The following is a 72,089-nucleotide window of genomic DNA, read 5'->3' as shown; positions in this document are numbered from 1 at the left end:
GGGTAATAAGAATAGAATTGCCTTTTGTTTCACTGAAACTCTGAATTTATAACCTGATTTTTGTGGACCTGTGGGCTCAAATGAGAGAGGCCCAAGTCCAAAATTTTTCTGTTATATTTTATTTATTTATTTTTCGTTTTTCGTTTTTCTTTTCGTTCTTTTTTTTTTTTTTTTTTTTTTTTTTTTTTTTAAACACGTGGGCTTCGCCTAGCGAGCATGACAGTTCAAGAAATTCCTCTGAGCGTAGGTGATTCTGGTGGCTTTTCTTGGGACTCGCTAGGCGACCCATTTTGCTCGCCTAGCGAGCATGTCAGCTCATGAACAAACTTTTGCTCCTTCAAGATTAACATTTTGACTGACGAATAGACCCCATTTGAACCTGTTGGAAGTATCTCAAGCCATTCCCTTGTGTTGACTGATCATCTAAATAGAACCCACAAAGTGTCTTGGATGATACTCAAGCTTCAAACAAAAGATGTTAGTGACACATTTTTGTGCTTTTGGTTAGTAAACAAAAGTAAGAGAAACAATGATGTATAATTCAAGCATGCTTGGTAATCTCAAACCAATCACAAGGAGTCCCACCCAAAGGCAAAGTGAACCAAGATGCTAAAGATCCTTGAGGCAATGCAAATGCAATGTTATGATGCCATGAGGGATCTTAGGGTCAAAATTGGGGTCTTACAGCACCCATTATGAAACCACCTGATTGGTCGGAACCTTTCGAGATAATGTGCGATGCTAGTGATTATGCAGTTGGAGCCGTTCTAGGACAAAGGAAAGATAAAAAATTACATGCCATTTATTATGCCAGTAGAACCCTAGATGCTGCCCAACTTAACTACGCAACAACTGAAAAAGAATTCCTCGCTGTAGTTTTCGCTATAGAGAAATTTAGATCTTATCTAGTAGGAGAAAAAATTATAGTTTACACCGATCATGCTGCCATTCGTTATCTATTAAGTAAAAAAGATGCCAAGCCCAGATTACTCCGATGGATTCTATTACTACAAGAGTTTGATTTAGACATAAGAGATAAAAAAGGCACTGAAAATGTAGTAGCCGATCACCTTTTTAGGCTAGAACATCTAAAACCTGAACTAGTACCCATAAATGATGATTTCACCTATGATAGACTGATCACTAGAGTAGAAAGTATTGAAGATAATAACCTAGATCCTTATAAGCACCCTCAAAATTCCTTAGCAATAAGTAACGTACCCTGTGTCGCATTACGCGAAAAACCGGCGGGAAAACAAGAACAACAGAGCCGCCACCGTGCGTTATTTATCCCAAAAGAGGAAAAGGAAACGCTCAGAGTAAACCTGGAAAAGACATGGTCTCGCGACCAAAGAGAATGGGATCGGGAGTCGGTTATGCGAAGGGAAGGTATTAGCACCCCTACGCATCCGTCGTACTCGACGGGATCCACGCACAAAAGGAAGGGAAATGGTTGCTAAAACGCTGCTCAAACAATCATCTACACAGGCTGAAAGAGACACAAGAAAACAAACAAGACTGACTCGGCAGGATATCGCGTCCTGGGCCTACTTAGTCTATCAGGCATAGACATCAGAGTCGAAGTAGTTCGGACTGGGGAAACGACACATACTCGCTAGGATGTCGCATCCTATGCATACGTATCTCCTTTGGACGAAGGAGAATCAGAGCATTCGTAGCTCGGCTGACACGCACACAAACAAACACAGGCAAAGGCAAACGTGGAGCCCAAATGCCGATCACTGAAATTACATCAGCATCCGAACCAACAAACACACACAGGAAACCAACTGCCAATCGCTGGACTTACGTCGGACTCCAACCAGAAAAGGAGAAACACCTCACACAAACAAAACAAAAAGGGCGCCCGGAGAGATCTGCTCATCTCCTGCCTACGTACCTCATCTGGTATGAGGATCAGGGCGACGTAGTTCCCCTACGCAGGGAAAAAGGACTAGCCTAACCAGATAACAGAGGGAGACACAATTAGGGAGACTACGACTCGAGCCTAGATGTTATCCTGCAAAATCATCCCTAAGTTAAGGTTTCTAGCTAACTTACACAGGAAGCAAGCCTATCCTAAACATGACTTGCACAGGAAGCAAGCCACACCTAACCTAACTTGCACAGGAAGCAAGCCAAACTAAACCTAACTTGCACAGGAAGCAAGCTAAAGCAAACACACAAGCACAAGTAGCACACACTATATGCAAGCAATGGGCTCAAACAAGGTTAGGTTTTAGTCGAGGGGTCATATCAACCTCAACAAACAAACCACTGGAACTGGGTAGTGTTAGCTCTTAACCTTGCCATTGAGGGGCTAAGGTGAAGCTGATGAAAGGTGAGTGAAGATGAGACTTCACAGCTCTTATCCCTGGCCTGGGAGAGCTTAAGACAAGAATGTGTGGGTTCAGAAAGTGGGAACCCTTCTACACATTTGAAACTAACTCAACTGTACAACTGTACAAGATCTTGGGTTTGTATCTGCAATGCATCAACACAGTGATGTGAGCAAAGCAGATGACACACAGAATAGCAGGGGATAGATTGCATATCCCTGGGGTTCTGCCAATTGCCTCTTCACTTAGGAGGTCTTTGACTCTATACAAGGACAAATGTAAACAGTCACAAACATTGCCTCTTAAGGAGGACTTCAGACAGTTGCCTGGCCAAGTAACAGGCCAGGTCTTCCAGACTACATGAAGATGAGAAATTATACCTCAATGCAAATTTCTATTAAGCAAAGCAAAGCAAAGTTCTTAAAGAACTATAAGCAACTAAAGGTACCTGAAACCAGTCAGACAACATCAGTATTCAATTCAAAGTTAAATCAAAATGAGATAGAAATCAACAGTCAACACAGTCAGTTAAATGTGAAATGCACAAGGCTCAAAGCATGTGAGCCAAGCAAGCTACAAAACAAACAAGTTAGTCATGATAATGAAATCAAACTCATTCAACTTGTATAAGTTTCTTTGGGCAATTGCTTCTTAACCTGAAAAAATGAACTCAAACATGAGCAACAAGACCACTAGGACAAGCCTAGGGTCAAAAGGGGATGAGAAAGTCTAAACAGCAAGTGGAATCCAATCAAAATCACATTCAAACAATCAAGAAGCAAACTCAAGTGGTTCCATGTTCATATCAATCATCATCATCATTTCATAAGCAAATTAGGTCAAAGCATGGCATATGGAAGCTCATAGAAGTCAACAGCAAGACTCAACTTAAAACCAATCATAAACAATTCAAAAAATTCTAAAATAATTCATGATCAAACATCATCCATAACATGATAAGAAAACCAAATTTCAGCTCAATTGGATCATGGGAAGTAGGGAAATGAAAATCAGAAAGGCAGAGCAAGTTCAAACATGCTCAAAGAAGTCAATCAAATATGCACCAACTTCAAAAAATCATAAATCGGTGACAACATATGAGAAATGAATGGGACTAAAACCATGAAGAACCTTAAGGTGTCTATTAATCACATGTCAAATTTCATGTCCATCCAATAATGTATGAGAATTTCACAAAACAAATGGCATCAAGTGTCACAAAAGTCAACATTTTGGTCAAACAGGGGAGAAAATCCCAAACAATTAGGAAATGCCATCAATAATTCCATAAAAAATCACATGTAAATTATACATCCACAAGTATGTTCATGCAAAAAATCAGATCAAATTGAGTTCATTAGGCAAGGTAAATAAAATCATGAAATTGGACATCAATGGTGTGACACCAATTGTCACACCCTAATTCAAAAAATCATAACTCACAAACCAGCAATGATAAATTCACAAACTCTACACCAAAATCACCATGAATGTGTCTAGTTTGAGCACAAAAAACTTGGAAGCCATTGGATAAAGCATCATCATTTCACAATTGATTTGGCAAAGTGTACAAAAGATGGACACATGAACAAAACTCTAGCACAATTAAAAAACCATCCATGCCAAAAATCTGGAAAATATATGATAAAAAACTAGAGATTATGATGAACATTTGGCAAAAAATCCCATAAATTTTGGATCAAAAATGAAGGCTCTATGATTTTTGGAAGTTTGGAGATCAAAATGAAATAAAATAGCAAAATAAAATGATTTAAATAAACATTTAATCCGGCAGTGGCATTGTGGTAATTACTTGGACATTTTAATGAAACGCTGCGTACAGCTTAACCTGCGTGTCACATGGTGAATGGTACATGGCAATGGTACAGTAGGCAACAGCATGCAAAACGTGTTCAAAACAAATTCTGGGAATTTTAACTAGGGTTTTGAATCTACAGTGGACCTTCATCATCTCCATGAAATCGTGAAAAATTATTTTTCCAGAAATGGACAACAAGCATACCATTAGACTCAGCAAGCAACACACATCATGAATCCAACAACCATTTTCAATGAATCGAGCTAAACAACAAGAAATGTGCAAAAACATATTCACATGCCAAACTTTAAGACAACATAACTTTCAAATAACTTAACCATTTTCAGTGATTCAAAGCTCATTGGAACCAGCATAACAAGATCTATCTAAAGCATAGCATGGTTTTAAGAATAATGAAAATCGAAACCTTACCAAATTTGAAGTGCAGTGTCGATTCAGGTGTTGTTTGGCTGCAAATGCTCGAAACAGATGCTCTACAAACTTTCAAATGATGAATGGAGGAGGGAATTTGGCTCAGCAACCTTTGGTTTTGCTCAAATCGAGATCTGCCATGAATGAGCTCTTGTTGCAACAGTAGCTTTTCTTTGCTTCCAGTTGAGAAAAGATGCTTACAAATGCTTCCAAAGTGGTGGTGAATGATGAAGCAACCAAGCAAGAATCGTGCTCTTTGAGATTTTTAGCAAAGTTTTTAAAATGAAGAAAAATGATCTTTGAGAGAAAAGAGTTTTCTGTTTTTGAATGTTGTGGCTGCTAGGGTTGTTTTGCAGAAAATGGAGCATATATAGTCTGATTAAGGTTGGTTAAATATGATTAATCAAAGTGGTAAACAGAATTTGGTGAGAGAGGTGTTTTTGCTAATTGACCAATTTTCACTCATGTTGCAAGGTGGATGTGTACAGCTGCGAACTTGGGCCTTAAACATGTCCAAAATGTGATTTCTGAATATTCCCAAGTGGTAGAATGTGTTGGAATGGCTTAACTTGGAAACTCATTTTTCAACCTCACTTGAATTAATTCATGCTAGTTCAAAAATGCCATTTTGCTTGGTGAACTTTTGGTGAATTATGATGACATATTTGGAAAGAGGGCATCAAATGTGACTTGTAGCAAAAAACCCCACCCAATTTGGCCAAATGGTTTGGAAGATATGGCCTTTTGAAGTTCAAAAATTGTTGAGAATGATTTGATCATAACTTGCCAACCATAAATGGGAATTGAGTGTTCTTGGACTTTTTGAAAATGGGAGAACAAGATCTTCAAATTTCCTGTTGGGAAAAAATTCATTTGAAGCTTGTATCATGATGTAATTTTGAGGATCAAGACTTTCCATTTTTGGCAAATTCCAATTACAGGTCAACTTTCTATTTTTGGAAATTTCTTGTTTGACTTCAAATTCTTCCATGATGATGTTTGACATGTTATATGAGACTTGTATGGACATGATTGAGGCCTCTCAAACCAATTCCCACCATCCAATCACTGATTAAATGCACAGTTGACCAACAGTTGACTTTCTAGGGTTTCTGGTAGACTGCACATTGACTGATGACTTCTGAGCATCCAATCCTTGACCAAAACACTTCAAAAGGACCTCTAGGTCATGTGAACATGTTGGACCAACCCTAGGGCCTTGGCTCAATGAAAATTGCACTTGCTTGCTTGATGGACTGATCTCCTGACCAATTTGACCTAATTCTGTCAGTTGAACTTGCACTTGGGCAAATGGACAATGCAATGCTATGCAGTGGACTATGTTAATACTATGACCTAATATGAGAATGTATGTACAACGATAGGTGCAAATTTGAGGTGCTACAGCTGCCCCTATTCAATCAGCTGTGAACCCGAATGGATGAGAGCAACGGCTGTCAGACTTTCAGGGTAAACAGGGATTGAATACTAAGAACCGTAGAAATTTGCACTCTGCTGGGAAAATAATTAACAACGCCTGTCAGGATCGGCAAAGAAACAGTCTTGAAAGAAAAATCCGTCTGGAACGAAAAAAGAAATCGGCCTGAATACCGAAACAGAAACGTCGACCTGGATACCAAAATAAATGGTAACACAGGGATAACCATGGCCTGAGCGCCGCTCGTCAATCTAAATACTGAGCATCGGTATATGAGAGATTTGATGTCGATCTGAAACATCGGAAATTGGCCTGGACGCCACATTTGGTCTGGATACCGCCTCGGTCTGAACACCGGAAAATTGGCCTGAATGCCATAAGTACATCGACCTGATCGTCGGAAACTTCTTCGATCTGAAAATCGGAAATTGGCCTGAACGCCATAAGTACATCGACCTGATCGTCGGAAACTTCTTCGGTCTGAATACCGGAAAATTGGCCTGAACGCCATAAGTACATCGACCTGATCGTCGGAAACTTCTTCGGTCTGAATACCGGAAAATTGGCCTGAACGCCATAAGTACATCGACCTGATCGTCGGAAACTTCTTCGATCTGAAAATCGGAAAATTGGCCTGAACGCCACTTCGGTCTGAATACCGAAAAATTGGCCTGAATGCCATAAGTACATCGACCTGATCGTCGGAAACTTCTTCGATCTGAAAATCGGAAATTGGCCTGAACGCCACTTCGGTCTGAATACCGGAAAATTGGCCTGAATGCCATAAGTACATCGACCTGATCGTCGGAAACTTCTTCGATCTGAAAATCGGAAATTGGCCTGAATGCCACTTCGGTCTGAATACCGGAAAATTCTTCATGCCTATCAGCGTCGGTGAAGATAACATCACAGTGATAAGTGATCCGGCACGCATGCCAAAGACCTATGCTGGGGATAACAATCGAAAGATTGACCAAAGAGTGCATGAGATATATTATCTATAGCCGTCAAAACGTAGATAATACACTCGCATGGAAGATTATCCATAACCGGGTTGCAGGTTGTTAAATGAATAATCGACCGACATCATCCTAAAGAGAGCGAAAGCAAACTTGTTAAAGGATGGACATTCGATTCCGAACAAAGGAATACGAATCTTACTCAACTGGGGAGGACGACTTCGACCCAAGAGCGCATGAGATATATTATCTATAGCCGTTAAAACGTAGATAACATACTCGCATGGAAGATTATCTATAACCGGGTTGGTTGTTAAATGGATAAATCGACCGAAAAGAAAAGTATCGGTACCAGGACTAGGTATGCAAAGATGACCAATCAAAAGAGGATAAAGTTGCTTACTCGGAGCAAGTATCCAAAAAGAGGGGGAAGACCCAATGGGGACAATACTGCTTGATCAAGGCAAGTATCCAAAGGGGAAAAGAGTATCAATACCGCAAGCCGGATACTGATAACTGCAAAGAGGGGATTACATCTACCGGTTTGTAGGCAGAAAACCACAGAAAGGTAACCAGTCATCGATAGGATGAGCACAAAGGGTTAACTCTGCTAGTGGATGAAAGTGGGATTTTACAACTACCAGTTAGTAGGTAGAAAACCACAAAGATAAGACTTACAACTACCGGTTTGTAGGTAGAAGCCAACAAATTCCGCTGAGGATAAGATGAATGAGTGCCGGTTAGTGAGTCACTATTCATTTATGCCCCAGGGAAGCACGAGAGACAGTTACAAGGAAGCCAGTTTAGGATTGATCCAACAAGGCAAACTGAATCAAGACTCATCCTAATGTGGAAAGAACTCAATAGGGAACACCCATCCCGTTATGTGTGGGGAGGGAACGGAAACAACCGTCATCCACGAGGATGTATCTCAGTGGGGAAATGGCAGGAAAGGATAGACACTTTCTGCTTAAGGGGTTGGCTCTACATGGAGAGATCAGACACACCCATATCTGCTAGGGAGGATCTACTGGAGAGATCTGTATCAACAAATAGCAGGAGACAACCATCAACAGATACACGGCAACAGCTGCATCATGAGTATCCGAATGCTATGATTATGCATGTATGCATTATGCATGATGAATGTATGATGAATGCTGACAAACAGACATGTAAACACACAGGTCCAGGAATCAACCACCCGGTACTACTCTTTCGGAGGGAAAACCAAAATCACCAGAGAGCCAAGAAAATCCACTGGAGACTGGGATATCAGGGAACAACACCATCCTGCGGGAAGATGAGAAGACTGCTCTGCTGGAGAGACGAACGCTAACATCTTCAGTAAACACTCTGCTTGGGGAACTGCCCCACAAAACATTTCAAAAGCAACCTTGCTGGGAATGCCCCTCGGTAGGGCTCAAACAACCTATACTGGAGATGCCCCACAGTAGGGCTAACAGGGGCTTGGAGGAAGAAAGTTGTACTGCCGGGAACATGAAGATAAACAACTTCAACCAACACTGCACTGAGCAACCTTGCTGAGGAGAAACCAAAAGAGGTTCGACAGGAGAAAGATAAAGTTATGCTCGAGATACGAACAAATGTCTTACCTGTTGGTAATCATACCACCCTCGGGAGAGCACTGCGGATCTCCTAAGTATCCTTCCATCATTGTGAACGTTCACTTTGTTTAAGAACAATTTTTTGAAAAATTTGTTTATTTTGAAAACAATGATACTTTATCAATTAAAAACATGCAAAACATTTGTTGAGTCGAAACAAATAAGAGTGCAAATAATTGGATAAAAGCTCAAATTGATGTGATGGAATGGTAGTCTGCAAAGGACAAGACTCCATAGATCTGTACAAGTTTGAAATCGGTGATATATATTGGAGAGGGCTACATTGAACATAATGACCTTTCCTCTACCATTCCGAATTTTCGATGTATTCAGAGCTTCAGTCGACGACGAATCGAGAATCCCTGACGGATGACAGATATAGAGCACAGTCTTGTCAAGATGCAGTTACTTGCCAAATCCCTAATTTTTGCCTAGATTGCCCCAGTGTGAGGTGCTCAATCTAGCGGGATGCAGACTCTTTTTTCAATGTCTCTAAATTTTGCCTGGATCGCCTTTCGGGTTTTCAATCCACCGAGATGCTCCTTTTTGCCTAAGTCGCCCTTTGGGGTGTTCGACTTAGCGAGTTTTTGTTCTTTTTTTTTGTTTGTAGGCGAAGTATTTCTTGACTGCATCGGAATTCACAGGACGAGTGAACTTCTTCATCCATTGCTGTAAGTGTCAAAGCACCGCCTGAAAAGGCTTTCTTGAAAACATATGGACGTTCCTAGCTTGGAGTCCACTTGCCCCTGGAATCGGGCACGAAAGACAAGACTTTCTTGAGCACAGGGTCATTTTATCAGAACTCGAGACCTGACCTTCTTATAGCGTGCTTTTGTCACTCTCTGCTGATATAACCGACCATGACACATGGCAGTTAATCTCTTCTTTTCGATCGAATTCAGCATCAGTCAACTTGGGACTTTGAGGGTGCTATTTTTCTTTTGTTTCTTTCTTTCTCTTTCTTTCTTTTTAATTTCTTTTGATTTCTTTTGATTTCTTTTGATTTTGCACCCTCCTCTTTCTTTTTTCCATTTTTTTCACATTTTTTTAATGCCCCAGTTGGTTGTTCTGCTGATTCTCGAGATACAGCTGAGTGATCTTCTTTTCCTGCTCAAGAAGTCGGGAAATCTCGTCAGGAATCCCTTCAACCTCATCTTCTTCCGCTTCGAATACAGGGAATTCAAAATTGGGAGATGACGTCAGATCATTATGTTCAATGGGTTTAAGAAACAACCTGCATAATGATTTTGATATGAAAAGCTTTTTGGAAAACAAACAAGACAATCGTTATGCAGATGAAAAGATTGCTTTTATTCTTTTTTGTTTTTTGTGATCACCAATTTCATGCAAAAAACGAAAAGGGAAAACAATTGGAAAAACAAATGTTTAACATGCATTTATTTGAATGAAAATATCATTGCACAAAATGTTGCCAACAATGTCATCACTTCTCCTTTTGGCATGGGAGAAGGGTTTTTAAACAAAGTGATTAATACTCTGACTTCTGAACAACTGTAGGAACGCCCACAGTGACCCAATTGTGATAGATCCCACCAGGGATGACAACTTTCAGTATCCTTTGCATCAGCAACTTCTGCTTTTGAACAAACCTCTTCGTTGAAGACCTCAGAAGAACAACCACCGCCAGCCCGGGACTTGCCGTCTTCAAACTTGATTAACACGGGGACCCAAGTCCTCAAAGCTCAGAATACCTGACCTCGCAAGGTCTTGAACTTTCATCTTCAACTGAAAACAACTGTCCACATCATGACCAGGAGCACCCGAGTGATACACATAATGCTGTTCAGGCCTATACCACAACCGAGGGTTGACGGGTATGGCCGGCGGGTCTCTGGGAGTAATCAAGTTCCGCTTTATCAAAGAGGGATACAGCTCTGCCTAGGACATAGGGATTGGATCAAAAATGATCTTCTTCCTCTCATTACTCGTACTGGCTTGATTATCATTGGGAGGCTGGTAAGCCTGCTGCTGAGGACGATGTTGTTGATGCTGATATTGCTGAGTTGGTCTTCTCTGCTGTTGTTGAGTTTGAGTGGCTGGAATAGTCACAGCAGCAACTTGCCGATATTGTCCTCTACTCACACTCCTTCGACGGTGCACATCATTTGTTTCACTTTCTCCCCTTTTGGGTGCCCCAGAGGATGGCTTATTAGAATCGGAAGAACTTGAAGAGCCAGGATGGCGAACCGGAGTGCGGGTTGCTCTGACATTAATAGTCTCTGCAGCAAGAGGTTGTTCACTGATTCTGCTCCCCCTCAATTCATCATTCACAGCATAATCATTGACGAGAATAGTGACAACAGCATTCTCATGAACGGGTACACCCACTGGTGAAGCACGGTGGACTGGTGGAATCACGGCTTCCAGTCTCTGGGCTAAGGCACGCAGCTCCTCTTGCCCCTGAGCAACTCCTTGCATCATTGTCATGAACTGGGCCATGTTTGCCCTCATCTCAGCCAACTCTGCTTGAACCTGATCCATAATCTTCTGATGATTGAGTCTGGTTGAGTAACGATGCGGTCGGCGGTCAGCAATCCTGTCTCAGTCGAGAACCGAAGTGAGAAGTCTTGTCCCTAAAACATGTCTGTAATGCAAGGATCATATGTGCATGATATGCGCATGATGCGAATGCTATTTTATCATGAATGATCCTGAAAAGGATATGCATATGCGAGTTAACTTATTTTCTTTTTCATGCACTATTATTATTTTTTTTTGGAAAATAAACATGCTATGATGCAAATGATGGAGCCAAGACTGGCAGGTTGTGCATCTCAGAACACCGGATCGAAGCTTCGGCTTGAACTCGGAGTCGCAATTCATCTGAAACCCAAGGTCAATCTGATCAACTGGCATCTGAACCCATTATGAGGAGCCAAAACACTATCTGAGCGAGTACCCTCAAATTCAGCCCAGGGATCCGAAATAAACGGAACCCTCTGATCAATACCAGGGTCGAACCTCCGGCGCCCAGAAACAAATGTCCAGAATTCACAGTCACCATCAGTACCGGGAGTCACCAACTGTACTTGTTACAATGATCAATCCCCCCCACTCACGGGTGTCATCTAGGCCAGGGTAAGGTCGAGAGAAACGCAGCATAAATAACCTTTCGCAGAATATCATCCTGTGCACACCCGATGTATGCACCGATAATATCCCACCAGGGTCTGAGCTGCTCGTGATATCAATGTTCCGCTAAGTGGCGTACACCACCCGCTTCCCATGAATCACTCTATTCCTAGGTTTCCTAGATTTCACTCATAGCCTGGGTATTGGGCCTTTTACCTCGAGTAACTCCCACCCCAAACAGAGAAACACAGCACAACCAGTAAATGAATATGAATGAATGCAAACATTAATGCAAACAATAAATGCAAACAGTAAATGCAAATATATACAAATGAATGCAATAAATAAAGCAGCACAAAGCAACCAAAACCCTAACCTAGAGAGCGCTAGGAGAGACTCGCTTAGGGAAGATGGACCAGCACAGGTCAACTTCTCTCGTCCCCAGCAGAGTCGCCAGCTGTCGCATTACGCGAAAAACCGGCGGGAAAACAAGAACAACAGAGCCGCCACCGTGCGTTATTTATCCCAAAAGAGGGAAAGGAAACGCTCAGAGTAAACCTGGAAAAGACATGGTCTCGCGACCAAAGACAATGGGATCGGGAGTCGGTTATGCGAAGGGAAGGTATTAGCACCCCTACGCATCCGTCGTACTCGACGGGATCCATGCACAAAAGGAAGGGAAATGGTTACTAAAACGCTGCTCAAACAATCATCTACACAGGCTGAAAGAGACACAAGAAAACAAACAAGACTGACTCGGCAGGATATCGCGTCCTGGGCCTACTTAGTCTATCAGGCATAGACATCAGAGTCGAAGTAGTTCGGACTGGGGAAATGACACATGCTCGCTAGGATGTCGCATCCTATGCATACGTATCTCCTTTGGACGAAGGAGAATCAGAGCATTCGTAGCTCGGCTGACACGCACACAAACAAACACAGGCAAAGGCAAACGTGGAGCCCGAACGCCGATCACTGGACTTACATCAGCATCCGAACCAACAAACACACACAGGAAACCAACTGCCAATCGCTGGACTTACGTCGGACTCCAACCAGAAAAGGAGAAACAACTCACACAAACAAAACAAAAAGGGCGCCCGGAGAGATCTGCTCATCTCCTGCCTACGTACCTCATCTGGTATGAGGATCAGGGCGACGTAGTTCCCCTACGCAGGGAAAAAGGACTAGCCTAACCAGATAACAGAGGGAGACACAACTAGGGAGACTACGACTCGAGCCTAGATGTTATCATGCAAAATCATCCCTAAGTTAAGGTTTCTAGCTAACTTGCACAGGAAGCAAGCCTATCCTAAACATGACTTGCACAGGAAGCAAGCCACACCTAACCTAACTTGCACAGGAAGCAAGCCAAACTAAACCTAACTTGCACAGGAAGCAAGCTAAAGCAAACACACAAGCACAAGTAGCACACACTATATGCAAGCAATGGGCTCAAACAAGGTTAGGTTTTAGTCGAGGGGTCATATCAACCTCAACAAACAAACCACTGGAACTGGGTAGTGTTAGCTCTTAACCTTGCCATTGAGGGGCTAAGGTGAAGCTGATGAAAGGTGAGTGAAGATGAGACTTCACAGCTCTTATCCCTGGCCTGGGAGAGCTTAAGACAAGAATGTGTGGGTTCAGAAAGTGGGAACCCTTCTACACATTTGAAACTAACTCAACTGTACAACTGTACAAGATCTTGGGTTTGTATCTGCAATGCATCAACACAGTGATGTGAGCAAAGCAGATGACACACAGAATAGCAGGGGATAGATTGCATATCCCTGGGGTTCTGCCAATTGCCTCTTCACTTAGGAGGTCTTTGACTCTATACAAGGACAAATGTAAACAGTCACAAACATTGCCTCTTAAGGAGGACTTCAGACAGTTGCCTGGCCAAGTAACAGGCCAGGTCTTCCAGACTACATGAAGATGAGAAATTATACCTCAATGCAAATTGCTATTAAGCAAAGCAAAGCAAAGTTCTTAAAGAACTATAAGCAACTAAAGGTACCTGAAACCAGTCAGACAACATCAGTATTCAATTCAAAGTTAAATCAAAATGAGATAGAAATCAACAGTCAACACAGTCAGTTAAATGTGAAATGCACAAGGCTCAAAGCATGTGAGCCAAGCAAGCTACAAAACAAACAAGTTAGTCATGATAATGAAATCAAACTCATTCAACTTGTATAAGTTTCTTTGGGCAATTGCTTCTTAACCTGAAAAAATGAACTCAAACATGAGCAACAAGACCACTAGGACAAGCCTAGGGTCAAAAGGGGATGAGAAAGTCTAAACAGCAAGTGGAATCCAATCAAAATCACATTCAAACAATCAAGAAGCAAACTCAAGTGGTTCCATGTTCATATCAATCATCATCATCATTTCATAAGCAAATTAGGTCAAAGCATGGCATATGGAAGCTCATAGAAGTCAACAGCAAGACTCAACTTAAAACCAATCATAAACAATTCCAAAAATACTAAAATAATTCATGATCAAACATCATCCATAACATGATAAGAACACCAAATTTCAGCTCATTTGGATCATGGGAAGTAGGGAAATGAAAATCAGAAAGGCAGAGCAAGTTCAAACATGCTCAAAGAAGTCAATCAAATATGCACCAACTTCAAAAAATCATAAATCAGTGACAACATATGAGAAATGAATGGGACTAAAACCATGATGAACCTTAAGGTGTCTATTAATCACATGTCAAATTTCATGTCCATCTAATAATGTATGAGAATTTCACAAAACAAATGGCATCAAGTGTCACAAAAGTCAACATTTTGGTCAAACAGGGGAGAAAATCCCAAACAATTAGGAAATGCCATCAATAATTCCATAAAATATCACATGTAAATTAGACATCCACAAGTATGTTCATGCAAAAAATCAGATCAAATTGAGTTCATTAGGCAAGGTAAATAAAATCATGAAATTGGACATCAATGGTGTGACACCAATTGTCACACCCTAATTCAAAAAATCATAACTCACAAACCAGCAATGATAAATTCACAAACTCTACACAAAAATCACCATGAATGTGTCTAGTTTGAGCACAAAAAATTTGGAAGCCATTGGATAAAGCATCATCATTTCACAATTGATTTGGCAAAGTGTACAGAAAATGGACACATGAACAAAACTCTAGCACAATTAAAAAACCATCCATGCCAAAAATCTGGAAAATATATGATAAAAAACTAGAGATTATGATGAACATTTGGCAAAAAATCCCATAAATTTTGGATCAAAAATGAAGGCTCTATGATTTTTGGAAGTTTGGAGATCAAAATGAAATAAAATAGCAAAATAAAATGATTTAAATAAACATTTAATCCGGCAGTGGCATTGTGGTAATTACTTGGACATTTTAATGAAACGCTGCGTACAACTTAACCTGTGTGTCACATGGTGAATGGTGCATGGCAATGGTACAGTAGGCAACAGCATGCAAAACGTGTTCAAAACAAATTCTGGGAATTTTAACTAGGGTTTTGAATCTACAGTGGACCTTCATCATCTCCATGAAATCGTGAAAAATTATTTTTCCAGAAATGGACAACAAGCATACCATTAGACTCAGCAAGCAACATGTAACACCCCGATAAATAAATAAGATAATTATTTAATTTAAGTTAATATTTTAATTATTAATTTAATTTAAGTAATTGAGATTATTGGATTATTTATTTATTATTATTATTTGGAATAATAATTAGTGGAAAATATATAAGTTGGAATATGGAAAAAAAAGGGTTCATTGTTGGTAAAGAGTTTTCACGTGAAACAGAGAAAGCGGCTGAAAGGTGAAAAGTGGAGAAAGAGCAAAGGTTGAAGATCGGTAAAGCTTGGAGCTTAGAGACTGTCGGATTATCTCAGGTAAGGGGGGTTTATCATCGTTTAATGGGTATTATAGATTAACATGTCATGGGTAGTGATAAGCCGTTAAATTGACCCTAATTGGGATTGTTGGTGCTGAAAATTGTGATGAATAAGTTGTGTTAAACCTGAAATTAAATCGGTAATTGGACGAGTAGTGTTTTCCCGAACGTATAGCTTTTTACGGAAATTGAATCGGAGGTCCGGAAGTCCTCCAACGGCGGAAAATGCGGAAACTCTGCATTCTGCCTTGTGTTAGCGCAGGAACTGCTGTTTTGTCTGCGTTAACCGGTTAACCCAGGGCGTTAACCGGTTAACACTGTTATGTTTTGTGGAAATGTGCTGTTTGGCCTGCGTTAACCGGTTAACCCAGGGCGTTAACCGGTTAACACTGTTGGAAATTAGAAAAAATTGATATTTTCATGTTGTGAACCTAATTGGTGATTGGCTTATTATAATTACTTGTGATGAGTAATTTTGTTGAATTGAGGTTATAAAATGTTGATCCAAATATGTTGATAAGTTGTATTAAAGTTGTTGAAAATACTGAGTTGTAGGCTGGATGAGCCAAAGTTGATTATAAGTTGATTTTTGTTGAAAACGTTGCTGTGTTGATATTATTATTATGTTGTCGACAGTTTAGAGTCGTGTATGCCATGTACATTCATATGCATTAAGTCGGAGCGTTGCTCACACCACGTTGGCCTGGATTGGCAAATTTTAAGTTGAAAGTTGAAGGCTTATGCCTTGATGCCCACTAAAATGGCAATGATTTTAAGTTGGGAGTTTTACTCCGAATGGTACCACATGCATGACGAGTCGAGTCTCATTTGAGTTGCATTTTATGTTGTTATTGAGTATGATATTGAGTTGATAACTGCCGTTGCTGTATGTGTAATCTGATTTGGGTGATGAAACGTGTTAAATTACTTAGCATTACATGATGAATTATAATGCTTATTATATTGATTGAGAAACTCACCCTTACAGTTATTTTTCAGGTAACGAGCAATGAGTTGAGTAGAAGCTAATGCTTGGAGTCTAGTGTAGTCGCTTTAGTGGGTCATGCTCTGATAGATGTAACATCGGGACGGGATGTTTTAATTGTTTTGTTGTCGGTTGTTGAACCATTTTTCATGTAATACGTTATATGTTTTTGGAATGGTTGAGTTGATTTATATCCGCTGCGAATTGTGCAAAAAATGTTATTTTGATTAAATAATGAGCATGACGGTTATTATGTTGTTAATTGTTGTGTGACACCCTTGGTGCATAATTACTCTGATATTTGTTGTTGTTATTTTAATTAAATATTTGGGGTATTTTAGAAGGGTGTTACATTAGTGGTATCAGAGCAGGTCGGTCTGTCCGGCCAGTTGTCGTGTCGTTACTGTCTAACAATTAGGTATTGTTACCAATCTAACTTTAAGTTGTGTTGTATTGATAAGTTGAAATGGCTGGAAGGAATGACGCTGCAATGGCTGCTGCAATGCAAGCGATGGCACAAGCTGTGCAGAACTTGCCAAATGCTGGTGGAGATGCTGGATCACGTAGCTTGGCGACTTTTCAAAGAGAGAATCCGCCGGTGTTTAAAGGGAAGCATGATCCAGATGCAGCCTTGGGATGGTTGAAAGAAATTGAGAGAATCTTCCGTGTTATGGATTGCACTCCAGCTCAGAAGGTTCGGTATGGTACTCACATGCTAGCAGTCGAAGCTGATGACTGGTGGCTAGAGACTCACGAGAAGTTGACCGTGGCAGGTGAAGACATTACTTGGGATGTATTCCGTAGGGAATTCCTGGGGAAGTATTATCCGGAAGATGTCCGTGGTAAGAAGGAAATCGAGTTCCTTGAGCTGAAGCAAGGAAACATGTCTGTCACTGATTATGCTGCAAAATTTGTGGAGTTGTCCAAATTTTATCCTCATTACACTGGTGCTGGTGCTGAATTTTCAAAGTGCATCAAGTTTGAGAACGGATTGCGCTCTGAGATTAAGAAGGCTGTTGGGTATCAGAAGATACGCATTTTTACTGAACTGGTTGATAGCTGCAGGATATTTGAAGAGGACAATAATGCTCATTACAAGATTGTCAGTGACCGCAAGGGAAAGCAGCATCAAAACCGTGGCAAGCCGTATGATGCTCCAGTGGGAAAAGGGAAACAAGGAGCTGCTCCGGTTCAGAGGACTAGTAGGGGAGGTGCTCCTGCTGGTATAGTTTGCTTCAAATGTGGTCAGGCTGGTCATAAGAGTAATGTATGCACTGCTGAAGTAAAGAGATGTTTTCGTTGTGGTAAGACTGGTCATGCAATGGCTGATTGCAAGCACAAGGAAATGATTTGTTTTAATTATGGCGAAGAAGGGCATATTGGAAGTCAGTGTCAGAAGCCAAAGAAATCTCAGACTGGGAAGGTGTTCGCATTGACCGGTACTCAAACCTCCTGTGAGGACAGACTTATCCGAGGTACATGTTTCATATATGGTACTCCTTTAATTACTATTATTGATACCGGTGCTACCCACTGTTTTATTTCTGCTAACTGTGCTCGAAGACTGGGTTTAAAATTGTCCGCTTTGGATGGTGAATTGATTGTTGAGACCCCAGCTAAGGGATCAGTAACTACTTCTTCGGTGTGTTTAAAATGTCCTTTGTCGATCTTCGATAGAGATTTCTATGTTGATTTAGTATGTTTGCAGTTGGATGGGATGGATGTAATTCTTGGTATGAACTGGTTAGAGTATAATTATGTTCATATAAATTGTCATCATAAGTCGGTGAGGTTTTCCACTCCTGAAGAGGAAGGAGTTGACTTATTACCTTTCAGAGAATTGCGAAAATTGATGAAAGAAGGAGCTCAGATGTTTTCCTTGGTGGCGACGTTGTCGGTTGAAAGTAAAGCTAAGATAGAGGAACTGTTAGTGGTGAAAGAATTCCCTGAAGTTTTTCCTGATGAAATTCCTAGTGTGCCGCCAGAGAGGGAAGTTGAATTTACTATTGATCTGGTACCTGGTACTAGGCCTGTTTCGATGGCACCGTATAGAATGTCGGCATCTGAATTGTATGAACTAAAGAAACAATTGGAAGACTTACTTGAGAAGAAGTTTATAAGACCAAGTGTGTCGCCGTGGGGAGCTCCAGTGTTGCTAGTAAAGAAGAAAGAGGGTAGCATGAGGCTTTGTATTGATTATAGACAATTGAATAAAGTAACGATCAAGAATAAGTATCCACTGCCGAGGATAGATGATTTGATGGACCAATTAGTGGGTGCTTGTGTGTTCAGTAAAATTGATTTGAGATCGGGCTATCATCAGATCAGAGTGAAAGATGAAGACATCCAGAAGACAGCGTTCAGAACTCGGTATGGACATTATGAGTATTCTGTGATGCCTTTCGGTGTGACTAATGCGCCGGGAGTATTTATGGAATACATGAATCGTATTTTCCATACTTATCTGGATCATTTTGTGGTAGTATTTATTGATGATATTTTGATTTACTCTAAGTCCGAAGGAGAGCACCAGGAACATTTGAGATTAGTATTGGAGGTTTTGAAAGATAAGAAATTGTATGCGAAGTTGTCCAAGTGTGAGTTTTGGTTAAGAGAAGTCAGTTTTCTCGGCCATGTAATTTCAGGAAAAGGTATTGCTGTAGATCCTTCCAAGGTAGAAGCTGTATTGCAATGGGAAACTCCTAAGTCGGTTACCGAGATTAGAAGCTTTTTGGGATTAGCTGGATATTATAGAAGATTTATTGAAGGATTTTCTAAGTTAGCACTTCCGTTGACTAAATTAACTTGCAAAGGTAAAGCTTTCGTGTGGGATGTTCAGTGCGAAGAGAGTTTTAATGAATTAAAGAGGAGATTGACGTCGGCGCCGGTTTTGACTTTGCCAAATCCGGAGGAACCGTTTATAATTTACTGTGATGCTTCATTGATGGGTTTGGGAGGTGTGCTCATGCAGAATAATAAAGTAATTGCTTATGCGTCGCGACAGTTGAGAATTCATGAAAAGAACTATCCTACGCATGATCTTGAACTTGCTGCTGTAGTGTTTGCGCTAAAACTTTGGAGGCATTACCTTTATGGTTCCAGATTCGAAGTTTTCAGCGATCACAAAAGTTTAAAGTATCTATTTGACCAGAAAGAGCTGAACATGAGACAACGTAGGTGGTTCGAATTGCTTAAGGATTATGATTTCGGTTTGAATTATCATCCAGGAAAAGCAAATGTTGTGGCCGATGCTTTAAGTAGAAAGACCTTGCATGTGTCAGCAATGATGATTAAGGAGTTGGAATTAATTGAGCAATTTCGGGATATGAGTTTGGTTTGCGAAGTAACACCGCAGAGTGTGATGCTAGGAATGCTAAAGATTAATAATGATTTTATGGATAGTATCCGAGAGGCACAGAAGTTGGATGTGAAATTAGTAGATATCCTTAATCGTTGTGGTCAATCAGGGAAAAGTGACTTTAAGGTTGATGCGAGAGGTGTGTTGAAATTAGGGGAAAGAATTTGCATTCCTGACGACGCGATTTTGAAGAGAAGTATTCTAGAGGAGGGTCATAGAAGCAGTTTGAGTATTCATCCAGGAGCTACTAAAATGTATCAGGATTTAAAGAAATTATTTTGGTGGCCCGGAATGAAAGAAGATGTGGCTCGTTTCGTGTATGCGTGCTTAACTTGTCAGAAGTCGAAGATTGAGCATCAGAAGCCTGCTGGGTTGATGCAACCGTTGGAAGTTCCAGAATGGAAATGGGATAGCATTTCTATGGACTTTGTAACGGGGCTGCCTGCTACCTTACGAGGGCATGATTCGATTTGGGTGATCGTTGATAGGCTCACGAAGTCGGCTCACTTCATACCTATTAACATCACTTACCCAATTGCGAAGTTGGCAGAGATTTACATCCGAGTAGTTGTAAAGTTGCATGGTGTTCCTCTGTGTATTGTGTCGGACAGAGATCCGAGGTTTACATCGGGATTTTGGAAAAGTTTGCAAGATTCGTTGGGATCTAAGTTGAGGTTGAGTTCGGCATATCATCCTCAAACTGATGGCCAAACTGAGAGGACTATTCAGTCATTGGAAGATTTACTGAGAGCTTGTGTTCTTGAACAAGGAGGTTCATGGGACACTTATCTTCCATTGATCGAGTTCACATACAATAATAGTTACCATTCTAGCATCGGAATGGCGCCTTTTGAAGCATTATATGGTCGTAGATGTAGAACTCCGTTGTGTTGGCACGAATCTGGTGAGAGTGTAGTACTTGGACCAGAGTTAGTTCGAGAAACTACCGAGAAAGTGAAGTTTATCCGGGAGAAGATGAAAGCTTCTCAGAGTAGGCAGAAGAGTTACCATGACAAGCGGAAGAAGGATTTAGAATTTCAAGCTGGTGACCATGTGTTTTTGAGAGTCACGCCTGTGACCGGAGTTGGGAGGGCTTTGAAGTCTAAGAAGCTCACTCCTCGCTTCATTGGTCCGTATCAAATTTTAGAACGAGTTGGAAAAGTTGCTTATCGGATGGCATTACCACCTAATCTTTCGAATTTGCATGATGTATTCCATGTGTCGCAGCTTCGGAAGTATATCTCAGATCCGTCTCATGTGGTTGGTATGGATGATGTGCAAGTGCGAGATAATTTAACAGTAGAGACAAAGCCTGTACGAGTTGAAGATAGTGAAACAAAGACTCTTCGAGGAAAAGAGATTGTGTTGGTTAAAGTCGTTTGGTTGGGAGCTGCGGGCGAAAGCATGACATGGGAACTTGAGAGTCGGATGAGGGAGTCTTATCCGGAGTTATTTGCTTGAGGTATGTTTTCGAGGACGAAAACTCTTTTAGTAGGGGAGAGTTGTAACACCCCGATAAATAAATAAGATAATTATTTAATTTAAGTTAATATTTTAATTATTAATTTAATTTAAGTAATTGAGATTATTGGATTATTTATTTATTATTATTATTTGGAATAATAATTAGTGGAAAATATATAAGTTGGAATATGGAAAAAAAAGGGTTCATTGTTGGTAAAGAGTTTTCACGTGAAACAGAGAAAGCGGCTGAAAGGTGAAAAGTGGAGAAAGAGCAAAGGTTGAAGATCGGTAAAGCTTGGAGCTTAGAGACTGCCGGATTATCTCAGGTAAGGGGGGTTTATCATCGTTTAATGGGTATTATAGATTAACATGTCATGGGTAGTGATAAGCCGTTAAATTGACCCTAATTGGGATTGTTGGTGCTGAAAATTGTGATGAATAAGTTGTGTTAAACCTGAAATTAAATCGGTAATTGGACGAGTAGTGTTTTCCCGAACGTATAGCTTTTTACGGAAATTGAATCGGAGGTCCGGAAGTCCTCCAACGGCGGAAAATGCGGAAACTCTGCATTCTGCCTTGTGTTAGCGCAGGAACTGCTGTTTTGTCTGCGTTAACCGGTTAACCCAGGGCGTTAACCGGTTAACACTGTTATGTTTTGTGGAAATGTGCTGTTTGGCCTGCGTTAACCGGTTAACCCAGGGCGTTAACCGGTTAACACTGTTGGAAATTAGAAAAAATTGATATTTTCATGTTGTGAACCTAATTGGTGATTGGCTTATTATAATTACTTGTGATGAGTAATTTTGTTGAATTGAGGTTATAAAATGTTGATCCAAATATGTTGATAAGTTGTATTAAAGTTGTTGAAAATACTGAGTTGTAGGCTGGATGAGCCAAAGTTGATTATAAGTTGATTTTTGTTGAAAAAGTTGCTGTGTTGATATTATTATTATGTTGTCGACAGTTTAGAGTCGTGTATGCCATGTACATTCATATGCATTAAGTCGGAGCGTTGCTCACACCACGTTGGCCTGGATTGGCAAATTTTAAGTTGAAAGTTGAAGGCTTATGCCTTGATGCCCACTAAAATGGCAATGATTTTAAGTTGGGAGTTTTACTCCGAATGGTACCACATGCATGACGAGTCGAGTCTCATTTGAGTTGCATTTTATGTTGTTATTGAGTATGATATTGAGTTGATAACTGCCGTTGCTGTATGTGTAATCTGATTTGGGTGATGAAACGTGTTAAATTACTTAGCATTACATGATGAATTATAATGCTTATTATATTGATTGAGAAACTCACCCTTACAGTTATTTTTCAGGTAACGAGCAATGAGTTGAGTAGAAGCTAATGCTTGGAGTCTAGTGTAGTCGCTTTAGTGGGTCATGCTCTGATAGATGTAACATCGGGACGGGATGTTTTAATTGTTTTGTTGTCGGTTGTTGAACCATTTTTCATGTAATACGTTATATGTTTTTGGAATGGTTGAGTTGATTTATATCCGCTGCGAATTGTGCAAAAAATGTTATTTTGATTAAATAATGAGCATGACGGTTATTATGTTGTTAATTGTTGTGTGACACCCTTGGTGCATAATTACTCTGATATTTGTTGTTGTTATTTTAATTAAATATTTGGGGTATTTTAGAAGGGTGTTACACAACACACATCATGAATCCAACAACCATTTTCAATGAATCGAGCTAAACAACAAGAAATGTGCAAAAACATATTCACATGCCAAACTTTAAGACAACATAACTTTCAAATAACTTAACCATTTTCAGTGATTCAAAGCTCATTGGAACCAGCATAACAAGATCTATCTAAAGCATAGCATGGTTTTAAGAATAATGAAAATCGAAACCTTACCAAATTTGAAGTGCAGTGTCGATTCAGGTGTTGTTTGGCTGCAAATGCTCGAAACAGATGCTCTACAAACTTTCAAATGATGAATGGAGGAGGGAATTTGGCTCAGCAACCTTTGGTTTTGCTCAAATCGAGATCTGCCATGAATGAGCTCTTGTTGCAACAGTAGCTTTTCTTTGCTTCCAGTTGAGAAAAGATGCTTACAAATGCTTCCAAAGTGGTGGTGAATGATGAAGCAACCAAGCAAGAATCGTGCTCTTTGAGATTTTTAGCAAAGTTTTTAAAATGAAGAAAAATGATCTTTGAGAGAAAAGAGTTTTCTGTTTTTGAATGTTGTGGTTGCTAGGGTTGTTTTGCAGAAAATGGAGCATATATAGTCTGATTAAGGTTGGTTAAATATGATTAATCAAAGTGGTAAACAGAATTTGGTGAGAGAGGTGTTTTTGCTAATTGACCAATTTTCACTCATGTTGCAAGGTGGATGTGTACAGCTGCGAACTTGGGCCTTAAACATGTCCAAAATGTGATTTCTGAATATTCCCAAGTGGTAGAATGTGTTGGAATGGCTTAACTTGGAAACTCATTTTTCAACCTCACTTGAATTAATTCATGCTAGTTCAAAAATGCCATTTTTCTTGGTGAACTTTTGGTGAACTATGATGACATATTTGGAAAGAGGGCATCAAATGTGACTTGTAGCAAAAAACCCCACCCAATTTGGCCAAATGGTTTGGAAGATATGGCCTTTTGAAGTTCAAAAATGTTTGAGAATGATTTGATCATAACTTGCCAACCATAAATGGGAATTGAGTGTTCTTGGACTTTTTGAAAATGGGAGAACAAGATCTTCAACTTTCATGTTGGGAAAAAATTCATTTGAAGCTTGTATCATGATGTAATTTTGAGGATCAAGACTTTCCATTTTTGGCAAATTCCAATTACAGGTCAACTTTCTATTTTTGGAAATTTCTTGTTTGACTTCAAATTCTTCCATGATGATGTTTGACATGTTATATGAGACTTGTATGGACATGATTGAGGCCTCTCAAACCAATTCCCACCATCCAATCACTGATTAAATGCACAGTTGACCAACAGTTGACTTTCTAGGGTTTCTGGTAGACTGCACATTGACTGATGACTTCTGAGCATCCAATCCTTGACCAAAACACTTCAAAAGGACCTCTAGGTCATGTGAACATGTTGGACCAACCCTAGGGCCTTGGCTCAATGAAAATTGCACTTGCTTGCTTGATGGACTGATCTCCTGACCAATTTGACCTAATTCTGTCAGTTGAACTTGCACTTGGGCAAATGGACAATGCAATGCTATGCAGTGGACTATGTTAATACTATGACCTAATATGAGAATGTATGTACAATGATAGGTGCAAATTTGAGGTGTTACACCCTGGTATGCAGACTTCGTTAATTACCTAGCTGCTGATATAGTACGCCCTGATCTTGATTACCACCGCAAGAAGAAATTCTTCCACGATGTGAGAAACTTCTATTGGGACGAACCGCTCCTTTTCAAAAGGGGTAAAAATGGCATTTTTCGCCGTTGCGTTCCAGAAGAAGAGGTAAATAGTATTATCGAGCATTGTCATTCTGCACCTTATGGTGGACATGCGAGCACATCTAAGACATACGCCAAGATTCTTCAAGCTAGCATATTCTGGCCTACCATGTGGCGTGATGTCTATGCTTGCATTGTCAAATGTGATAGATGCCAACGCACTGGAAACATTTCAAGGCGTGATGAAATGCCGCTAAGAAACATTCAGGAAGTAGAACTCTTTGACGTATGGGGTATAGATTTCATGGGACATTTTCCACCATCCTTAGGAAACAGGTATATCTTACTAGCTGTAGACTATGTGTCTAAGTGGATTGAAGCTATAGATGCACCCACAAACGATGCTAGGGTAGTAATCAAATTATTTAAAAACTATATATTCCCTAGATTTGGAACACCACGTTTAGTCATAAGCGATGGAGGATCACACTTGATATCGAGAATATTTGACAAACTTTTAAGAAAATATGGAGTTAGGCATAGAGTAGCAACACCATACCACCCACAAACTAGTGGCCAAGTAGAAGTATCTAATAATGAGATAAAAAAAATCCTAGAGAAAACTGTTTCTATTTCTAGGAGAGACTGGTCTTAGAAGCTTCAAGAAGCATTATGGGCCTATAGAACCGCTTTCAAAACCCCTATAGGAACTACTCCTTATCAACTAGTTTATGGAAAATCCTGTCACTTACCGTTCGAATTAGAGAATAAGGCCTATTGGGCCATTAAAACTTTGAATTTAGACTACCTAGCCGCTGGAGAAAAGAATACCCTAGACATTCATAAATTAGAAGAACTTAGGCAATCTGCCTACGAGAATGCAAAAATATATAAAGAGAGGACAAAAGCCTATCACGACAAAAGAATAGTAAAAAAGAACTTTAATATAGGCGATCCTGTTCTCCTTTTCAACTCTAGGTTACGACTCTTCCCTGGAAAGTTATGTTCAAGATGGACTGGTCCTTTCGAAGTATCCAAGATTCTGAGATCCGGAGCCGTAGAAATCAAGAACGAAACCTGTAGTCCATTCATTGTAAATGGACAAAGACTGAAACTCTACGAAGGAGGAGACATTCCATCATACTACTCAAGCCACACCCTGATTGATCCACCGATTCCTACTACTACAGGTGTATAAATTCTAATCGTCAAGCTAATGACGTTAAACAAGCGCCGCGTGAGAGGCAACCCATGGTTTTTCTTTCATTTTACTTTTTCGCATTTATTTATTTTTATTTTATTTTATCATATTTTGCATTGAGACTAAGATTTGAATGGTTTGTATTTTCAGGATCACTTTCTTAACTTTTATAGGATGCAGGATTTCGATGACATGCACGTGGCCTATAGAGATAATGCTCAGAGGGAGCGCTACATTGCTTTGTATCAGCGTGCTATGGCACCCACACGTTATCCCGATCAGCACTGTATGGAGGCACTGGGTATCGAGCCGAGTATCCGATTCCTTAGCCACCAACTTCACTGGGATGAGTTTGCTGATGACTTGAGTAACACATATAGGAATCTGACTTTGGAATTCCTGAGTTCATTCGACTATGACCCATATTCTGGACCAGATGGGTATGCTGCTTTCAGGCTTTTCGGAGTTGAGTACTCCTTCAGCCAGAAAGACTTCAGCGACTTATTGGGCTTCCAGACTACTCCCGATGCTATCCCGGAGACACCTATGGGATATTTCCTGGGTAAGGAGGTTGAGAAGTTTTGGAGTGATATATCGGGTGGTGGAAGCCAGGATCCATCTATGCAGCTGTCTCATGTCATACATAACCCCGCATTCAGATACTTTCAGATGATATTAGCACATTCCTTCCTGGGAAGGCCAGATGCAGAGACACTACTGAGTGAAGAGGAGATCTTCCTGTTATTTTGTGCATCCCAGTCTCGCCCAGTTGCATGTGGGAACTTCTTGTTATACAGTCTCAGCGGTATCTCCAGATCTACTGAAGGAGTCATCCATGTTGGCGGAATCATCACGCAGATTGCTGTCGCTTTAGGTCTGTCTCGCAAGCTGTTACATCTTCGGACCTACTGTGGGTACACTACCATGGACATCGACTTCTGTTTGACCAGAGGATTGATGAGGAGAGCCTCTTTCCACCCATGTCAGTTCCGATTGCTAGTCGACAGTGAGGCTATCCATTATTTCACATTGCAAGATCCCATGATGACTAGTGTACATTAACAAGCGAATTGGAGTTATGCTCTAGAGGGCCAGGGAGAGACCGTCGAGGAACCGAGATCACCACCCATTGCTAAATACACGCCTACACCACCATCTCCCAGAATCACTGTTTTCTCTAATAATCTTTCATTGCAGACACCCGACATCTGCACTCAAATTGTTGAGTGTCGAAGAGAGATCGCAGCGCTTAGACAGGAGGTGGCAGACCTCACTTTATAGATGGGAGTGTTTGATCTCACCCATGCTACTGAAGCCGACTGTCTATATCAGGAGATCGCAGAGCTCAAGCAAGAAGTAGCCATGCTCCATGGTTCCTCTCAGGAAGATGACATCCCCACTATATGATCTCACCATTTCATCTTATTTTATCCCTTTTTTATATTTCTCGTATTTACATAACTCATCTTATATTATCGCATTTGGAATATTATATAAACTACATCTATACATTAGTATTCCTATTTTTATCTATATATGTTTTATGTTTGTTTTATTCGCATTTTATTTTTTTTCAGTTATTTATTTATTTATTAGTCTAATATTTAATTTTTGTTTCAGTTTCATTTTTATTTTTGTTTTTACCTTTATAAAATTATGCAAGTCAAAGATACTAGGAAAATCACAAGACAAATGCTATTTAGACCCCTCAAAGCCAAAAGACAAGAGAAGCCCAAACCAAAGGACCAAAATCTGGCCCAGCCAGATTTTGCCTTCTGTTGTTTTACCGTGCTTATGGTTCATGGTGTAGCCATCCCTTCCGTTGTTTTACCGTGCACTAGATGTACAGATGTACGAGATGAAAGGAATTGGATCTATGCTTTAGATGCCCCATCTGTTTTGGGTCCTCTTCCTCCTAACATTCCTGATGAGGAGGGACATGACACTGATGATGAATATGATCGGAGAAAGAGATCTCCCGTAGCCCATGTGTCCCCCCATCATCCTTCACCACCACACACCGCACCATCTTCTTCTTCTGCAGGTACCACTCCTGGCTTCTATATTACAGAGGAGATGTGGCGTGACCACATGGCTAGAGAGCAAAGGCGTGACAACCTACTCTCTACCATCCAACAACAAATGGCGGATAACATGCACTTCATGCAAGAGTCACATCGGAGGACAGACAGGTCCTACGACACTGTTCTACAGTCCCTGCAAACGATCACATATACACAAGCCCGTCAGCAACACCACCACCGTCGGCATATTGCTCTCATAGAAAACACTCAGGGTACCATTTTAGGTCACCTTCGAGAGGTGAGGACCGCTCAGGATGCCCTGCAGGCGAGGATGGACCAGAGAGACCGTCGTCATACCCGATCCCGTCGTCCATCTTAGGATGGCGAGGGCACTAGTGGTCAGCAATAAGTTTTCAGGTAACTCTTCCCTTATCTTATTTCGAAACATTGGGGACAATGTTCGATTTAAGTGTGGGAGGAGACTCTATCGTCTTTTCTTTATTGTCTTTTCTCGTTTTTCCTTTATCGCTTTTTCTTTACTGTTTTTAGATAGTTTATTTATTGTTATTTCCTTTTAGTTGTTTATTTTGCTTTTTAGTATAATGCATGAGTTTGACGAGTCACCAAATATAGTAGATCTTTAGTACAATCCTACCTCCCCATACCTTTAGCCCCACCGATTTTTTTTTTTGCAAAAGAAAATATTGTTATTTCGAAAGTTTTCAGGTTTTAAAGACATGTTTTGAGTAAGGATGCGGTGACTTGGGAGAACTTTGGGAAACATCATTATCTGTTTTAGCACCATAAGCTTCGTAAATATAGGAATCATTCCCGAAACCCCATATACCATGGCCTTAATCATCATTTCCGTATAAGTCCTTAGTAGTTTATCTCAGCAGTCAGCTCCGGCCTACGCATCCTCTACGTAGGGGACCGATGCAAATAAGTGAATGATCCAGAAAAACAAAAAAAATAAAAGAAAGCAAAAAGGCAACTCCGGTATAGGTGACCCTCACAAAGTCATTTAAACCAAAGAATTGTAAAAAATTGCTACAAAAAGAAAAAGAAAAAGAAAAAGAAAAACTTACCCATTGCTAGTTGGTTCAGAGGTATCTGGCACTGAACCCGATATGGCGGATTACGATCCGATCCCCCACAACTACAGTTGGGTCCAATAAAAGGGTTTACACATAATTATGTGCCAGAAATCCCATGCTCAGATCATAATCACTAACAAGCCACTCTACTATGAAACATGTACGGATAACGGGCTTAATGTGATTGCGCCTGAATGAAAAGGACACAAAAAGAGATAAAGAGGCAGGCCTAGGTATTGTGGGATAATATGGGTTGGTTAATATAGGAATGAAGTTTATGTCCGTATTTGCGGATTAGTGTCATCATGATACCCTTAGTTCACTCAGTTAGTACCTATCACTACATCCCGACTTGAACTTGGAATTTTTTACCTGAAGCACTCGTTTACACAAATTTTCTTTTATGAGCTTTTTAATGTTTTGCTTGAGGACAAGCAAAGGTTTAAGTGTGGGAGAGTTTGATAACACTGAAATTTACCGTATTTTCGACTCCGATTTCACATGCATTCTAGTTGTTTTATTATCATTTTGTTGTGTTATTGCTATGTTTTCCTTTGTTTTCAGGTTTTTACTTTAATCGGAGCCCTGATCGAGAAAAGGAGCGAAAAAGAGCCAAAAACCCTAAAAATCAGCATTTTATACTTATGGCCTACCCCATGGCGGGCGCCACAGACCCTACTGATCGGAAAAATAGCAAGTGTACTATTTTCATCGATGTAGTAATAGGGAGTTTATTTCCCAGTATCGATCTCGAGGATTGCGTAGGAATTACTTATTTCAATTCGATTCTATTCAAACAAAAAGATAATGGTTGGTTTGTTTTGGAATTGCGAATAGTGACACGAAGATAGTAAAAATAACTGATTAAGATAAAAGATGCTAGGGTAAGTGGTTGAGTTAGCCCGTTATGAATTTATCCCGATTTCCTTAATGCCTATGATACATTCAATCACCTAACCTCAGAATGTTCTTACTTAAGTCCTTAAGTGAGAAACTATTAAACTACCAATTCTTACTCAAATGTCCATTCAATTAATCATTGGTTTTAATCATACAATATATCAAGGTTTACGGTAATTTATGAAAGTTACTAGTCCTAGATGATGCATTCATAAACCCAATTGTGTGAAAACCCTACCAATCACAGTCCTGTAATTGGAAGTCATAGATTAATTTGTATTTGTCCGATACAAAAGCATAATAACATCACACAATTAAATTGAAAGACATAACATAGTAATCAAGGAATCATTGGTTCACATTCATAACATACGATAACATCAGGACCACCCCCTAGCATCAGGGGGTTTAGCCTCTCATAGTACTTAAAGAATTCATAAAGTAAAGATTAGACATTACAAAGAATTAGGAGAATTTGATCTTCAATGGTGGCTACCGTTGAATCTCGCCGTCTTCGAATCCGTTGTATTCGCTATCTTCTCCACTGTAATGCTTTCGTTCGTCTGTCAAAAGGTGCCTTTCTCTTTCTCTTCCAAGTCTTCTTATAGCTTCAGATGACCTTTTCCAAAGCTAAAAGTCCAAACTACCCTTGCTGAGCAGAACCCATTCAAATAGCAAAAATTAGGTTTTCCAACTGCGTGCAAAAAACACGGCCGTGTGGTGGAACACGGGCGGCCGTGTGGATCCTCATGATTTATTTATTTTCGCATCAGTTACAGTAGCAACAACACGGGCCGTGTTCCTGCACACGGGCACCCGTGTGAATGCACTGTTTTAATCAACACGGCCGTGTGGTGGCACACGGGTGGCCGTGTTGATTTCTGCTGTCTGCTTCATCTTTTTCTCTGTTTGGCCAGCAACACGGCCGTGTGATGGCACACGGGTGGCCGTGTTGACCTGCTGTTCTGTCATATTTTCGTCCTTCAGAGTGTCCCGAACTTCACCATTCTTGCTTTTGAACCTGGAACAATGACACTACCCAAACGAAGCATAAACAAGGTCTTTTTGACTTAAACTCGTAATCGAATGTAATGTAATACCAAACCAACAAAACTTGATACTTGACTCAAATGCAACTAAAAACAAACATAAATCTTACCAGAGTGATGAAAATACGTCGGATTAACGGCGGGAATTCAATGGAAATGGTGACCGATCACAACCCCAAACTTGTCTCATTGCTTGTCCTCAAGTGATGTATTGAGTCCAAACAAAGGTCACCTCCGAATTCGTTTTCCACAATGCAACCTAGTCTTTCACCATTTGTGTTCTTCCTTTCCAATCGAGTTTCAGGTCTCTCCAATTCAGGCAGTTTACCATATTTCCACATCAGAAACCTCTTCACCTGCAAGCTTTTCACTCACTCACAATATCTCTCGGGGTTAGGTGTGTACACTCACAGCACAGTATACAGTATCAGACTCTTAACTTTGAACACATTCTAATGTCATTACCACAGCAGATTTCACACACTTTTTGAGGTCTTTTTAGGTTGTAACGGGGCTTGGGTACGGTGGGATAAACAAAAAATTGGGTAACAAAGGGTTTTGAACTCGGTAATCATATTGTGTACTTTTTCTTCTTTTCCTGTGCATCACATATATTTTTGGGGTAAAAACTCTTTTGACTCTTTTTCTACTCAACTTTCCGAGCATTTCATATCTGTTGGACTCTAAGGTCTCAGCAAGTGCAATTTTTTTTCTTTTCTTATTTTCTTCTTTTTTTTCTTCTTTCCGAGCCTTTCATATCTCTAAGGTCTCGGCAAGTGCATTTTTTTTTTCTTTTCTTATTTTCTTTTTTTTTTCTTATAAAGGACATACATACTGTTTTTCTTTTTGTATGATCTCATCTTATGCACTTGCCTTCCCTTTCAAAATTTTCACCCCAAACTTATTTTCATTGCACATCTTGCAATTCACACAATCATACCGAGTTATGACACAAAAGGGAATGGATAATAAAAAGTTAACATGGATTTATGAGGAATAATGCTTGACGTTAGCATGGGGTTTACAATGAACAAATGGCTAAGGCTCAACGGGGTTTTACGAAGGGAAACATGCATATAGGGATGGCTAGAAAGGCCCTGGCTACACAAACAACTTGCCTCAGTGTGTGTTATCATGCTGTGACGTGTCAACAGAACATACGCAAAATCAGAGTGATAAAGTTATACCTGGCTGACCTCTCATGTTGATGTTTCGTGTTTGGCTTTTTGTGACCTCACCATGTTGGTTAGCTTGCAAGCTCTGAAGTCTCTTCGTGTTATGTGGTTCTTTCCTGACTTGGTCTTTCCCTACCGCTTTCTTGGTCTAGTGTCACCAAATTGTGTCCGACTTTACCTTCTCATGGTTGCATCAACTTCCGGGGTGCCATATCAGAATAAGTATGAGGGGTGTCATTCATCCACTACCATTGATCCCGGATTCGTCCAACCATTTCTCATCACTCTGTACACACAAGTAAACAACGAAAACAAACAAAAACAAAAGCGATGGAAATAAAACATGAAAGGAAAACCCCCCCACACCTGAACTAAACATTGACCTCAATGTTTAAATCCAGATACTAAGGGGACTCACAGCGACTACTGTTGGTTTAATGCACTTGTGTAATTTCCTTCCACTTGGAGGTGTTTGTGACTTTGCCCTTTTAATTCTCCTCCTCCCCTACACAAAATTTTAGCACACACCAAAAAATAAAAACGAAATAAATTAGAAATCAAACGCGTGGGTTGCCTCCCACGAAGCGCTTCGTTTAACGTCGCATGGCTCGACGGTTCATTTCCCTTATCATGGGGGGTATTTCAGGTTCAAAACCTTGTTGCACCTCTTGTCTACAACACGGAAATTGTCTCTTTTATCAGTGTGGACTCCTTTGTACCACGATTCCTTTTTAACTATCCTTTCAGTGTTAGGTATCTTTCCATTTCGGGTGGCTACTGGCAGTGGTGAGCCTTTGATAGTATTCAATGTCTTGATTAAGCCTACTTGATACTGAGATTTTGTATTTTCTTCCATCTCCTGATTTTCAATAGCATTCAATGTTATTTCCTTGTTGTGAACTTTCAAGGTTAGCGTGCACTCATCCATGTCGAGCTTGCATCGACTCGTCTTCATGAAAGGTCGACCCAGAATAATGGTTGCCTCATTGTCTTCAGGTATGTCTAGGATTACAAAATCAACTGGGAAAGTCAAGTCCGCTATTGTTACCAGCACATCTGCAGCTATACCATATGCATCTTTCCTTGAGTGATCCGCAAACTTCAGATTTGTCTTTATATCACTGATATTTTTAATACCCAGCCTGTGATAGACCGATAATGGCATCAGATTCACACTAGCTCCCGAATCTATTAGTACCTTTTTGAAGGTTCTTTCTTTGATTGTGCACGGTACTGTGACGGTTCCTGGATCCTTTTGTTTGTTAGGAATGTTCTGCTCCAGGGAGTTTGCATTATATTGTTCCTTACCAGATACCTGTTCTTCAGTGGTTGGTTTCTTTTCAGCCATTACCTCTTCCACGAATTTCTTGTACATGGGCATCCTTTCAAGTGCTTCAAACAAAGTCATATGACCCTCAATCCTTTTAAACATTTTTATGAATTTCTCGAAGTCTGACTCACTAGGTTCCTTCTTTGTCACTCTCTGAGGGTAGGGCAACTTAATCACCGGTTTAGTTCCTTTTGTAGTTTCTTCTTTAGTCGGCTCGCTCGGTGATATAATTTTTTTCTTCTTAGCAACCTCTTTCTCTGTCGTCGTGACAATGTTAACATTCTCCTGACCTCTTGGATTTTGCACTGTTTCACTTGGTAGGGAACCTGGTGTTCTAGAACTTGACAGTTGTTGTGCTATCTGCCCCAGCTGAACTTCGAGATTCCTTAGGGAGGCGGTGGTGTTTTTCTGATTGTTTCTAGTCTCTTCTTCAAATTGCATATTTTGAGCTGCCATCTTTTCAATTGCAATCTCCCAATCTGCCTTCTGAGGTACCTGTTGTTGCTGCTGCTGATATTGATTTTGATATTGACCTTGTGCCTGCTGTTGCACGTTCCCTCTTTGATCTTTCCATGCAAAGTTGGGATGATTTTTCCACCCCGGATTGTATGTGTTGGAGTAGGGATTGTTCTGCTTTAAAAATTTTATTTCTTCAATCTGTTGCGGTGTTGCAAAACAATGAACAGTATTGTGTGGTCCACTACAAATTTCACAAATCATGGTCGGAACCGGCTGAACTTGAGCAACAGTCTGGGTACCTAAATTCATAGCTTTCAATCTCCTTTCAACCTCAGCAGCAATCTGGTCTTCCATTTTCACTACCTGATTTGCTAATTTCAAGTCAATTTTTCCCTCCGGCTGATTTACAGTACGGTCATACAATTCCAAATGCTCATTTGCTGCAATAGCTTCGATGATTTTTTTGATACCGGTTGCTGTAGAAAAATTAGACGAGCCACCAGCAGCTGTATCAATGAGTTGTTTAGTTTTCATCTTCAGCCCATTTACAAAATTCTGCATTTGTTCAGTTTCATCCAGATTATGTGTAGGACATGCAACTAAACATCTTTTGAATCTTTTGTAGGCATCTCCAAGTGTCTCTCCTTCTTTCTGTTTAAAATTCACAATGTCATACCTCTTACGGATATACACAGAAGCAGGAAAATACTCATTCAAGAATGCTGTTTCCATTTGTTGCCATGTAGTAATGCTTCCTGCAGGTAGGGCATAGAACCATTCCTCGGCGTCCTCAGATAACGTGAAGGGAAACATGACCAATCTCTTTGCCTCTTCAGAATGCCCATCAATTTTCAGTGATGTAGTCATAGTCAGAAACCTCTGCAGATGCTTGTTTGCATCCTCATTGATCTTTCCTGCAAAAGGTTTGCTTTCTAACTGGCGGATAGTAGACGGGTGTAACTGGAAGTGAGCAACATTAACAGGTTGATTCACAATGGTCAACCGCACTGCTGGATTATTCTGTCTGCCATAGTCACCTAAAAGTCTCTCCGGTGGAGGTGGGTCTGCAGCCATGTTTACAGTGTCTGGATGGGAATCTGTGTTTGACTCAGATTTTTCGGAGTGAACGGAAGCTGGTGTTCTCGGTGTGGCCGGTTCTTCGCTGTCAGAGTTTGCCAGTTTCTTTCTTCTAGCTTCTCTGAGCTTTGCCCGCAATGTTCTCTCTGGTTCTGCGTCAAAATGAAAATCAGCTGAGGACTTACCTCGCATAAACAAGTTAGACAAAGATTAAAATTGAATAACAAAATTGTCACAGATAAAATTTTGGTTGGCGAGCAACAAAATTTCGATAGAATAAAAATTAAAATATGTAGTTTGGCAATCCCCGGCAACGGCGCCAAAAACTTGATCGGAAAAATAGCAAGTGTACTATTTTCACCGATGTAGTAATAGGGAGTTTATTTCCCAGTATCGATCTCGAGGATTGCGTAGGAATTACTTATTTCAATTCGATTCTATTCAAACAAAAAGATAATGGTTGGTTTGTTTTGGAATTGCGAATAGTGACACGAAGATAGTAAAAATAACTGATTAAGATAAAAGATGCTAGGGTAAGTGGTTGAGTTAGCCCGTTATGAATTTATCCCGATTTCCTTAATGCCTATGATACATTCAATCACCTAACCTCAGAATGTTCTTACTTAAGTCCTTAAGTGAGAAACTATTAAACTACCAATTCTTACTCAAATGTCCATTCAATTAATCATTGGTTTTAATCATACAATATATCAAGGTTTACGGTAATTTATGAAAGTTACTAGTCCTAGATGATGCATTCATAAACCCAATTGTGTGAAAACCCTACCAATCACAGTCCTGTAATTGGAAGTCATAGATTAATTTGTATTTGTCCGATACAAAAGCATAATAACATCACACAATTAAATTGAAAGACATAACATAGTAATCAAGGAATCATTGGTTCACATTCATAACATACGATAACATCAGGACCACCCCCTAGCATCAGGGGGTTTAGCCTCTCATAGTACTTAAAGAATTCATAAAGTAAAGATGAGACATTACAAAGAATTAGGAGAATTTGATCTTCAATGGTGGCTACCGTTGAATCTCGCCGTCTTCGAATCCGTTGTATTCGCTATCTTCTCCACTGTAATGCTTTCGTTCGTCTGTCAAAAGGTGCCTTTCTCTTTCTCTTCCAAGTCTTCTTATAGCTTCAGATGACCTTTTCCAAAGCTAAAAGTCCAAACTACCCTTGCTGAGCAGAACCCATTCAAATAGCAAAAATTAGGTTTTCCAACTGCGTGCAAAAAACACGGCCGTGTGGTGGAACACGGGCGGCCGTGTGGATCCTCATGATTTATTTATTTTCGCATCAGTTACAGTAGCAACAACACGGGCCGTGTTCCTGTACACGGGCACCCGTGTGAATGCACTGTTTTAATCAACACGGCCGTGTGGTGGCACACGGGTGGCCGTGTTGATTTCTGCTGTCTGCTTCATCTTTTTCTCTGTTTGGCCAGCAACACGGCCGTGTGATGGCACACGGGTGGCCGTGTTGACCTGCTGTTCTGTCATATTTTCGTCCTTCAGAGTGTCCCGAACTTCACCATTCTTGCTTTTGAACCTGGAACAATGACACTACCCAAACGAAGCATAAACAAGGTCTTTTTGACTTAAACTCGTAATCGAATGTAATGTAATACCAAACCAACAAAACTTGATACTTGACTCAAATGCAACTAAAAACAAACATAAATCTTACCAGAGTGATGAAAATACGTCGGATTAACGGCGGGAATTCAATGGAGCCCTGATCGAGAAAAGGAGCGAAAAAGAGCCAAAAACCCTAAAAATCAGCATTTTATACTTATGGCCTACCCCATGGCGGGCGCCACAGACCCTACCATGACGTGTCCAAGCTCAACTTCCCTCAACTCCCACGTTCCCCACTACCTCCACTAAGGCGCCTCACTTTGGCCTTTTGGCGGGCGCCATGGCCTTGTGGCGGGCGCCACAAGAGGAAAATAGTTTCCCTCCCATTTTCAAGTTGAATGGCATCCAAGTCATTTCCATCTTTTTACTTGCTTATAAATAGAAACTCGAATTCACTTTTACAATCATCCAAACTTAGAGCAGAGGCAAACTCAGAGCAACTTTGTTTCACTTAGGCATATATTCAGTTTTATAAAGTGGTAATCGCTTCGCATTGGAGTGTTACCACAATTGTGTAATAGAGTCTGTGATAGAGTCTGTAATCGAGTTTGGAGCACTTTGGAAGGAAGTTAATCCTGCCGCCATTTTCATTTCCGCTTTGTAATTTATTCAACCCTCTGATTGGAGCAGGTTTTTATTACTTGTCTTTATCTTATTTATTTTCCTGCACTCGCTTTACTTTATTTATTTCCCGCACTCGCTTTACTTTATTTATTTCCTCGCACTCGCTTTACTTTATTTATTTCTCGCACTCGCTTTACTTTTATTTATTTCTCGCACTCGCTTTACTTTTATTTATTTCTCGCACTCGCTTTACTTTTATTTATTTCCTCGCACTCGCTTTAAATTATTTATTTTCCGCACTCGCACTACTTTTATTTATTTCTCGCACTCGCACTACTTTTATTTATTTTAATGCACTTTTACTTTACCATGTCTAGCTAAATTTATAAGGTTAGAATGTAAGGATCATAATTGAACCAGTAATCCGTACAATTGTTTGTAGAAACACTTAAGGGCTATTTTAACTTTCAACTTAAGTTTTCCCGCACTTCATTTCCGTTGGGTAAGATCGAAAGCCGTCCAACGTCTATTTAAACTTAATTGTTTTTAACTATTTCGAAAATAGCGAAAGCGCTTTGTTTAGTTCATTAGGAGATTTTAACATTAGAAAGAAAAGAAATTTTAAAACTATTTTCGGATGCGTTTATAAGTTTAGAGTCTGGTTCGTGAGAACCTCTTTTGGTTAAGAAATCCAGGTTATAATACTTTTCAACTTAGTCAAGATACTATATTTCTTAAAAATAGGTTTACTACTCTAACGCAATGCGCGACTTTTTATAAGTGACAATAAGAGGGTTTGATTAGGGAGTACAACTCGATTCTGAATACGCGAAAGCGACAGTTCCTGTTAAATTAGTTCTTTTCAAAGTAGGAAACACTGCCCATAAGTAGCTCTATTAGCAAGTACTTGGATTATCAATTGATTATGTGAATTACATTCGACCCTGTCTTTATTAATTAAATTTATTTCAATACTTTACTTTTCATTGCACACCCCAAAAAACACCTATTTTGATTGCCTTTGATAAACACCATAACAATAGATAACGATAGATTGACACTTGGTCTCTGTGGATTCGACAATCTTTTATATTACTCTGACGCGTTCATATACTTGCGAAACACCGCATCAATGTCCACTAAGGGCTCAGCTGAGGAAAAATAGAGGAGGTATTACCGGTTACTGGGTAATAAGCTCAAAAAGAGATCATGTGATCCCACCGGTATAAGGGTGAGGGAAAAACATGCTCCGGGAGAATGAATATCTAAGACCGGTATAAGGGTGAGAGATATCAATCAACCAAATCATCTGAGGAAGACCTAAAAGGTATATTTCAACTCAGGAAAATCTGACTCCACAGGGGACAAAAAGTCATAATAGGGAGCAAAAGGAGGGAACACCAGGGATGCCGGTTACTGGGCATATAATAGGTGATCAACCAAAACATGAATTGGGGAATATTCCCAAAACACTCATCATCCAAAAAAGGGCTAAAAGCAAACTCGATTATGGGATGGACATTCGATTCCACAAAGGGATACGAATCTTACTCAACTCGGGAAGAACAAAAGGCTTCGACCAAAGAGTGCATGATATATATTATCTGTTACCGTCAGAACATAGATAATATACTCGCATGGAAGATTATCCGCAACCGGTTACTGAGTTAATAAAGGATAAATCGACCGAGAGAAAAAAAGGCATTGGGATACCGAAACTAGGTATATAATGATGACCATTCAAGGGGAGCAACAAACATTATCGGCAAACGGTATATGAAAAATGACTAGCTAGGGATAAACTGCTTAATCAGAGCAATTATCCAAAAGAATGAGGGAATATCAACACCGACTATTGGATAATGATAACCGTCAAGGAGGGGATTACATCTACTGGATACTGGGTAGAAAATCACGGAAGAGTAACCGTAAAAGGTTAACTCTGCAAGGGGATGAAATAAGGTTTACGACTACCGGTATAAGGGTAGAAAACCACAGATTCCGCTTGGGATAAGATGAATGATTACTAATTACTGAGAAATTATTCATTTACCACAGTGAAGCGCAGGAAACAGTCACAAGAAGCCAATCTAGGATCAAACTAAAGAGGCGAGTTGAATCAAGACTCGTCCTAGTGAGGATATAGCTCAATAGGGAAACCCGTCCCAATATATGTGTTGGGAAGAAACAGAAACAACCATCATCCACGAGGATATAACTCGGTGGGGAATATGGAGGGAAAGATAAACACTTTCTGCTTAAAGGGCTAACTCTATATTGAGGGATCAGACACCGTCATCTGCTTGGGAAGCATATTATCCACTAGCAGGGGATTACAAACAAAGATATATGGCAAAGAATGCAATCATGAATATCTGAATGTTTGAAGACTATGTGCACACATGCATGGTTTATGTATGATGAATGCTGACAAACAAACATTTCTAACACAAACAGTTCCAAAGGCTAAGTACACAAACATCCGGTACTACATCTCAAGAGAGAAAGCCAGGTTTACCGGAGAGTATCAAATCTGATGAGGGAAAGAGATACCAGGAAGCAAAGATCTCTGCAGGGGAACAAACATCAGTCATTCCAGTCGGGGGCAGGATTTATTGCACAGATAAAATCCGCCGCATGAGTAACTCTACTGGGGAATCTATCCGAGAAGGTGGGGGGATCTGTGGAGAACAACCGCCAAATACCGTACTACCAAAGATCACACTCGCTGAGAAGGAAAGGTCTCTACTCTGCTGAAGGGAAAAGTGGTGAATATCTTATCAAACACTCCGCTTAGTAGAAAAAACCACAAAAGGCTCTGGCAGGAAGAGGATACAAACATGCCAAGGATATGGACAAATGTCTTACCCTGTTGGGGATCATACCATCCTTGGAGAGCACTGAAGATCTCTTAAGTATCCTTAGGTCATCGTGCATGTTCATTTTGTTTAAAGAAACAAATTTATGAAAAATTCGATTATTTAAAACAATGATACTTTTTCAATGGAAACATGCAAAACCTTTGTTGAATAGAAACAAATAAGAATGCAAATAATTGGATAAAAGGCTCAAATTTATTTGATGGAATGGTAGTCTGCAAATGGCAAGACTCCATAGATCTTTACAAATTTGAAATTGGTGATATATATTGGAAAATGGCTACATTGAACATAATGACCATTTCTCCACCAATTCTGAATCCGATGTATTTGTAGCTTTGGTTGATGACGAATGAGCAAGAATCTCTGACAGATGACAGTTGTAGAACAAAGCCTTGTCAGGATGCAATTACTTGCCAAATCCCTAATTCTTTTTTTGCCTAGATTGCCCCAGGATGAGGTACTCAACCTAGCAGGATATATATATTTATTTTTTATGTCTCTAACTTTTTCCTGGATCGCCCTTTCGGGTTTTCAATCCACCGAGACGCTCATTTTTGCCTAAGCCGCCCTTTCGGGTTTTCAACTTAGCGAGCTATTTTGTTTTTTTATTTTTTATTATTATTTAGGCGAAGTATTTCTTGACTGCATCTGAATTCACAGGACGAGTGAAATCCTCCCCATCCATAGTTGTAAGTATCAAAGCACCGCCTGAAAAGGCTCTCTTAACAACATATGGACCTTCATAGTTTGGAGTCCACTTGCCCCTGGAATCGGGTGCGAAAGACAAGACTTTTTTGAGCACAAGGTCACCTTCTCGGAACACACGAGGCTTGACCTTCTTATCAAAAGCTTTCTTCATCCTTTGCTGATATAATTGACCATGGCACATGGCAGTCAGTCTCTTTTCTTCTATCAAATTCAGCTGGTCATAACGACTCTGAACCCATTCAACATCAGTCAACTTGGCTTCCATCAAGACTCTCATTGATGGGATCTCTACCTCTACTGGGAGTATAACCTCCATGCCATAAACAAGAGAGAAAAGGGTTGCCCCTGTTGAAGTGCGGACAGATGTACGATATCCATGGAAAGCAAATTCCAACATCTCATGTCAATCTTTGTACGTGACAACCATCTTTTGGATAATTTTCTTGATATTCTTATTAGCAGCTTCAACAACCCCATTCATCTTGGGTCTATAGGGAGAAGAGTTGTGATGCGCAATCTTGAACTCACTACACAGCTCTTTCATCATCTTGTTGTTCAAGTTAGATCCATTATCAGTAATGATCTTATCTGGCACACCATACCGGCATATGAGTTGATTCTTGATAAACTTCACGACCACCTGCCTGGTCACATTTGCATATGATGCCGCTTTAACCCACTTGGTGAAGTAATCAATTGCTACGAGATTAAATCTATGTCCATTGGACGCCTTTGGCTCTATCATGCCAGTCATGTGAATTCCCCACATGGAGAAAGGCCATGGTGATGAAATCACGTTCAGAAGTGTCGGGGGAATATGAATCTTATCTGCATAAATCTGACACTTATGGTATTTCTTCACATATTTGCAGCAGTCAAACTCCATCGTCAGCCAATAGTAGCCTGCTCTCAACATCTTTCTAGCCATGGCATGTCCATTGGAATGAGTACCAAATGAACCTTCGTGGATCTCAGTCATCAACAGGTCTGCTTCGTGTCTATCCATGCATCTGAGCAGAACCATATCAAAATTTCTCTTATAAAGCACATCACCATTGAGGTAGAAACTTCCTGATAATCTCCTCAGAGTCTTCCTATCTTTCACAGATGCCCCAGGCGGGTAAGCCTGGTTCTGAAGGAAACACTTGATATCATAATACCATGGCTTATCATCTTTTACTTCTTCTACTGCAAATACATGAGCTGGTCTGTCCAAGCGCATCACGGTGAGATTAGGAACTTCATTACAAAGTTTAACCATAATCATCGAAGCAAGTGTAGCAAGAGCATCTGCCATCCGATTCTCATCTCGAGGAATATGATGGAAGTCAACCTCAGTAAAGAACGTTGAAATCCTTCTTGTATAATCCCTATATGGAATGAGGCCAGACTGATTCGTCTCCCATTCACCCTTAATCTGATTAACAACAAGGGCCGAATCACCATAAACATCAAGATGTTTGATCCTAAGATCAATACATTCTTCCAATCCCATAATACAGGCCTCATACTCAGCCATATTATTCGTGCATTTGAAAGTTAGCCTTGTTGTAAAAGGAATATGTGTGCCCTGAGGAGTGATAATTACTGCCCCAATACCATTTCCATATTGATTTATAGCGCCATCAAATACCATACTCCATCTGGAACCAGGTTCTGGCCCTTCATCGAGTGTAGGCTCATCGCAATCTTTCATTTTCAAATATAAAATCTCCTCATCTGGGAAATCGTACTGAACTGACTGATAATCCTCAATCGGTTGATGTGCCAAGTGGTCAGCCAAGATACTACCTTTAATAGCCTTCTGAGCTCGATATTCAATATCGTACTCAGATAACAACATCTGCCAACGGGCAATCCTCCCTGTTAAAGCAGGCTTCTCGAAGATATACTTGATCGGATCCATTCTGGATATCAACCATGTCGTATGATTTAACATATACTGGCGCAAGCGCTTAGCAGCCAAGCCAAAGCACAACATGTCTTCTCAAGCATTGAGTATCGAGACTCACAATCAGTGAACTTCTTGCTCAAATAGTAAATAGCATATTCTTTCTTTCCTGATTCATCTTGCTGACCGAGGACACAACCCACTGAGTCTTCAAGAACAGTCAGATACATAATCAACGGTCTTCCTTCCACGGGCGGAGACAAGATCGGAGGCTCAGACATATACTCTTTAATACTGTCGAAAGCTTTCTGGCAATCCTCAGTCCAATCATGGGACTGATCTTTCTGGAGGAGCTTGAATATCAGCGCACATGTGGCAGTCATGTGGGATATGAATCTGGAAATATAATTCAATCGGCCAAGAAAACCTCGAACTTGCTTCTCAGTTTTGGGCGCAAACATTTCTTGTATTGCTTTGACCTTTGCATGATCAACCTCAATACCTCTTTCACTAACAATAAAGCCCAATAACTTGCCGGAACGGACTCCAAATGTACACTTGTTGGGATTCAGACGGAGCTTATACTTCCTCAAACGTTGAAAAAGCTTCAACAAGTGTTCTACATGTTCAACTTCCGTTCTTGACTTTGCAATCATATCGTCAACATATACCTCGATCTCCTTGTGCATCATATCATGAAACAAGGTGGTCCTAGCTCGTTGATACGTGGCTCCGGCGTTCTTCAAACCGAAGGGCATCACTCGATAACAGAATGTTCCCCAAGGTGTGATGAATGTTGTCTTCTCCATATCCTCGGGTGCCATCTTAATCTGATTATATCCGGAAAATCCGTCCATAAATGAGAAAACATTGAATTTAGCTGTATTGTCTACCAACATATCAATATGTGGTAGAGGAAAAACATCTTTTGGACTAGCTTTATTCAAGTCTCTATAGTCCACACACATCCGAACTTTTCCGTCTTTCTTAGGCACAAGCACGATATTGGCCACCCATTGAGGATATGTAGAAGTCACCAGAAACCCCGCATCAATTTGCTTATGAACTTCCTCTTTGATCTTCACTGCCATATCAGGATGAGTTCTTCTGAGCTTCTGCTTCACAGGAACGCACTTAGGTTTCAAAGGTAGGAAATGTTGCACAATATCTGTATCTAGACCAGGCATGTCTTTATATGACCAGGCAAAGACATCGACGTATTCTCGTAGCAATTCAATCAACCCCTTTTTAACAGACTCTTCCAGGAGTGCCCCAATCTTCACTTCTCACACACAATCCTCAGACCCCAAGTTGACTGTTTCCAGATTCTCAAGATGCGGCTGAATGATCTTCTCTTCATGCTCAAGTAGACGGGTAATCTCGTCAGGAATCTCTTCACCATCATCTTCTTCCGCCTCAAATACAGGGAATTCAAAGTTGGGAGATGGTGTTGGGTCATTATGTTCAATGGGTTTAATCCACCTGCATAATGATTTTGGATATGAAAAGCTTTAGAATTCAAACAAGGCAGATCATTATGTAGATGAAAAGATTGATTTTATTCTATTTTTAGGTTTCATGTGATCACCAATTTCATGCAAAAAGCGAAAAGGGAAAATAATTGGAAAAACAAACATTTAACATGAATCTATTGAATGAAAATATCATTGTATTTATGCGCCAACAATGTCATCACTCCTCCTTTTGGCATGGGAGGAGGGTTTTTAAACACAATGAACATTACTTTGACTTATGGATAACTGTTGGAATATCCACAGTGACCCAATTATTGCAGATTCCCCCAGGGATGACGAAGATGCCAGAATCCTCTTCGTCCTCTTCCAGGACGGTAGCAGCCTCCTCGTCTTGATCAGTGTGGATGAAACCTCCACTCTTGAACAACCCTTGCGTATTGGAAACCCCAGATGAATAACCTATGCCAGCCCGGGATTTGTTGTCTTCTAGCTCAATCATTTTCCCTAATCCAGCAGTTGCATCATGCTCAATGGCCAACTTTGCATCTTTGTAGGAAGCAAATGAAGGAGTTCTCTTCTCAATAGGTTCAGCAATAGATAAAGCTTGGAAAGGAGTTCCAACTTCATCCTCAGCATCTATATATGAGAAAGAAGACAAATGGCTAACTAGGAGAGCCTTTTCTCCCCCTACCACCACCAACTTCTTATTCTTTACAAATTTCAGTTTCTGGTGTAGGGTGGATGTCACGGCGCCTGCCTCGTGAATCCATGGTCTGCCTAGGAGACAACTATACGATGGGTGAATATCCATAACCTGGAAGGTAATCTGGAAATCACTTGGTCCGATCTTGATTTGGAGATCAACTTCCCCAATCACAGTTTTGCGAGACCCATCGAAAGCCTTCACAACTACTCCACTCTGCCTCATTGGAGGCCCTTGATATGACAACTTCGAGAGAGTGGATTTTGGCAATACATTTAATGATGACCCAGTGTCCACCAGCACATTGGACATGGCGTCCTCTTTGCAACCCATAGATATATGTAATGCCAAGTTGTGATCTCTTCCCTCCTCAGGGAGATCAGAGTCACAAAAGCTTAAGTTGTTACAAGCAGTAATGTTTGCAACAATGCTATCGAATTGTTCAATCGTGACATCGTGATCCACATATGCCACATCCAACACCTTCTGCAGAGCCTCTCGGTGTGGTTCTGAATTCAAAAGCAGCGATAACACAAATATTTTGGATGGCGTTTGTAGAAGCTGGTCTACAACATTGTACTTGCTCCTTTTGATGAGCTTCAACATCTCATCACAGTCTTCTTTCATATTGCCGCTCGGGCCAACAGAAGAAGGAGTTCTCAATGTAGAGGAGGGCGTAACAACAAGTGCCGGATTCGGAGTGCTCACAGCATTCCCAATCGGGCGTTTAACAGAATCATTATTAGCTTGAGGCTTCGAAGGTGCTAAAAATACACGACCGCTGCGGGTCAAACCACTAACATCGACAATATTAACAATAGATGAGGATGGCAAGGACACCTCTTTCCCATTTTCTACCGCGACAACATTGTAGCGATAGGGGACCGCCTTCTCAGAAGAGTACGATACCGGTCCGGCTGACTTGATGGTTAATGCGGGAGAAACCTTCTGCTTGCTACCATCATACTTAATAATAACAGGCTCGGGGATCCAGAATACTGGAGAAATTACGTTGACCTCATCAGCGTCTTCGTCAACATTTCTGTTTTGAAGGATCTCAATAACTCCTTCATCCAACATTTCTTGAACATCTTTGCGCTCCTGGCGACAACCTCTTTGATTAACAGAACAGACTCAGCATCTATCATGGTCATGCTCATAATGACTATAATCACATAGCAAACTGTAAGACCCCAATTTTGTCCCTAAGATCCCTCATGGCATCATATCATAACATTACATTGCCTCAAGGATCATTGGACACCTTGCTTCCTTCCCTGTGGGTGGGTCATCTTTTTGAGAGTGGTTCTTGATCACCAAGCATTCATTGCATTTATATATCATTGCTTTCCTTTTAATCACTAACCAAAAGTACAAAAATATGTCATCTAACCTTTGTCTTGTAGATGAAGCATTAACAGGTCAAGGCAATTCAAGCATTCATTGAGCAATAGATGGTGGTCATTCTTGAGATTTGGACCCCACAATCATTCACAAGAGTTCATATAAGCTATGATGTCATTTTGAAGCAAAATCCCAAGTGGTAGAGGCTTGAATTTCATCAGAACATTCCCAAGTCATCTGAAGACCTAGAAAGTCAACTGCAAAGTCAACTGTGGATTTGGAGGTGGGAAGTGATTAGAAATACTTCATTCATGTTCAAACAAGTATCATTTGACATTTCAAACACTCACATTGAATAATTTGGAGTCAGGTCAAGAATTTCCAAAAATAGAAAGTGACCTATAATTTGAACTTTCCAAAAATGGAAAGATTTTGGACCAACTTCAACTCAAGATTACATCATCAAGAAAGCTTCAAATGAAATTTTGTTGAACATGAAAGTTGTAGATATTTCTCTCCCATTTCCAAAAAGTCCAAGATCATGAATTTCTCATGTGTGGTTAAGGAGATATGATCAAATCATGGCAAACTATGCATGGAACTTCAAATGGGCATAACTTTTCAACCAAAGCTCCAAACTGAGTGGTTCTTTTTGCAATATTCTCCTCTCGACCTCTAATTTCCAAATCATGCATCACATTACATGAATTGTCATCACATGATCACTTGTTAATCCATTGGCTTTTTGGAGGGAAATCACAAAATTCAAAATTGGTGCATGGTTTGAACTTTTTGCCATTGCCATTGGTTCCAAAATTTGATTTTAAGTGAAAATGGATGAAATTCGTGTACTGTTCATACATGCATTCCATGCATAGAGGTGAAAAACCAATTTGTGCATACACCCTAAATTTTGGTTAATCTCATTAGCATTTGGGTTAAACTTGATTACAGAATCATTAGCATGGCATATATAAGAGTAATCATAACTGCATTCAGGGATTAACATTCATTTTTTCAGATCTAGATCCAAAATTCTTCAAACTTTTCTCTCAAATTTTTCTTGCAAATCTTCACACAAAAAGCTCTTCTATTGCTTGATTCATGATCCTGAAGTGTTCTTGAGAAGAATTGGACGTGGAATTGGAGCAATTGGCGCCATATTGAAGCATACACAAAGCTTGAAGCATCCATGGAATTTTCAAAATCTGTTGGATTCGTGTGCAATTAAGCTTCAATTTCTCCTTCAATCACCTATACAAGCATCATAGAGGAACATTGGAGCTATCACAAGCCTTGAATCAAGCCAAATCCGAATCTGCACTCCAAGAGGTCATAAATCGGTTCTCTTAATTTTAAAATCTATTATGATATTGTTGTAGATCTTGATGTGCTGGTAATTCTGAGCTTTGAATCGTGAATTTGGTGCAATAATGACTGAGTTAGGTTAGATTAAAGTTTCATGGATGAAAATTATCTTGTTCGATTCTCTCTCAATATGCGGATTTAGGCTTAGCTATGCATTGATTCATGATCTCCATTGAATGTACTACATGTTAGTGTGTTTGATTGTGATTTCTGGAAATTTGTATGAACACGTGTTACTGTTCATTTGCTGCTCGAGGAAGAAGATGAAGTTCTTCCTTCAGGCCACGGTTTTGATCCTTTGGCCACGCTTTGCCTGCATTTGCATGTGTTAGTTTAGGGCTTGGCATGTACTGGTCCACGTGTGCGTCCACACAGCACTTCCATTGGCTCACGTTGCGCTGACCGAGCCACACAAGCATTGACCGTGCCACCTCAATTAGTTAAACGGTGCATTTTGCACCTTGGCGCGCTTCAGTTCAAATGTTGACTGAATTCGATTCCTGGCCAATGCAAAATATTCAAATGCTAATTCATTTCATTCGATTTCCCTCCATAATCATGCTATGTGCTTCTCATGTTTTTTTATTTTTTTTTCTCATCTTGTAAAATTCATAACTATTTGAAAATTGATCCAAAAAATACCTGGTTTTTTTTGCGTAGTGATCCTTGAGATGTCTATTTTCTGATGATCATGATTTTACAAGTTGTGCTTGGCTGGATATTATTTTGTGCTAGAATGATTAATCATATGTCTTATTTTGACCTTGCCTTGCTTATTCCTTCATGAAATGCTCAAAAATGATCCAATGACTTTGAAATTTTGCATGATGAAACTAGACACATTGCTTGACATTTTGGTTTTGGTTTGGTATTTTTCCTATGCTCCATTGCTGTTTTATGATTGTGCTAACTTGGTGTGACAATTTGTGTCACACCTTTTGATGTCCAACTTGTGCCATGTGATTGCCATACCAAATGATGTCCAATGCTTCTGATTTTTTGTGTGATGGATGTTTTAGATGTCTTGAATGTACATGAATTTTTCCAGATTTATTTGAATCATTTCTGTTTTGATTTGAATTTCTCATTCATGTTGATCACATATGAGCTTCAAAATTGCCTTGAACTTCATTTGATCATGAAATGCTTTTGGTAAATGATTTTGATATGAGACCTTTTGGAATGTGTCAAGATATGATTGAAGTGGATTCATGTTAAATTTCAGCTCCTGTTTTGAATTTTTTCTCCATCTTTGACCCTAGGCTTTGACCTAGTGGTTTGTGGCTTACATTTGAGCTTTGATTTCAGGTTGAACATCCAAGTTCCATAGTTGATGATGCTCCATCATTTGAGTATTGATGTTTGCTTTTGATTACTAACATTTGTGTGTTTTGTAGGTTGATGCTAACTCATTTGAGTTTGCCTTTTGGCTTACACATTTTGTACATTGGGATTGTCTGTTGCTTATTGACTGTTGTCTGTTTGCCTGGGTATTGTACTGATTTGTTTAGTGTTTCCACAGGTACTTAAGTTGCTTTAAGTTCATTGTGAACTTTGCTTTGCTTGGTTGCTTAACCACTTAGGTATAATCTCTAATCTTCATGTAGTCTGGAAGACCTGTCCTGTTATGTGGGCAGGCACCTGTCTGAAGCCCTCCTTAAGAGGCCATGTTTTTGTTTGTTTAACTTTGTGCCAAGCAGGAAAAGTCCTCTTATGAGGCAATTGGCAGATAAAAGAGATGTGTAATCCATCTCCTGCTACTCAGTGTGTCATTCACCTTGCTCACACCATGTGTTGATGCATTGTGAATAAAAACCCAAGATCTTATAGAGTCAATCATTTGTGGAGAAGAGTTCCAACTTTCTGAACTCCCACACTTTCTATTGTTTAAAGCTCTCCCTGACCACGGATAAGAGCTATGAGGCACACCCCTCATCTCCATTTCATCTGCTTCACCCTAACTCTCAATGTTAGGGTTAAGAGCTCAAAATACCCCATTCCAGTTGGCTGTAAAGCCTAACCTTGCTCGAGTCTAATTGATTGTGTATAGTGTGTGCTAATTGACTTGTTTGTCTGCTTATCTGATTCATCTGTGCATATTTGCTTGAGTGTGCCTTTGTGCATTTATCATCATTCCTTGTATATCATTTCATAATCATAGTTCATTTCTTTGTGACACTTTGTTTGTCCATTGAGGAGTCAATTGTAAGTCCATTTATTGGCAGTTGTTTCCTATGATCTGGAGGGATTTGGAACTAAGACTATTCATTGGCATTCCTTTCCTTGGAGTCGAGTGTAAGACCATTTATTGGCAACTTGTTTCCTCTTGCTTATTGCATTTGTTGTTTGTTTCTGGTGAGGAGTCAATTGTAAGTCCATTTATTGGCAGTTGTTTCCTATGATCATTCCTGTGAGACTAGTATAAGTCCATTGATTGGCATCTGGTATCCATGTTTCTGTTTTAGGAGATTGGTGTAAGTCCATTGATTGGCATCTGGTATCCATGTTTCTTTTTGTTTTAGGAGATTGGTGTAAGTCCATTGATTGGCATCTGGTATCCATGTTTCTGTTTGCTTTAGGAGATTGGTATAAGTCCATTGATTGGCATCTGGTATCCATGTTTCATTTTGTTTTGTGAGATTGGAATAAGTCCATTGATTGGCATCCGATATCCATTTACTTTGTTCGTCTGTTATTTGCATTGTTGCCTATTCCAAAGGAATCACTTGAATCATCTACATATGATCTCAAGAGGTGAACATCTAAGAAGTTTTACTTCCTCACCCTCCCACCTTTTTGTTTCTTTAAACCTCCATTTGCATGTTAACCCAAAACTTGGAATAACTATTGTGCAAACATTCTCACTTCTTTTCAAATTAGAAACTTAGGCCTCAAGCCTCTGATTTTTCAAACTTCATTTTCATAATACTTCTTTTGAATTGAATTCTAATCATACTTTGACCATCTTTTTGTGAATAAATCCTAATTGGTTAATTTCACTCATTCAATTGTTTTGTGGCTTTGTCCATTCTTGATAAGTTTTCATACATTAGCCTTAGGTTTGATTTATCCTAGTTGGTTGATATTAATCTCACCTTTTGTCCTTAGTGATTGATTTGTAAGACTTCCTTGCTTATTATAGGGTTAACCCCTCACTAGCAAGTTGAAGCTTTTCTCACATGGTGGACTTGTTGTTTGTATAAGGTGGCGTTTTCTCCCATGGATAACGAAAGACCTTAGGGCTTTTATTTTAAAATCAATTCACTCATATTTTGGAAATCTTTTAGCCGAACTACGGCGTTTTGATCCTTACCTTCCATGGAAAGGTACGTAGGCAACGGGTTCATCCGTTCAAACACAAAAATAATAACTTGTACATTCTTTTCTCATCCCTTCAATCCATGTTTGCACAATAAATATTTCATAAACAAATAACATTTCATACAACAAGTTGTGAAAAGGGCTCCCTAGGAGTACCTGTCGCATTACGCGAAAAACCGACGGGGAAACAAGAACAACAGTGCCGCCACCGTGCGTTATTTATCCCAAAAGAGGGAAAGGAAACGCTCAGAGTAAACCTGGAAAAAGCATGGTCTCGCGACCAAAGAGAGATGGGATCGGGAGTCGGTTATGCGAAGGGAAGGTATTAGCACCCCTACGCATCCGTCGTACTCGACGGGATCCACGCACAAAAGGAAGGAAAATGGTTGCTAAAACACTGCTCACAATCAAACATACTGGCTGAAAGAGACACAAGAAAACAAACAAGACTGACTCGGCAGGATATCGCATCCTGGGCCTACTTAGTCTATCAGGCATAGACATCAGAGTCAAAGTAGTTCGAACTGGGGAAACAACACATGCTCGCTAGGATGTCGCATCCTATGCATACGTATCTTCTTGGACGAAGAAGAATCAGAGCATTCGTAGCTCGGCTAACACGCACACAAAACCACACAGGCAAGGGCAAACATGGAACCCAAATGCCAATCGCTGGACTTACATCAGCTTCCGAACCAAACACACCCACACTGGAAACCAGATGCCACTTGATGGACTTATACCGGACTCCAAGCACACAACAAGAGGATACGGAATGCCAATCGCTGGGCTTACATCCATCTCCTAACACACACAAAGACAAAACAAAAAGGGCGCCCGGAGAGATCTGCTCATCTCCTGCCTACGTACCTCATCTGGTATGAGGATCAGGGCGACGTAGTTACCCTAAACTATTCCTGTTGGTTTGTGTTTTTTAAGTGGATAACGTCACTACGCAATCTACCGGATGCTCGACCTTTGGAGACTTACTCACCTGTAGTAGAAGGAGTTGACATATCCTTAAGAGGGGATAATGTTTGTTTGTGTTTTAGGAAAGCTCAAGAAAGAAAGGAAGTCCTATACGAAGGAACCGTGCTACCTTAATTGGCATGCAAACGAGACTACACGGAGTCTAGCAAACCTAGGGGATACAATCACATCACACCAACACATACAGCATGAAGTAAACACATCAACAAGGGGCTCAAACATCAAGGCTAGGCTTTAGTCGAGGGGTCATGTCAACCTCGACAAACAAGCCTCTGTATCAAGGTGAGGTTAGCTCTTAACCTTGACATTAAGAGTCAAGGTGAAGCTGATGAAAGGTGAGTGAAGATGAGACTTCACAGCTCTTATCCCTGGCCTGGGAGAGCTTCAGACAATGAAGTGTGGGTCCAGAAAGTGGGAACCCTTCTACACTTATGACACTGACTCAACTGATCTTGGGTTTTTACTCACTATGCATCAACACATGTGGTATGAGCAAGGGGAGTGACTCACAGAATAGTAGGAGATAGGCTACATATCTCTTTTGTCTACAAATTGCCTCATATGAGGTCTTTTCCTGCTTGGGGACAAAGTAAACAATCACAAACATTGCCTCTTAAGGAGGACTTCAGACAGGTGCCTGGCCAAGTAACAGGCCAGGTCTTCCAGACTACATGGAGACAAGAGATTCTACCTCAATGCTTAAGCAAAGCAAAGCAAGTTCTCAAAGAACTATTAGCAACTAATGTACCTGAAATCAATCAAATACAGTCAGTATACAAATCACAAAGTCAAAACAAGCAAATAAGAATCAACAGTCAACACTATCAATCACATGTGCAAAGCACAAGCCCAAAGCAAGTGAGCTAAGCATCCTACAAAATAGAACAGGTTAGTTCATAACAATCAACCAAACTCAATCAACTTGCATTAATCTCCTTAAAGCATTTGCTTCCTAACCTGAAAAGCAAACTCAAACGTGAGAAACAAGACCACTAGGACAAGCCTAGGGTCAAAAGGAGGTGAAAAATTCAAAACAGCAAGTGAAAATTGATCAAAACCAAGATTAAACACTTAGGAACCCAACCCAAGTGGTTCCACATTCATATCATTCATCATTATCATTTCATGAAAGAAAAAGAACAAAACATGCAATTTAGAACCTCAAAGGACCAAACAGAATGATCACAATCAAATCAATACCAAAATAGCTCGATAAATTCCCATAAAATTCATGATCAAACAGCATCCATAACATGTCAATCATACCAAATTTCAGCTCATTTGGATCAAGGGAAGCAAGTCAATGAAATTCAAAAAGTTCAGACAAGTTCAAGCAAGCTCATACATGGCATCAAAACAAGCATCAACTTCAATCAATCATAAATCATAGACAAAACATGATAAATGAATGGGACTAAAACCATGATGCACTTCAAAGTGTCTACCATACACATGTTAAATTTCACATCCATCCAATTAATAACCAGAATTTCGTAAATCAAATACAAACATGTATCACAAATGATCAACAATTGACTAAACAGCAAGTAAAATCCCAATCAAATAGGAAATGCATTAAAAAATTCCAGAAAAATTCACATGCATTCTCAACACTCACTAGTATCCTCATGCAAAAATCCAGCTCAATTCAAGTTAAACAAGAATAAAAAATAAAATCAGGAAGATGCACAAAGCATGGCATGGCACAAAATATAACACTCCAAAGATCATGTCATGATTCTCAATCCAGGAACTCAAAAATTATGAACCACATACCAAAATGACCAGGAACATGTCTAGAATATGCACAAAAAATTTCAATAATTTCTAATGAAGTATCATCATTGTATGAATGAAAGAGTGAGCATGGTGCACAAAAGGACATGTTCAAGCAAACCCTAGCCAAATATTTTTCCACACGTGCACAATTTTATTAAAAATAACAAAAAAATAGAGCACATCACAAGGAGAATGGCACAAGAAATTGCATCAAATTTGGATCAAAATTGAAGGAGTTATGATTTTTCTAAGATTGGCATACAAAATGAAATAAAAAAAAGGAATCAAAAAATGAATTAAGTGAATTAATGACTGAAAATGGCAATTTCGTAATTACATAACCACTTAAGTGAAACGCTGCGTTTCACTTAAGGGGCTGGCAGCGCGTGATTGGTTGGAGACCGCGGGAAACATGAATTTGAAAGCCAAGCCAGGAAATATGGATCAAACAAGCATTTGGAACGCGTTCTCGAGCATTCATACAAGTTCATCATTCCAGAAATCATCAAGACCAAATCATCACGAAAATTGGCAAACTATATATCAATGAACGCGTCTAATCAAGCACATCAACAATATCCATATGATTCAACCTAATTCTAAGTATCCAGCACGAATCGATCAAAAGAAAATTTGACATCAAACCTTCAATTCCAGATTTCTCACTCAAAACCTAATGAAATTCAAAACTACAAGTTGCAGCATGCTCTTTGATCTAAGATCTACACAAGCCATATCACAATTCCATCAATTACAGAATTCGAGATCTAACCTCTTGAAGTGGTAGTTGCTCGATTTGGTGAATTCGCAGCTCCAATTGATGAAACAGAAGTAGGTTAATGCTCTAGGAAGTGAATGGACTAGATCTTGTAGCTCAATTATGCTCCAGCTTCAAGAATGATCAATTTGCCATGGATGCTCAAGATGATGACAACTGCGATTCTCCAATGTTCTTGCCACAATTTTGCTCAACAGATGTTCACAAGTACCTGCAGAAGATGGATCACACAAGAACAAGCACGATGGATGATGAATTTCAATGGAAATGGTGAAAAAAGTGTGAAAAAGTTTTGAAGAAAATTGAGAGAATTTGGTGATTTCTGAGTTTGGATCTGAAAAGTGATTGTGATTATGTGTTTCTGTTATGCTTAAGGCTTTATATGATGTACTAATCCAATTTGTTAATCAAGATTAAGCAAATGAAGTGAATTAGCCAAAATGCAATTTTCATGTAATTGGCAAAAATGACCTTTTCACAATGCAACCAATGTAACAGTGCAAATACCATTCAAACAAGTCCAAATTGATGTTTATGATGTGTTAGAAGTGGTTTGGTATGCAAATGACATGTATTTTTCAAAATCACTTTTTTTCCCACCAAAATACAAATTAGTTCACTTGAAAAATGCCATTTTGATGTGTTGATTTTTGATGAAATGTGATGATGCATCATGAAAGTTCATGTCAAATGTGGTTTGCTCAAAAAAGAATCACCCAATTTGGCCTTTCCATTCAAAAGTTATGCCACTTTGAATTTCAACTTTTTCTGAAAATGATTTGATCATAACTTGCCAACCACACATGAGAAATGAGTGTTCTTGGGCTTTTTGGAAAGGTGAGATCAAGATCTTCAACTTTCATGTTGGACAAAATTCCATTTTAAGCTTGTATGATGATGTAAATTTGAGGAGAAGAACTTTCCATTTTTGGCAGTTTCCAATTACAGGTCACCTGCTACTTTTGGAAACTTTTCATCTGACCTCAAATTCTTCAATCTTGATCTTTGAAATGTCAAATGAGACTTGTATGGACATGAATGAAGCCTTTCAAACCATCTCCCACCTTCAAATCCATAAAATCAGGCACAGTTGACCACAGTTAACCACAGTTGACTTTCTAGGGTTTCAGCTGAAATTCAGCTTGACTGATGACTTCTGAGCATCCAATCTTTGGTCAATCCACTTCAAAAGGATCCTTAGGTCATATGAACTTGATAAACTAACCCTAGGGCTTTGTCTCAATGGAAATTGCACATGCTTGCTTGATTGACTGATTCTCCTGATCAATTTGACCTAATCTTGTCTGATGACTTGCACTTGGGCAAAGGACAATGCAATGCTATGCAGTGGACTATGTTATGTTAATGACCTAATGTGAAAATGTATGTACAAAAGGTAGGTGCAAATTTGAGGTGCTACAGCTGCCCCTATTCAATCAACTGGGAACCCGAATGGATGAGAGCAACGGCTGTCAGACCTTTAGGGTAAACAGGGATTGAATACCAAGAACCGTAGAAATTTGCACAATGAGAGGATCCAAGAAAGGAAAATGCACCAACGGATGCTCCCAATGGGGTCTGATATTTATTACTGAGGATTTTGGTTTTTTTTTTCTTCTTTCAAAGGGTAAATCCACATCCAGACATCTCAACACGATGAATGGGAACAGAAATCACAACTAGATGCCAACGGACAACTAGGAAATACTCAACGTTTACCAAGACCAACAGAGAGGTAAATCTACTGGGGACGACCAGGAAGGGATACAACCATACGTCAGCGGACGACATGGGAAAAACTCATCGTTTACCGAAACCAACGGAGAGGTAAATCAACTGGGGACGACCAGGAAAAACTCGACGTTTACCAAGACCAACGGAGAGGTAACCAGACATCAACGGACGAAGGATGAACTGGGAAGACTCGACCAGACGTCAACGGACGAAAGGGAGAAGCTCGACGTTTATCGACACCAACGAAGAAGGAGAAAACTCGACCAGACATCAACGGACGACGGATGAACTGGGAAGACTCGACCAGACGTCATCGGATGGAAGGGAGAAGCTCGACGTTTATCGACACCAACGGAGAAGGAGACCAGACATCAACGGACGACGGATGAACTGGGAAGACTCGACCAGACGTCAACGGACGAAAGGGAGAAGCTCGACGTTTATCGACACCAACGGAGAAGGAGACCAGACATCAACGGACGACGGATGAACTGGGAAGACTCGACCAGACGTCAACGGACGAAAGGGAGAAGCTCGACGTTTATCGATACCAACGGAGAAGGAGACCAGACATCAACGGACGACGGATGAACTGGGAAGAAAGCAATACATCTAGATGTCAACGGACAACTAGGAAAAACTCGACGTTTATCGACACGAATGGAGAGGAGGAGGCTCTTCACTAAGGAAGGGATATAACAACCGAAAACCGAATAGGACGTCACCGACGACTCTACTGGGGGAATCTGGCTGGGAATCAACCAGACATTAATGAATGACTGGGAATAGGGTATACAATCAGACGTCAACGGACGAATGAGAAAAACTCAACGTTTATCGAAACCAACGGAGAGGTAAATCCGCATGGGGAAGGGGTACAACTAGACGTCATAGGACGACTAGGAAAAACTCGACGTTTATCGACACCAACGGAGAGGAGGATTCTGAGGGGAATCATCAGGCAATGCCAAATGATCTGCGGGGAATAAGCAACTATACGTCATCGGACGCATAGGAAAAACTCAACGTTTATCGACACCAACGGAGAGGAGGATTCTTCTGGGGATAATGAACACAACCAAATCATCAACGGATGATCGGGAAAAACTCGACGTTTATCGACACCAACGGAGAGGAGGAAACTCTTCTGGGGAGAGAGAACAAGACTCAACCAAACGTCAACGGACGATTGGGAAAAACTCGACGTTTATCGACACCAACGGAGAGGAGGAAACTTCACTAGGGAAGGAGGACGACGTTACGAACATCGAAAGATGATGTTTACGGACATCAAAAGAAGACCAGACACTACGCATGACTGGGAAAGCACCGAATGATGGTGCTTACCGACACCAATGAAGACCAGACACTACGCGTGACTGGGAAAGCACCGAAAGATGGTGTTTACCGACACCAAAGAAGAACACACGCGGGTGCTGACGTGACACTGACCTGTATCACAAGACGACATCTACACATGTCAAGGCAAGGCTACACACTTGCAGGGGTCTCACTGGGGATCAAGGTCACAACAGCGAGCACACAGGAAGGATCACCAAGAATACCGGGTTGTAGGCATGAAAACCGGTGACCGACCAAGGCGTGAATTGGTTTGTGTTCCAAAACACTCATCATCCTGAAGAGGGCTAGAAAAGCGATCTTGTTAAAGGATGGACATCCGATTCCACAGGGAATACGAATCTTACTCTGCTGGAGAAAACAATCAAAAGATTGACCAAAGAGTGCATGAGATATATCATCTATAGCCGTCAAAACGTAGATAATACACTCGCATGGACGATTATCCATAACCGGATTGGAGGTTGTTAGATGGATAGATCGACCGACATCATCCTGAAGAGAGCGAAAGCAAACTTGTTAAAGGATGGACATTCGATTCCGAACAAAGGAATACAAATCTTACTCAACTGGGGAGGACGACTTCGACCCAAGAGCGCATGAGATATATTATCTATAGCCGTCGAAACGTAGATAATACACTCGCATGGAAGATTATCCATAACCGGGTTGGTTGTTAAATGGATAGATCGACCGACAAGAAAGGCATCGGGGTACCAGGACTGGGTATGCAAAGACGACCAATCAAAAGGACAGGGAAAGGCCCGCTGGGGATAAAGTTGCTTAATCAAAGCAAATATCCGAAAGGTGAAAGGCATATCAAGACCGAAACTGGATAATGATAACCACAAAGAGGGGATTACATCTACCGGTTAATAGGTAGAAAACCACGGAAAGGTAACTGTCATCACATGGGATGAGCACAAGGGTTGACTCCACAACGGGGAGAAAAGAGGATTCACATCCACCGGTTAGTAGGTAGAAGACCACAAAGATAGGACTTACAACTGCTGGTTTGTAGGCAGAGGCCAACAAAATTCTACTGAGGATAAGATGAATGAGTGCCGGTTAGTGAGCAACTATTCATTTATACCACAGGGAAGCACAAGAGACAGCCACAAGGAAGCCAGTTTAGGATCGATCCAAAAAGGCAGACTGAACCAAGACATCCTAATGAGGAAAGAACTCACTAGGGAAAACCCATCCCAAGGGGAGGGAACGGAAACAACCGTCATCCACGAGGATACAACTCGTGGGGAGCGCAGAAGGAAATGACAGACACTTTCTACTTAAGGGGTCAACTCTACATGAAGAGATCAGACACACCCACATCTGCTAGGGAAAAAGATCCAAGCTGGCAAGATGCTACCAATCGGGGAGTAACAATGCTGGGGATACCCACTCGCTTGCGGGGTCACTTGTTTGGGAAACACCTCTCTCCACCCTGTTGGGGAACCCAATTCTGAAATCGATCCAAGCGATGCTAAACTCTTTCCAACGACCCATTCTCGGATGATCACCACAGCTTAGGCTAATGGATATGTTTGCAATGCTAATGCATGAGTTTTTTTTTAGCGCAAGGCCCCATGATCATGGAAATGCTACGCACTAATGATGCAATATGCTATGCTTATCTAAATGATGAATGCATAAAACACACGTCTCCTCCAGAGACAACACCGGGGAGCTCCAGGAACTCTGTCGAGGATTTCGATTCCACGTCCATTTCCACCCTGCTGGGGAAAGATAACCCTTGCTGGGAAGACAGCTTCAGACTTGGAAAACAAACACAACTCCGCTGGGGATATGGTAACCTTCAGGCTTGCTGAGGAGGCACCGATCTCGAATCTGCTAGGGAGATGACACTCTCAAACCCATTGGGGAAATACGGCCTATCGGACACGGACCGCCCGTCGACTCGTCGAACACTGGTGTTCACCATCCCACCACAGTGTTGACTTTCCACTTTTGAGAACTCCCAGCCTTGCCTAGACTCTTCTGATTCATCCCACGAAGATCGAATTCCTGGGATCCATACAAACTTTCCAGCCCTCGGACTTCGAAGAGTCTTCTTGATTAACTTTCCAGGATCGTCGTCGTAATCCTTCGCCGTCCTTTCATTGTTCGTCTATCCTTTGCCCCTGGTTGAACTCTGTGGGGATTTCCTTTTTTCAAAAGGCTTCATATCACCACCAATCAGTGAATGAAGATATCTAACAGCACCCGCACAAGAGGTCGTTAGATAAAAGCGTGCCCCAGGCGTCCAACATTTCTACATCTTAGTCGCTCAAACTTCCGAATAAGATTTCTAGATTTCAATCTTATAAGCATGCATCGGAAGGGACCTCTATGTTTCAAAAATGCAACTATTCTTTATCAAAATAAACGGATGTTTTCGTAATCAAAGCGATAATGAAAAAAAAAACAAAACTATTTGACTGAACACGCATTTATTGACTGAAAAAGGGTGGCTCAGAACCGAGCAACATACAGGAAGCAAACCCTGGAAAGAGGTGATTGCGCACAAAAGTGAAAAAATCTACCCTAATGGCAATGTGAAACCATGATCTCATCGGGTCCCAACTCGGTTACACCCCATATGTCCTCAAGACTTTCCGCACTTTCGGCCTTCTGAACAAGACGCTTCCGATCGATCTCTGTCGGAGATTAGCCGAGTCATCTAAAGCTCAAACGATCATGCCAGACGCAGTTGTTCGTTTCAATCCCTCTTTTGCCTGGACCGCCCTTTCGGGTTTCAGTCCACCGGGATACCCTTTTTTGCCCAAGCCGCCCTTGTGGGGTTTTCGACTTGCCGGGTGTACAGTTCTTTTCTTTTATTATCCCTAACTTTTGCCCGAACCTCTTCTCTTTTTTTTTCGGTTCGCCGGGATGCCCCTTTTTGCCTGAACTTTTTTCTTTTTTGTCCAGCGGGTCAATTTTTCACGAAGTATCTTTTAACTGCGTCCGCGTTCCCAGGGGATGGAAAATCCTCATCATCCGTGGTCGTCAGCAACAAGGCTCTGTCAGAGAAAACCTTCTTGACCACGAATGGACATTCATAACTGCTTATCCATTTACCCCACGATCGTTGAGGAAGAAGGATCCTTTTCAAAACCAACTCTCTCACGTGGCACGCACGAGGTCGCACTTCTTAGTTAACAACACGCTTCATTTACTGGGTACAACTGCCCCATGACAAGTAACTGTCAGCCCTTTTCTTCTCGGTCAGGCTCAACGTGTCATACTGGGTCCTTATCCACTCATCCTTTTTCAAGTTTACGTCCAACGGGACCCCATGACGAAACCTGAGTCTCAAATGGTAGTACCAGCCATATCTGAGTGAGAAAGGCGTTGCCCCAGTAGACGTACGCATCGAGGTTCGGCACCCGGGATACAAACTTTGTACTCAGCCACCATCGTTGGTGCATTCAAATGTTATCGGGGGAGCACTAACTTATTCACTTTAAACTCTCCCCATCAGACATCAGAATCCGTTCGGATTCAGGGTCAGGCCCCTCCTCCGGGATCGGTCACTCTCAATCTTTCGATTTGAGTACCTCGAGATGTCCTCATCAGGGACCTCAAACTTCCTTGGTTGACAATCCTCAATAGGTTGCTGGGCGAGATAATCAGACATCACGCTCCCCTTTACTTTCTGAGAGGTGTACCGAATATTGTATTCAGTCAAAATCATTTGCCCTCTCGCAACCTGTCCGGTCCATGCTAACTTCTCAAGCACATACTCGATCAGATCCATCTTGGACATCCACAAAGTGGTATGAACCAGCATACTGTCTCAGTCGGCGAGCAGCCTATGCCAAAGTACATCAAGTTTTCTCGAGTAGTGAATGTATTGTTTCACAGTCGATAAACTTTTTGGTTAGGTAAATTGCATGCTCTTTTCGACAAGACTAGTCGTGCTGACACAATACAAACCTCATAGACCCCTTGAGGGCTGTCAAATACCAGATTAACAAGAATCAGAGGTTCCTGCAACTTATTCTTTTTCCAATGCCCCTTGGCAATCATTATCCTACCTGACCGTTTGATCTCTTTTGTTTTCGGTTCAGGCATTTCTTGCATCATTTTTTCTTTTTCTTTCCTTTTCTTTTCTTTTCTTTTCTTTCCTTTTTTTTTTTTTTGCAGGATCGACCTCGATTCCTCTTTCGTTCATAATAAGCCTCGGCAACTTACCGGACAGCACTCCACAAGTGCACTGATTCGGACTCAACCTCAGTCTGAGTTGTCTCAACCCGGTCAAACGACTTGCCCCGGATTCACCAGATGCCCTTTTTCTGCTTGGACTTTGCTATCATGTCATCAACATAGCATTTGATTCCACGATGAATCATATCATGAAACAAAGTCACTCTGATACGTGGCATCGGTGTTCCTGAGACCGATTGGCATCGCCTTCGCTCTTGACACTCGCCTCCATACGGAACCAACTTTCACTTCCTTTCCGACCTCGGCGGTGCATGGATCATCAATCTTGAATCGCTCCTCGTGCGGTTGAATCACCTTCTCCTCTTGTTTCAACAACCTGGCTAATCCCATCAGATCACAATCTTTTTCGCCTTCTTCTTTGGTATGATAGAGCGAATTGTCGAAGTCATACAGAGGTGTAACCAAACGTTATCGATGAGATCAGGAGGATGGTAACCTTTGAGGTCGGAACCAAATGAATCAAAAGGAAAGAGAATAAAAACATTGCCATTTTTATTTTTACTTTTTAAAACTGCAAAAAAGTGAAAAACAGGGAACACCGCTTTAATCACAAAAACATCCATTCATTACTGATGCAAAATGTTGCACAATGAAACACATGAGATGGCCCTTACAATGGACCATTACGTTTCGGGCAAAACGTATGGCTTTCATGCAAACAAAATCAAAACACAGAAATACTACACTTCCGGATGAGCCACAGTGATGCTTTTGGAGGCTTTCCAGTTGCCTAGTACGCACGACTTTATCCACAACTCGAGCTCGCGGTCACAGTCGATCTCTTCACTCACTGAACAAGCATGATCAGGATCCAGCATTCCTGCACTAAAAAAGGTGTACAATGGACGACGTCCTCTGTTTGGCCTAGACGACTTTTGATCCGGTTGGTAGCCAATCCTGAACATGTCTGCCTTTACCACTATGTCAATGATCCTGCCCCAGCCTTGGGCCTCTTGGTTCTCTACCACCTCTAGAGCTTGTTTATAAGAAGAAATGGACATCTTCTTCTCCTTCTCAACAACAACAGCATTCTCCACCTTGACGGTTTCGATCGCTTGACTGGGTGTTTCAAATTTTCCACTGTCCATTTCTACTTCTATCATCTTCTGGGTCGTGTCTCTCATCAATACACACCCCTTTGTGGTGACGGTCGCACAACAATTACCAATAACAGGGAAAGCTCCATCCTTCATCAGAGGTTCTGGGACCACAAACATTGGAACTTTTAACTGATCCTCCTCAGTCACCCCCATTCCTCTCTTGTCCTTTTTCACCATCTTCACTTTGACAGGACCCTGCCTTGGTATGGGGTTGACCTCGCAGTCCATTACCTGTGCCAAGCTGATGGTCTTGGAGTCCACCATGTCTTGGACGACATGCTTGAAAGCCCTACAACCCTCAATACTGTGTCCGGGTGCCTCAGAATGGAACTCGCACCTGGCATTCTCATCATAGTGTGCAGGCCTCCGCTGCCGTTCTATGGGAATCAATATCCTTGGCCGGATTAACCCCAGATCCCTCAATCTCTTGAACAGAAGAGTATAAGTCACAGGCGGCTCATCAAACTGACGTTCCTCCTTCTTCTTCTTCACTTGGCTCTTAGCTTTCAATACTTTTTGTTGAGATGGTGGTTGTTGCTGTGGTACAGTTGGGTTATCAACAGGAGTCATTACAGCGGCAGCATAAGGGTGATAACGATCCTGACTGCGTTCCCTTTTTACCGGCATACTAACTAACTCAACCTCCTTCTTGAGCGGACCATCGCCAGAGGGTTTCCTGGCTACAGTGCCAGAGGGTTTGTTTACTTCGGAGGACGGAGCCTTCCCCTGAACTTTCTCCACTATCAGCCACTTCTCAATCTTTTCCAATCTCTCAGCCATGGCTTTCTGCCCCAAGGCAAGCCCTTGCACAACACTGAACAAATTCCTCACCATCTCTTTCAGTTCGAGGATGTCGGCGTTGGGAGGATCCATCAGTTTGGATTTGTTGCTTCTAGCAGGATATCTAGGCAAACGAGCTATGCGCACCGGTTGACACCTACAAAATAGCAAATGGGTTAGTATGACTCACACATGCAATGTCTATCCGTACCAGGAATATTCCTTCCTCCGATTCTGGCTTCACTGAGACAAATAATTTTTCATCAATAACATTTGGACATCTGGATGTCTCTCAACCAGAATCTTAATAAAAAATGGACCCTGAGTACGGGTAGACATGAGTTGAATACAGATGAATGCAAAATGGGATGATGCAAATGCACGAATGCAGGTCACTGGGCCACCAAGTCATCTGAAGACCCATTCTCTGAACCAGTCACAGTCAACTGAGGGACCAAGTCACCCTAAATCCGACTTGGGAAGTTCCGAAATAAACGGAACCGGAGATTACATCACTATCATCACAGGAACATCCACTGAACGGATGACAGCCAGATCCTCTGAACAGGTACTCTCAAATTCAACCCGGGAATCCGAAATAAACGGAACATGCTGATAAACCACGGACAGAACTCCGGCGTCCCAGAAATAAATGTCCATAATTCACAGTCACCATCAGTACCACGAGTCACCAACAAGTCACCGACAAGTCACCAACTGTACCTGTAATAATTATCATCCCTCCCTACTCACGGGTGTCATCTAGGCCAGGGTAAGGTCAAGAGAAACGCAGGATAAACAACCCTTTCAAGAATATCATCCTGTGCACACCCGATGTATGCACCGATAATACCCCATCAGAGTCTGAACTGCTCGTGATATCAATGTTCCGCTAAGTGGCGCATACTGTAGCACCTCAAATTTGCACCTATCATTGTACATACATTCTCATATTAGGTCATAGCATAACATGGTTCACTGCATAGCATTGCATTGTCCCCATTTGCCTCAAGTGCAAGCCAGTCAGAAGAATTAGGTCAAACTGATCAGGAGATCAGTCAACCAAGCAAGCAAGTGTGTTTCTCAAGGAGCCAAGGCCCTAGGGTTGGTCCAACATGTTCACATGACTTGGAGGTCCAGTTGAAGTGTTTAAGTCAAGGGTTGGATGTTCAGAAGTCATCAGTCAAGGCACAATCAGTCAGAAACCCTAGAAAAGTCAAACTTGGTCAACTGTGGTTGATTTTATGGTTTTGGTGGATGGATTTGGTTTGAGAGAGCTTATTCATGTCCCAATAGGCCTCATATATCATGACAAACAATATCATTGAAGAATTTGAAGCCAATCAGAAAATTTCCAAAAATAGAAACTGGACCTGTAATTTTAACTGCCAAAAATGGAAACTTCTTGATCCCAAACTTACATCATGATACAAGCTTCAAATGAATTTTTGCCCAACATGAAAGTTGAATATCTTGTTCTCCCATTTCCAAAAAGTCCAAGAACTCTCAATTCCCATGTATGGTTGTCAAGATATGATCAATTCATTTTCACAAAATCTTGAACTTCAAAAGGCCATATCTCTCAAACCATTTGGCCAAAATTGGTGAGGTTTTTTCCTACAAACCACATTTAACCTCCTCTTTCCAAAAATGTAAACTTCATGTGCCAAAACATTGCCAATCAAAATGGCACTTTTGAACCTAGCATGCTTAATTTCAAGTGAAGTGAAAATTTGAAGTTTTTAATTAAGCAATTTCTGTCATAGTGGCCAATTGGGATTGATTTAGGACAGCATTTGTGACTTGCCCAAGGCCCAAAATCGTGCAGCATACTACCATACACCACCATTTGGTCAAAATTGGCAAATTAGCAAATTGCTCCATTAAACAAAAACATGATTAACATTCACTTAGCAAAGCCTAAACAGATGATATATACTCTTTTTCTGAGCATTTGAGCAACCCTAGCTGCCTCCAAACTCAGAAATACACTGATTCTCTCAAGATCCATTTCCTTGCCATTTTCCAAATTCTTCCAAAAACTCCAAAGGCCACGAGTTAGCTTTCATTGTTTCATCATCTGAACATCATTAAGAGTTGTTTTGAAGCACTAAACATCAACTGCAATAGCATCATCGTGTTCTGTTTTTCAAAGAACTCTTCCATGGCAAATCGTGATTGGAGCATTTTCAAGCCTTGCTGAGCTAAAGTAACTTCACCATTCATCATTGGGAGCACAAATCTTCATCTGTTCGAGCTCATACTGACCAAACAACAACTGTTCCATCACTTTCTTCAAAAACAAGTAAGAAATCGACCTCTCTATTTCTCAAATCCATGCTATGCTTAGTGTAGATCCCTTCATGCTGAGCTTCGTGATGATTTTATTTTCAAAAATGGTTGGATATTCATGAAGTTACACTGAAATGAAGTTTGATGTTGTTTTTGATTCTTGCTCGATTCATGATATGTACTGTGTTTTATTGAAAATCATTGCTGGATTCATGTTATTGGAAGCTTGCTGATCATTTGTGTGTATTCAATTTGGATTTCTGGAAATTTTTTGTGGAACTCGATTGAAGGTGATGAAGATGCATTACTGTTCTTGAAAACCCTAATCTCATGAATGCATTGCCCAGATTTTGTGTTTTGAACGTATGCATGCTACTGTTCCCCGTGCCAGCCAATAGAAACATTTTATTTCATGGCCCTAAACGGTACCGTTTGGTTAAGTGAGTCCCAATATTACTGAAATGCCATTCTCGGTTTAAATATTCCAATTTAATTCATTTTCATTTCAATAATTATTTCACTTTGGTTACTCAACTTTGAAAAATCATATTTCATTCATTTTAATTCCAAATCTCATGGGAATTTTTGCATCATCTTCATCATGATCCCTAGTTTTTTATCATTATTTTTCCAGATTTTTTTGATCAGTGAATTTTAAATGGCATTAGGGTTTGTAGAATGTGACCAAATATTGTACATCTTGCCAAATCTTTTGTGAAATTGTGATGCATTGTCCATTTGATCTGAAATTTTTGTGCTTAATATACACTCATTCATGTTTATTTTGATGTAAGGATCTTGATTTTATCTTATGTGGTTTGAGAGTTGTGATTTTCTGAAGTAGGGTGTGACAACTTGTGTCACACCATGATTGTGCAACTTTCTGATTTTTGTATCCATGCCTATTGACCTCAATTTTTGCATGAACCTTCTCTTATGTGTCTAGTTTGCACCTGATTTTTTCTTGGAATTAATTGTGCCATTTCCTATTTGTTTGAGATTTTGCTCCCCTGTCTAGTCAAATGTGGACTTATTGTGATACATGTTGCCATTTCATTTGGGAAATTCTCATACTTTATTGGATGATCATGAAATTTTACATGTGCATACTAGACACCTTAAGCTTTGCCATGGTGTTGATCCCATTCATTTCTCATCTGTTGTCATTGAGTTATGATTTTTTGAAGTTGATGTATGTTTGGTTGACTTCTTTGAGCATGTCCAAAATTGCTTTGACTTTCTGATTTTCATTGACTGCCTTCCACTTGTCCAAATGTGATGAAATTTGACATGCTTACCATGCTATGTGTTAGGATTGATCATGATTTATTTGGTGATTTTTGAAAATGTTTGAGTTGACTTTTGATGCAAGTCTTGCTGTTGACTTCTATGAGCTCTCATTTGCCATGCTTTGACTTCTTTTGCTCATGAAATGATGATGATGCATGATATGAACATGAAACCAATTGGTATTGATTCTTAATTGTTTGAACATGATTTTGAATGCTTGCCCTCTGCTGTTTTGACTTTTTCATTCTCTTTTGACCCTAGGCTTGCCCTAGTGGTCCTGTTACTTACCTTTGAGCTTATGTTTTCAGGTTGACCAACAAATGACCAATGAGACCAATTCTTTTTGATTGAGCTTGCTTAAATATCATTGACTAACTTGTTGTTTTGTAGGTGGCTTGGCTCTCAAGCCTTAAGCCTTGTGCCTTGCACACTCATTTGCTTCTGATTAACTGTTAATGTCTGTTTCCTTTTGCTTTGATTCTTCTGATTAACTGTTAATGTCCTATTTCCTTTGCTTTAACTTGTGAATTGTGTACTGATCTGTTTGACTATTTCAGGTACCATTAGTTGCTTAGTTCTTTGAACTTTTTGCTTTGCTTTGCTTGTATAAGCAATTTGCATTGAGGTATATCCCTTAATCTTCATGTAGTCTGGAAGACCTGGCCTGTTACTTGGCCAGGCAACTGTCTGAAGTCCTCCTTAAGAGGCAATGTATGTGTATGTTTAATTTGTCCTTGTACATAGTCAAAGACCTCCTAAGTGAAGAGGCAATTGGCAGAACCCAAGGGATAAGCAACCTATCCCCTGCTATTCTGTGTGTCATCTGCTTTGCTCACACTACTGTGTTGATGCATTGCAGATACAAACCCAAGATCTTGTACAATTGTACAGTTGAGTCAGTTTCAAATGTGTAGAAGAGTTCCCACTTTCTGAACCCACACATTCTTGTCAAATGCTCTCCCTGGCCAGGGATAAGAGCAATGAGGCACACCCCTCATCTCCTTTCATCTGCTTCACCTTAGCCCCTCAATGGCAAGGTTAAGAGCAACATTCATCCCATTCCAGAGGTTTGTTTGTTGAGGTTGATGTGACCCCTCGACTAAAACCTAACCCATGTTTGAGCCCCCTTGTTGGTGTGTTTATTTTATGCTGTACATGTTTGTGTGGTTTGATTGTATCCCCTCGGTTTGTTAGACTCCGCGTAGTCTCGTTTGCATGTCAATTAAGGTAGCACGGTTCCTTCGTCTAGGACTTCCTTTCTTGCTTGCGCTTTCCTAAAACACAAACAAACATCATCCCCTCTTAAGGATACGTTAACTCCTTCTACTACAGGTGAGTAAGTCTCCCAAGGTCGAGCATCAGGTAGATTGTGCAGTGACGTTGTCCACTTAAAAAACACAAACCAACAGTAATAGTTTAGCCGAACTACGGCAACTAACGCTATCCTTAAGATGAGATACGTAGGCACGAGATGCGATGTCTTGTCGAGTTTGACTAACAACTAACGCTAATTCTCTTCTCTCGCCCTCGTTGCGATTGAGACCTTTTTTTTCTCTCGCCCTCGTTGCGATTGAGACCTCCCCTTTCTCTTGCCCTAGTTGCAATCGAGACCCTTGCTTCCTGTGCAAGTTTGGTGTGTGTGTGGCTTGCTTCCTGTGCAAGTCATGACTAGGATAGGTTGGCCCTTGTGCCAGTTAGCTAGAAACCTTAACTTAGGGACGATTTTGCATGACAACATCTAGGCTCGAGTCGTAGTCTCCCTAGAGTTGTGTCTCCCTCTGTTATCTGGTTAGGCTAGTCCTTTTTCCCTGCGTAGGGGAACTACGTCGCCCTGATCCTCATACCAGATGAGGTACGTAGGCAGGAGATGAGCTGATCTCTCCGGGCGCCTTTTTTTTTCTTTTTGTGTGTGTTGTTTGACAGTTGCTAGGCTCGAGTGCCTGACTCCTTAGCAATTTGTTGTCTGTTTGTTTGGGTGTGTGCTTGACAGTTATAGGCTCGAGTCCCCGACTCCCTATTAACTTGTTGTGTTGTTGTGTGCTTGGAAGCTGATGTAAGTCCATCGAGTGGCATTTGGGTTCCAGTGTGTGTTTTGGTTCGGATGCTGATGTAAGTCCAGTGATTGGCATTCAGGCTCCATGTTTGCCTATGTTTGTTTGTTTGTGTGCGTGTCAGCCGAGCTACGAATGCTCTGATTTTCCTTCGTCCAAGGAGATACGTATGCATAGGATGCGATATCCTAGCGAGCATGTGTCGTTTCCCCGGTCCGAACTACTTCGACTCTGATGTTTATGCCTGATAGACTAAGTAGGCCCAGGATGCGGTATCCTGCTGAGTCAGTGTCAGTTTCAGTCTGTTTTCTTGTGTCTCTTTCAGCCAGTGTGTGTGTGTGTTTGAGCAGTGTTTTAGCAACCATTTTCCTTCCTATTGTGCGTGGATCCCGTCGAGTACGACGGATGCGTAGGGGTGCTAATACCTTCCCTTCGCATAACCGACTCCCGAACCTATTCTCTTTGGTCGCGAGACCATGTTCTCTCCAGGTTTACTCTGAGCGTTTCCTTTCCCTCTTTTGGGATAAATAACGCACGGTGGCGGCTCTGTTGTTCTTGTTTTCACGCCGGTTTTTCGCGTAATGCGACAGCTGGCGACTCTGCTGGGGATATTCAGAAGTTGACCTGTGCTGGTCCATCTACCCTGAGCGAGTCTCTCCTAGCGCTCTCTAGGTTAGGGTTTTGGTTGCTTTGTGCTCTGTTTATTTATTGCATTCATTATTTGTTCATTTCATTTATTGATTGCATTGATTGTGTGCATTAATGTTTGCATTCATATTCATTATTCATTCTTCCTGGCTGGTTGTCTGTTTTTCTTTGGGGGGTGGGAGTCAGTTGAGGTAAAAGGTCCAATACCCAGACCATGAGTGAAATCTAGGAAATCTAGGAATAGAGTGATTCATGGGAAGCGGGTGGTGTACGCCACTTAGCGGAACATTGATATCACGAGCAGTTCAGACTCTGATGGGGTATTATCGGTGCATACATCGGGTGTGCACAGGATGATATTCTTGAAAGGGTTGTTTATCCTGCGTTTCTCTTGACCTTACCCTGGCCTAGACTACACCCGTGAGTGGGGAAGGGTTCATCATTACAGGTACTGTTGGTGACTTATGGTTCTGTTGGTGACTTTGGGTTCAGACAACAGTATATTCAGTTGACCTTGGGTTTTCAAGTTGGATTTGGGTTCTGAGTTTAGACCGAAGCTTCGACTTTGTGATCAGAGATGCACCGCCAGCCAGTTGTGTCTGCATCATGTGCATCATAGCATATTTATTTTCAAAAGATACGCAATAAAAAAAAATAAAGAAAAAAAAAAGAGAAGAAAAAACTAATCCCTGCATGCATATCATTTCTCAGGTACATTCCAGAGTTTGATTCGCCGATAGAGATGGCAGCAGTCCCAGAGCCGAAGCGGAAGACTTGTTTCTACGTTTTTCACCGTGAGCCTTTGACGTCTCTGATTGAGTTGAGCAGTTTTGTGACCGGTGATCATCAGAGGAGGTTCATTGACCAGTATGGGGATCTGTTGACTCTGTTAAGGATGGTAGTTGACCCAGTGCCGTTGCAGACTCTTCTTCAGTTCTATGACCCGGAGCTTAGATGTTTCACTTTCCAAGACTATCAGTTGGCGCCTACTCTCGAGGAGTATTCTATCCTGTTGAGCATCCCGATTCAGCATCAGGTTCCTTTCTTGGACGTACCAAAGGAGGTTGACTTTAAAGTTGTTGCCAGAGCTCTCCGGTTGAGTGTTAAGGAAGTTTGTGATAATTGGAAGCCCAGTGGGGGAGTTGTGGGTCTGCCGTTGAAGTTTCTTTTGAGAGTTGCTAGAAATGAAGCGGAGAAGGGGAATTGGGAAGCTTTTTACACCCAGCTTGCTGTTATGATCTATGGAATCATCCTATTTCCCAGTATGCCGAATTTTGTTGACCATGCTGCCATCAGCATTTTCATCAGAGGAAATCCAGTCCCCACCTTGTTAGCTGATACTTACTATGCCATCCACAGTAGGCATGGTAAGGGGGGAGCCATCAGGTGCTGTCTACCTCTCCTGTTCAGATGGTTCATGTCACTCATGCCTGGTAGTGGACCCTTTGTGGACACTCAGAGCACTCTCAAGTGGACTCAGAGGGTCATGTCGCTCACCTCTTATGACATCAGATGGCAATCTTACCGGATGAATGTGAAGAATGTTATTATGAGCTGTGGTGAATTCCAGAATGTGCCACTCGTGGGGACCAAGGGTTGTATAAATTATAATCCAGTTCTTTCTCTTCGCCAGTTAGGTTTTGTTATGAGTAGAAGACCACTTGAAGCTGAGATAGCTGAGAGTGTGTATTTTGAGAAGAAGGATGACCCTGTTAGGTTGGAGCAGATTGGAAAAGCTTGGAAGTCCATTGGTGTCAGAGATGGATCCGTCTTAGGGAAGAAGTTTGCCATAGCCATGCCTGATTACACTGATTGGGTAAAGAAGAGAGTGGAAACTTTGTTGCTACCCTACGATAGGATGGAGCCGTTGCAAGAGCAACCACCCTTGATTGTTGCTGATAGTGTGCCTGCTGAGCACTATAAGCAAGCCTTGATGGAAAGTCGCCGTTTGAGGGAGAAGGAGCAGGACACCCAGATGGATTTGTACAAAGCTAAAGCTGATAAGTTGCACCTGGCCCAT

This window comes from Lathyrus oleraceus, chromosome 4, assembly GCF_024323335.1.
Source record: "Lathyrus oleraceus cultivar Zhongwan6 chromosome 4, CAAS_Psat_ZW6_1.0, whole genome shotgun sequence".
Classification (NCBI taxonomy): Eukaryota; Viridiplantae; Streptophyta; class Magnoliopsida; order Fabales; family Fabaceae; genus Lathyrus; species Lathyrus oleraceus.
The sequence above is the reverse complement of the archived record's forward strand: the minus strand, read 5'-3'. Positions refer to the sequence as shown.